Source organism: Natrix helvetica (assembly GCF_964273705.1).
Source record: "Natrix helvetica genome assembly, chromosome: 1".
NCBI classification, from domain to species: Eukaryota; Metazoa; Chordata; class Lepidosauria; order Squamata; family Natricidae; genus Natrix; species Natrix helvetica.
Genome location: NC_138548.1, coordinates 35,701,017 through 35,766,921, shown reverse-complemented (window position 1 = coordinate 35,766,921; position 65,905 = coordinate 35,701,017). Strand labels below are relative to the sequence as shown.

The 65,905-nt window shown below is 41.0% G+C and overlaps 2 protein-coding genes across 4 annotated transcripts; one reads left to right on the top strand and one right to left on the bottom strand.

Annotated features, from left to right (window-relative positions):
* Positions 1 to 5,402: 5,402 nt before the first annotated feature.
* CLBA1 (clathrin binding box of aftiphilin containing 1) lies at positions 5,403 to 29,057 on the top strand. Of its 2 annotated transcripts, none has more exons than XM_081939953.1 (6): positions 5,403 to 5,509; positions 10,889 to 11,580; positions 19,382 to 19,530; positions 24,029 to 24,158; positions 27,758 to 27,868; positions 28,543 to 29,057. In XM_081939953.1, the coding sequence occupies exons 2-6, from the start codon at positions 11,104 to 11,106 to the stop codon at positions 28,708 to 28,710; spliced, it is 1,035 nt and encodes a 344-aa protein (XP_081796079.1). In that variant the 5' UTR covers positions 5,403 to 5,509; positions 10,889 to 11,103; the 3' UTR covers positions 28,711 to 29,057. The 2 variants fall into 2 exon arrangements, with proteins under 2 accessions (XP_081796079.1, XP_081796080.1); XM_081939954.1 differs by lacking the exon at positions 5,403 to 5,509 and adding an exon at positions 5,615 to 5,716.
* A 1,471-nt stretch (positions 29,058 to 30,528) lies between these two features.
* LOC309401018 (SERTA domain-containing protein 2-like) lies at positions 30,529 to 59,675 on the bottom strand. 2 transcript variants are annotated; one of them, XM_081969913.1, is made up of 2 exons: positions 59,443 to 59,674; positions 30,529 to 38,606 (listed from the first exon to the last, which is right to left on the bottom strand). In XM_081969913.1, exon 2 carries the CDS (start codon positions 38,600 to 38,602, stop codon positions 37,748 to 37,750), a length of 855 nt encoding a protein of 284 aa, XP_081826039.1. In that variant the 5' UTR covers positions 38,603 to 38,606; positions 59,443 to 59,674; the 3' UTR covers positions 30,529 to 37,747. The 2 variants fall into 2 exon arrangements, 1 of the variants encoding a protein (XP_081826039.1); XR_014176746.1 differs by lacking the exon at positions 30,529 to 38,606 and adding an exon at positions 46,808 to 48,395 and having other exon boundaries at positions 59,443 to 59,675.
* Positions 59,676 to 65,905: the final 6,230 nt, after the last annotated feature.

Genomic DNA, 65,905 nt, shown 5'->3' with positions numbered 1-65,905 from the left:
TTTACATGTGGATTAAAAAAAAAGAGCAAATGCAGCACAGTGTCCCGTATAATTCATTCTGAGGAAAGAAAGACTCAACTTCAGGCAAAAAAAAAACCAGCATTGGGACACTGTGCAACAGAAGAAACAATAGTTCACTACTAAACTGGAAAAAATATAAACCGTTCCTAGAATACGGTGTAAAGCACTATGGCAGGGGTGTCAAATTTGATTTCATTGAGGGCTGTGTTGACCTTGGGGGGCAGGGTTGTGTTTGACCTCAGGGTAGGCATGGACAGGGTAGGTGTGGCCAGCTCTATGTCACTCTTGTTGGTGGCACCTGTGGTGGCCCGAGCACTCTGCCAGCGAAAATGGGTTCCTAAGCTCCATTTTTGGCTGTGACAGCTTTCTGCAACCCTCTGTCGGTGAAAGTGGAGCTGGCAGAGGCACCGCAGGGCGGTCCTTCACTGTTTCCAGGGCGGCCCTATAGGCCAGATCTAAGCACCTGTGGCCCGGATCTGGCCTGCAGGCCTTGATTTGACACCCCTGCACTATGCAGTGGTATATAAGTTTAAGTGCTATTGATATTACATCAGCTTATCCCAGAAAGGCAGGAAGGAGTGAGAAAAAAAGTCAGTGATAAAATTTAAATGAAGAGTCAGGGTCATTGAAAAAGAATCCCAGACACCATTACCTGGAAAAGAAAGACACACTTCCTCATCTTAGCAAAGAGTTGCTGTATGAAACTCCTGAGAATAGGAAAGCAAACTCTTGGAATTAGAGAAACAGATCCTGGAAGAATGAGGATGTTGGTTGACTAGGCAAACATTTAAAGTAGCAATGTGTAAATCATCATTGTGCAAGGCCCAACAATTGGTAAGATTATAAAAAAAGACCCAAAATAAAAGATTCCAGTGGAACTTCTCTACCCAGATTTTGTGAGAGTCAGATGAGTGATTGAAGAAATGAGTATGTCAGTGAATGCAAAGACAAAGAATATTGCATTTTAATAAAGCTTTTTTTTAACCAATGGAACATTTGTGCTCATAACTTGCTAAGATTGTTTTTCTAACCAGTTCTTTAAAAAAAAGATAAAAAGGAACCCCACTGATTATTGCGTGTTGTACGCTAGTTAACCTTTAATTAATTCCCATCTTAACCCAAACAAAATAACCTTCTTCAAAACTCCTGGGTCACTTGATCACAGTTCATGCCTAAGAGAAAGAAGAATGCTTTGTTATGAGTGAAACTCTTTAAGCCATAGGGCTAGTCAGAATGTGAGAGGAAAAATGTGTTAACAGTTCAAGATTGGCCTGCTCTGACTTACTTGGGTATAAGAGAAAAGAAAAAAGTAACTCTGTCAGGCTTTCAAGATGTCAGACCTTCAAGGTAGATCAGGTCAGCAAACAGGTACCACAAGAAAATATTGGAACTCTACTTACGAATCTTGAAAGCCTGGAAATTTCTCTTTCCTGCTTTCTTATACGAAGTGATGTCCCGGTGTTTGGAAGCCGTCGGGGTCTGGATGGGGGACAACAGACTCAAACTCAACCCCTCCAAGACTGAGTGGCTGTGGCTACCGGCACCTCGGTTCAGTCAGCTGACTCCAACGCTGGCCATAGGGGGCGAACAACTGCCCCCTGTGGAACGGGCGCGCAATTTGGGCGTCTTCCTTGATGCCCGGCTGTCAATGGACGACCATGTGGCAGCCGTGGCTAGGGGGGCGTTCCACCAGGTTCGCCTGGTGCGCCAATTGCGCCCCCTTCTGGATCGGGATGCCCTACGCACGGTCACTCATGCACTGGTGACGTCTCGCCTGGACTACTGTAATGCTCTCTACATGGGGCTTCCCTTGGGACGCGCACGAAGACTGCAGCTAGTCCAGAACGCAGCCGCGCGGGCAGTCATGGGGAGTACTAGGTACTCCCACGTAACACCGCTCCTGCGCGAGCTGCACTGGCTACCTGTGGTCTTTCGGGTGCGTTTCAAGGTTTTGACCACCATCTTTAAAGCGCTCCATGGCATAGGGCCTAGTTACCTGCGGGATCGCATCCTCCCACATACATCCCTGCGGCCAATTCGCTCTCACAGGGAGGGGCTTCTCCTGGTGCCGTCCACTAGGCAATGCCAACGGGCGACACCAAGGAGTAGGGCCTTCTCTGTGATGGGCCCAACCCTCTGGAATGACCTCCCCCCCCCGACATTAGAACCACCACTGACTTCCGCTCCTTCCGGCAGAAACTGAAGACACACCTGTTCCGACTGGCTGGTCTGGCATAATTCTTAACGTCTACCTCCTGGCATATATATTTCCTACTGGTTTTTTAGGGGACTTAATTTTATAGGACACTGGGGTTTTAAATTTTGTATATTTTAAATTATTTATTTAGCAATTACAGTTCTGTCTATTTTATCCTCCTCTTATTTATGTATTTATCCATTTAATAATTTTTAATTGTTATTATGTATGATGTTTTTGATATGGACTGTACACCGCCCCGAGTCCCTTTTGGGAGAGGGGGCGGTCTAGAAGTGCTAATTAAATTAAATTAAAATTAAGATAGTCTTCAACTTATGACCACAATTGACTCAACATTTATGTTGCTAAGTGAGAAATCTATTAAGTGAGTTTTGCCTCATTTTATGGCTTTCTTCACCACATTTGTTAAGTGAATCACTCTTGTTCTTAAATTAGTAACATGGCTAGTAAGTGAATCTGGCTTCCCCATTGACTTTGCTTGTCAGAAGGTCACAAAAAGGGCTCCAAGACATTGCAACCATCATAAATGTGAGTCAGTTGTCAAGCATCTGAATGTAAATCATGTGACAATGGGGATGCTACAATGGTTCATAAATGAAAAATTGTCGTAAGTTAGTACTTTCAGTGTCATCGTAACTTCGAATGGTCACAAGGAATTGTTGTAAGTCGAGGACCACCTGTACTGAAGATAGTCGAGGTGGGCCAATCTTTTTTTTTAAACTTGCTTCCTATCTTTTGGGTTTGAGTTGATGTTTATGTATTGCTGCATATGTTCTTCAAAGCTACCTCATACTCTTCTAAATCAATATTTTTTAAACTTTTGCTGCTAGGAACTCTTCCCCTTTTAATAATTATGGAGGATCCCAAAGAGCCCTTGTTCATATATATCGTATTTACTGTATTAAAAATGAAAATGGATGTTTTCATACAAGCATCTGTTGAATAATTATGAATAACATTAAACTATTAGATATAATAGTTTAAATATTTTTCATGAAAAATGTCATGGATTGTAAAAAGAATGACAATGTTTTACATTTTTACAAATATCTGCAATATCTGGCAAATAATTTTGTGGCTCTCTGAAATGGTCTTGGGGGACTCACCAGGAATACTCAGACTATACCTTAAGAAACATTACTCTACTACCCCATCCTAGGCTGACCAAGAGATGTTGTTAAGTTTCTTTCCCAATGATTGAAAACTGTTGAGGAGAGAAGGTGTTTTTTTAATTCGGTCTATTATTTTTAAATAACTCGAGGCGGCAAACATACTTAATATTCCTACTTCTTCCTATCCCCCCCAACAACAACAACCCTGTGAGGTGGGTTGGGCTGCGAGTGAGGGGGCTGAAAGGATGGGGAGAACAGGTCACTGAGTAGCTGTACATTTTGGGTTTCCTAGCTCTGGAGAGTCATTACTTTTAATTCTAGATGTGAGATAATTGGACTGAAGAAATGCCTGGCCTCTAGTGTATTCATTTCATTTTGAAGCTGTTTTAATTTTGTGTTGGTTTGATTCTATCTTGGGTTCTGTATCAGTTCTGGAAGCTACACTTTTAGAAATCAGAAACTGGAACCATGTCAAAGAAAGATACATATAAATCCTATGCAGAGAAATTAAAGGAGCTGGGGAGGTTAAATTTTACTTTATAGACCCTAGAAAAGGTTTTACAAGGTCCCCAAATAGCTAATAGCATATGTTTATGAGCATACAAAATGATGGACTTAATACAGAAATGAGATTCTGACTAAAATTAGGTGGGAAAAATCCAAACCATCTGGGGGAGCAGTTTGACAGCAGAATCAGTTCCTGAGGAAGACTGTAATCTTCCCTTCACTAGATATTTTCAAGCAGGGGGGGATATTTGATGTTGGGGATACAGTGCTTGAATCTGAGTCCCTGAAAAAAGGAAAGATGTTCTAGGTTGCCTAACCATCTCCTTTAAAGTTTAGAATTTGATTATGGACATTTCTTTGTTACTGAAGCCGGTTGACATAAGCAACCCCAAGGTTGCCATAGAGCTAAAGAATCAGCTGGGAAAGCCACGCCCCCCTGGAACATTTTCTGAACATGAGCTCATTCTTTGTGGCCGAAAACAATAGAGCAGTGTTTCCTCGATCTTAGGAGCTCGAAGATGCGCGGACTTCAACTTTCAACAGCATGCTGACTGGGGAATTCTGGGAGCTGAAGTCCACACATCTTCCAAGTTGCCAAGGTCAAGAAATACTGTTAATAAAGGTGACAACTTCCAGATTCCTCCAGCTAGCAATCCAGTCGTAACCCCTTCCCCCTCCGGAAAAGGAACGAAGCGTATGAAAATAACGGGGGGGGGGGGGGGGGATCTAAATCTCTCTGCTGCCACTTAGCCTTACTCTGAGATTTTGCAGCTCAGCTCTGATTGTCCTGATTTTAGCTTAGGGGGAGAAAAATCCCTAAAAGGAAACAGAAATAAACTAAAATAGAAGAGACGGTGATAACCTCACTCAGGGTTGTAGTATAATACTAATAATACTAATACTAATATCATCATCATCACCCAAGAATTTTACAAAACACATAAAGAAACTGCAGCTTCCTGCATAGAACTGCAAATAACTGTGCTACTAGGAACATCATATGTTTTAAGAAGGTACTTGGTTGATACCCCGGACGCTGGCAGCAATCCATATCAACCATTAGCACCAGTGAATGGTATTTGTGATGCATTTTTGAATGTTCAGTTGACAAGAGTTTCATGTTTAGTGAATAAAGTAAATAAAGAATAACAACAACAACAACTCAGAAAAAGCCCTCTGTTTGGTGCGTGACCCACGAAAGAAAGCCCCAGCGGTGTCTTCCGCCAGAGAAGTAAAACACTAGCTCTTGAATGAGACAACTGGGGAAGCTAGAAAGAATCCATTCTGTCTTGCAATATTTTTTTGACAGGTATGCGTTACTTTTCCTCTCCATCGCAAGGCAGCTGGTAGACCACAATGGGAGAAATCGCCGCCCCCGAAGGAGTCAACTCAGCCCGCTTTGCTCCTCGGCTCGTTCCCTTTTTTATTCACGCACGTCGCAGGCCGAGCTTCGCCGAGCCTTCTTGTTTTTCTCCGGTTGTCCAAGGAACCGCATGTACCTTTCTAGCTCCGCCCCTTTCTTGGCTCGATCAGCCAATCCGGCTTCTCCCTCTGCACAAACCGGCACCTGCTGTTCTCCCCGTTCCGCCTTCGTTCTAGTCGGCGCCGGGCCCCCACCGGGTGGGGAGGCAGGTAACGCGGGCTGGAGCAGGTAAGGCCTGGAGGGAGTCGTGACTGTTTTCCGCCGTGTTTCTTGTCGGCGTTCCCTTCAGCTTTGGTATTCTGGAAGCAGGCCGCCTCTTCTGCTCGAGAGCCCGAGCGCCTTTCGAGAGGGAAACGGCTGTTGGGGATGACAAGGGAGACGGGAGGATAGGAGAGATGGGAGGCTTGTTGTCGGGATGAAGGGATTTGGGCATCGGTGAGTGCGAGACACTTAGCGAAGCGACATTTTAAGACTTTCTTACCCAACCCTCGTAGGTTGACGTGCTTTGTTATTTCCTCGTTTTATCCTCAAAGCAGCCTTGGTTTTGGATGAATAGCTTATACCTTAGCCAATAGATTGGGAGCTGCCTTAGCATTTCGATCCTGACTTTTGGGTTCAGGCCTGCTACTCTGAATTCTTGTATATTCAGCATTTATACGATATAATCATGTGCTATCTTGATGATACCACAGGAAACAATTGCATACTTCTGGTACACCCCCCCCCCCGAACATTAGCACAGTATTTGAGAGAAAACCCATTTTAGCTTGATTATATATGCATGATTTCCTTATAATTTCACCTTTTTTTACTGGAATTTGTCCATATTGGCTTGTGGCGTGAACAATATTTTAAACATAATGTGTTCTGGTATGGATTGTGCTGTGTATTAAACTGGGTTTCTGATAAGGCGCATGTACATAACTTCTTTAAAAAAATAATTTTGGATGAAGAATCTATGGGTAGCTTGCAGATAGAAGTGATAGCAAATTCTGAGAATTTAATTCATATTATTTCTGAAGTCAACTGAATTTTACAGTAAACAATAACACTAGAAAAGAAAATTGCTGCTTTTGTGGACGTATAATCTGGGTGAGTGGAGATGCTTTGGTCCTTTTATAGCTGCTGTATTTTTAGCTCTTCAATCTATACCCTCAAGAATTAAAATGCACTCATTAACAGAATACTTTTTGTGTTTCTTTTAAAAATCAATGGTTGCTTTTCTACTTTGCAAATCCTAAAAGAACTACTAAACCTAGCCTACATCAAATGATCAAGTATTGACCATTAAAACTTCTTCAATATATATTCATAATTATGAAATTAACACTTTCCAGTTAATACAACATGTTTTTGTTTTCATTGTTTGTCTCCTAGTTTAAAACATAGTGTCCACAGCCAAGAGAGTATAGAACAGTGTTTCTCAATCTCAGTAACTTTAAGATGTGTAGGCCTCCAGAAGTCCCCATATAGCATGGTGTGACTTTAAAAAACCTCTAAAGAAAAAGCTCTACCCATTTAAAGAGGTGGCCCTTCATATGTTATTGGATTGCAGTTCTTGTAATTGTTCACCACTGGTCAAGGTGGCTAGAGCGAATGGAATTTCAGTTCACATCTGAAGCTGCAGTGGTTTCCTGATTCTGCCTAACCACTTTATTCATTGTCTTTCCCTCCTTCAGCTTCCCTCAATTTTGCTAGGCAAGATGTTGCTTTTACCCAAGATAGAAACTTGCATTATATTGTTCTCTGACTTTTTAAAGTAGTATGAATTATTATTAAGAAAGCATTCCTCCACGTGACTGGTAGTGCACATTGGTAAGATCACACTGGTTTTATTTTAGTACAGATTTCTGCATATCTACCCACCATGCTCTACTTTAATTCACAGTTGTTAACACCTCCAATGTAAAGTAGGTGCTACTTTATAAAAGAATGTGTTGCTTCCTGGGTAACAAACAGCAGGATTGATATCTAAACTGGAAGGAAACTTTCATGTTTTGGGGAGGCAACATCAATTTTTAAGATTTTTTTTTTGACTGTGAATTTTTAACTTCATACACAAATATTTTATGAATAATTGGATGAGGTTTTTGTTAATTCAAATTAACCGTTAGCTCATTGGAGATTCCTAAGATTTTATGTAGAATCTTCTATACATTTATTTCTTAAAATGAAAATATGCCAATTTCCCCACCTGATATCTGCTGCTTGATGGTGTAAATTAGTAATGCTCCAAGGCAAAGAAACATTCTCCAACATTGTCTTAGAACATGGGTGTCAAACTCATAGCATCATATTGCCATCACATGTATTGCAACATTTTTTCCCTTCGGGGAGCTGGGGTGGACATGGCCTCTGGGCCGCCTGTTTGACACCCCTTAGAACTTGTTATTAACAGTGATAGCAGATATCTTTCTTTTTTTCCACTGGAAACACTTTTGTCATTGCAAGTTGCCAAACTGTTATTTGACATTGTTGATAATCCTTGGATTCATTTATACTTTACAGTGTTCTATGTGTCTATAAGGGAATGATACCATCATTAAACACCTAGTAATTTGGTTGAAAAATTTCAAAGCATAGCCACTGAAATATGTTGAGCTGAAAAAGTGTTTCACTATCCCAGAACAAAATATATGACTGAGTCTACACATTGCACTAGCCCTTTAATTTAGAGGGTTGTTGAATGAAATAAACTGATCTGATTTATGTATACTGCTGTACTAAGAATGCAGTGTCTGAGCCATGTTAAATCAGAACCAGACAAATCAGATGTGGTTTAATGCAGTGAAAAGCTATCTTTATTTGTATAATTAATACCATTTTTTTCGTGTACTACGAAGGAAAAGAGCCTGCGGTCCTTCGGATATGAAAGAATTATGGTTTGTTGCAGATCCAGTCACTGAAGAATGTTGAAAATACTTAATAGAATGTGATTAATGTGTGCAACAGACAGCTAGAGTACTGTTTCATATTAGATTATTGTTAGAATAATTGGCAGGTCTGTGAATTGACTGGATTAAGTCTTTTTTCCAGCTCAGAAAAGGTACTTACCCTTAAGTAGTTCAAATTTTTCAGTGCATTTTTTGGAGAGTGTTTGGAAACACTTCTCTTCTTTTTATTCAGTTTTATTTCTGTAAATCAGATGTCTAGATTTGAATAGCTATTGTGCTCAGAGTAATGAATACGTTCCATCGTGTAAAAATACAAATAAGAAACATAGCAATGCTAGCTTTCAAAATCATATAGACTAAGAAGTATGTTACTAATCTCTTTAATTTTCTAGATCGTATCTTTTATTATATATTAGCCCAGTTATCTTCTAAATACAAGCTTCAGAACTGAGTACAACTGACTTGTTCCTAAAGAATCTGAACATTAACTTTTTTGCATTGTACTAAATTGCAATTTGCCTAACCATAGTTTATTGAATAAAGCACAATAACTGGATTAAAATAAACATCAAGCTTCCAGTAAAATACCAAGCAAACTATTTGAACCATTGCTTCCCAGTTCTAATTAAGACAAAGATATGTGGGAACACACCCTCATACATACTTTGTCTGGTGATATTAGTTCTTTAAACACTACTGCTGTTCCAGATTCCTCCTTATAAAATGTATGTGATGAAATATAGTTTTCTCTTTAGTAGAAAATTATCCAAAGTGGCAAGGACTGCAGTGTTGTTTACAGAAATCAAGTCCCATTCAGCAGACTTAATTCTATGTAAATATGAAAAATGCAGTCTTCCTATGATGGAACGACTTTAATCACCAAAAAATAAGAAATTGGGTGCTGCTTCCCTCCACAGATCTCTGCACCTTCAATATTTGTTTTGGGTTTCTTTCATTAGTACACTGTTTCTCAACCTTGCCAACTTCTGAAAATTGAAGTCTACACGTCCTAAAGTTGCCAAAATTGAGAAACACTGCTCTAGTCTGTTTCACTGATACACAGAAGATTTTGAGAAGAGGGTGTGGCATTTATTTTTTACTTCCTGAAAGAAAGATAGTAGTTATATCAGTAGAAGGGTTTACTTGATTTTATAATAGGAATACTCTGCACAGAATGTTTCAAACTGAGATTTAGAAATGAAGTCTTCCCAGAATGAAGAGTATATGATAATCTTTAACTGATTTAGTGTGAAATAAAAGTACTGCAAGTGTAAATTGCAGTGAAAGTAAGGTGATTTCCTACAATACATATTATATATACATAATTACATAATATGTAATATATAATGTATAATTCAATTCCTTTCTATCATTTCCTCCCCCCTCCCCCTCTGTGTGCATGTACCTTTGAGTTATTGTTAACTCTTGGTGATTTCCTGGATTAGTTTGTCTTGACAAGTTTTTTTTAACACTGCCTGCTTGTGACTCACCCAAGGTCACCCAGCTGGATTTGTACTGAAGGCGGGACTAGAACTCAAAGTTTTTTGGTTTCCAGCATGGTGCCGTAACCACTACACCAACTGCCTATTATGATTACATTTTAATCTGACTTACAATTTAAAATTGAACACTCTGTTCTGTTTGAGACAGCTTCTGTTTATCATATCTTTGGGACATTTTTCAAATGGATAAATTATTGCTATGCACAAAGAATGTCAAAATATTTAAAATTGCCTTGTATAAACACCTGAGATATTTTTAAAAGTGATTTAGGGATTTGGTTCTTTGCAATATGCACTGGAGCTTGTTTTTATGTATGATATTTCTCATCATCAAACTGTTGATTATTTTGCAGTAAAGTGCAGTAATGTGCAAAGAATTATTTGAATTATTCAGCAGATAAAGGTTTTCCTTCTTGTCTTTTTAAAAAACCTACATGACAAATACATTAATTGCAAAAGATATATCAAAAAATTTAGTGTTACCTACAAATATAATCTATTACATTATTATAAAAGCATTTCATTGTTAATTTTAGCATATTTTTCCTTTGCAGGGAAAAACACTCTGGGTATTTAAACTGATATTTAAAGACAGGATAAACATGTTTTATGTAAGCATTTATTTGCTTGAAGCCTTTTGAAAACATCTATACAAAAACTATCTTGGACATATGTAGTCCTAGACTTTTGGCCATTTGTGTAATGACTGTTTGAGATGAGAACAGTCCTGAAAAAGGTGACTTGAAATTGGTCCTCACATTTATGATCATTGCAGCATTCCCACCGTTATGTGATCAGAATTTGGGCACTTGGCAACTGTCATGTATTTATGATTTTATGATGGTTGCAGCATCCCTTGGTCATGTTATTGCCATTTATGATCTTCCCAGAGGACCTCAAACATGCAAACAACATGATTCACAATCATGACCAAAAAATATATATATGTAAAATTGGATATAACTCACTTAATGACTTTATCACTTAATGGAAATCCTGGTCCCAGTTGTGGTGGTAAGTCAAAGACGACTTGCAAAGCAAGTTGCATAGACCTGATCTTCTGTAGGTTAAGGCTTTTATAAAAAAGCTTTTGAGCACATTGGAATTTATTTGACAAAGCATGAACATTTCTCTTGCCTGACAGCTTATCTTTTGTGAACCTTACTCAGCTTATTATCAGGGGGTCTTCATTTATAACCCTTCTTTTGCAGACTGAAATCTGGATTTGATGCAAGACTGAAAACGGGCATTGTTGATGGCTTAGGAGGTACCAAAGGCATGCTGGTTTGCTTAGCAACATTATTGCAAACTATTCAAGATACAAGGAAGTGCTTCACTGTACCTTCTAATGTTAATGGCTTTATTGTATCCCAATAACATTTTTGTTGATGTGAATAAGTGACTCCTCCTTGCTACAGCAGCTAAAATGCAAGGGCAGAATTTACTGCAAATGAGTAGTAGTGTGGAAGGTGAAAACCAGTCGCGTTTAAAAGCTCTCCCTACAGAGAAGTATGCCCCTTCACCAAGTGAGTACAGCTGTAGAACCGGAAGCCATTATTTAAACCAAAATGGAAATCTGGATGCATCCCTAGAAATGGAACTGGTTCAGGAAAAAACTCACAGCGAGAGTGATGATGGAACAATTGATGAAGGATCGCTGGAGATGCCTCAGGATATCAACACAGTGGAATCCAGCAATACCTGGGGTGATTTTGAAGGTTTCAGTGAGGTCAAACTGGTGAACTTAAGTAACATTCCAGAACCTTTGGAAAAGATAAATGAAAAGGTGTCACATACAAACGGTATGGATATCAGTGACACTCCTTCCACTACCTCATTCAGACAAGTTCTTTCCAAAGCAGTTGGATACGAAAAAGAAACAGTTGCTAAAGCTACACAGAAGGTAAATATTGATAAGACCAATCCATTTTCTGATCAAGCTGCCTTTCTTCTCATGTTTCACACTGTATAATACTGATCTTTATTTTTTATAATACAGACATTAAGTTTTGTCATAGCACTAAGACAGCATATTAGGTTATGATGCAGTTCAGTGTACCTGTTTTTTTATTTTACTTTTCTGCATAGCTAGCATAGCACAACTCTGAGCTAGGTGTGATAAATCAGTGTTCTTCCTTAATCTGGAAAATATACATAAACTCATATGTATGCAGGTAGTCCTTGAATTAGGGCTGTAATGTAGAATGCTTATTACTGTTGCTAGTCATGAAGGTTGTTAAGTGAGTCACCGATGTGAACACCTTTACCCCTTTATGTAATGACCTTTACTTCTGCTCTCCCCAAGGCTGCTGCAGATCATATGGCCTCAGGGTTGGGAAGGCCTAGGACTAGGCCAGTTCACCTGCCTCTGGTCTCCCAAGACCTCCCTCACCTCCTGGAGGTACCTTGTACTCCACTTCCCATCCCTTGGATCCCTGCAGGCCTTGGGCTTGCTTCTAACCCAGTCCTCAGCCACCCAGGGAAGCCTCAGGCTGGTTGCAGAGACTGCTGGTACTGCTTGCACGCCTTGGGATTGCTTCCCATGCAGCCCCTCAGAACTTGCAGGAGTCAGCCTGTTCCTCAACCAGCTCCAATGCTCAATAGCACCCAGCTTAGCTTTCTGTTTTTGCAGCTTTTGAGAGAGGCACCCAGTCAATCTGATGTGAAGCTCAGCTTTCCTGCAGAGGCAGCCTCCTCTGCAAGTAGGTGCTCTTCTCGCAGTCCCTTGAAAGCTTCTGTTTTTAAGGAAAAAAAGGATCTCCTTAAACTGGAGCTCCCTACAAAATTGCAAGAATAGCACCTACTTACTGTACTTGCGAGGCTACCTTCCCTTGCTGAAGGATCCCTGGTGTGGAATTTGTTAACTTCTCAGCTACTGTATTTTTCAGAGTATAAGACGCACTGGAGTATAAGATGCACCAAGGTTTTGAAGAGGCAAATTTTTTAAAAACGTTTTTTCACTCTACAGACTTTTCCAAAAGGGCCCATTTCTCGCAAAAACGGGCCCATTTTTTTTCAAAAAAAAAAAGGGCATGAATAGCCTTTAGGAGGCTTGTAGAGTGCTCCTGGGGGATGCACCCCCCCCAAAAAACAAGCAGAAAACGGGCCCATTTTTGTCACAAAAGGGCATGCATAGCCTTTAAGAGGCTTATAGAATGCTCCTGGGGGCTGCGGGGGGGGGGGAATTGAGCAAAAAATGCCCCGTTTTTCGCTTAGTGCCGCCCTCCTCAGTCCCCAGGAGCACTCTGAAAGCCTCCTAAAGGCTATGCACGGCCATTTTTGTGAAGGGAGTGGGGTTTCGGGAGCCAAAAAATGCTGTATTCAGTGTATAAGACATATCCAGATTTTCAGCCTCTTTTTTGAGGGAAAAAGGTGTGTTTTATACTCTGAAAAACACAGTACATACTGAGTCAAAGTCTTTATGACGCTTTCCTCCATAACTCAAAAACCTTTTTCCAGGCTTTCCTCAGTGTATATGCAAAATTGAGGTTTTGCTCCATTTGTACATTACACATACTTATACTGAATTTGGCATTTGGAAGTACGATTGTCTTTTTCTAAAATCCAAGATCTTCTTGAGTATAATAAGGGGAAATTAGAAGTCTTTTCTTATTAAAACGATAGTAGAAACAAAACCTAGTGGAATAAAACATAGAAATATAAAAATTACAGTTTGGTGGCAAATGAAGGAAAAGTGGAGAAGGTTTAAAAGGAAAAATGATGCTAAAATCCTAGCAGTGAAACCATTAATTGTTCTTATACCTTAGTAAAATACCAAGAATATAAGTATGTCAAGTTCAGCCGGATTTACAGGCAATGTTGTGGTTCTATGAGAAAAATAATTGTCTACATACAAGAATTTTTGCTGAAAAATACAGCAAACCTGGTATAGAGAGTTATTTTGTAAAACGGGTCAGTAGATGAGAATGTGACTAAATTATTTCTATAGCATCCTATAGAAATCCTATACATTTTGCTGAAGAATGAGAAACTTAAGTTAATGCTGGATTGTTGGCCCCATAGTACATTAGATTTTTTGGATATTTCTCTCTCTCCTGAATAGTTAATTGAAAATCCACATAACTTTCAAATCTTTGAAATGAGTCTCAGTGTTGCAGATTTCCAGAAGAAAGTTTCCTATGGAGAAGCAGGAATAACCTCTAGGTTCTCCATAGTGAGGGGAGGAGTATCCAGGATGGGTTAACTTCATCTTCGTTGATTGGACTGAGTCCGATAAACTCTTTAGACCACACCCTAGGTACCAGGTAATACCCAGTTATTGACTCAGTCCCCAACTGGGACGACTGTCATCCTGATTTCCTTGAAAAATTGCAAAGAAAGAAAGACTGATTTAAAGTGCAACTTGCTATTCCTCAGAGGAGTGAGTACTTTGGTGGCCAGCAAAATCCCTGGCAGGGATAGTGCCTATTGCCGTTAGCTTGCAAAGGCGGAGGACATATTTGGCCACTAGGAATAATCCTGCGGTCACTCAAAAGGCCTTTTAAACCTCGTGAGAAAGGGAAAGAAGCCTCATGAGGTGCCGGCTCACTGCTCCTTTAAACAGCAGCAAGGGAAAACCCCCAAAACAGCGCCAGAGCACTCCACCACTCCCCTCAAGGGTCAAGCAATGAATTGCAGTGTTTGAATGTCGTGGAGCCCCCACGCTTATCCTAAAACACCGAAGGGGGCTGGTGGAGCAGGAGAACAAGTGCCGAAGGCAGGGGGAGAAACCTGCAGAGAGAGACACGCAGCAGCCCGAGGGCACAAGCCGCTGTTCAAGTACGCCGGAGAAACGGAGCTTTGAATTTTGGCACGAACCGCCATTTTGAGCACATGATCCAAGATGGCGGCCGCCATGAACACAGAGGACACTAGCAGGAGCCAGGTCCTCGTGCCTACAACCAGCCCAACCGGAGGAGCAGAGGAGCTCTTACCAGCTCCAGCTAGCGAAGGTACTGCTAAGGGAGGGGGCGGCAAAGCATAAAGAAAAACCACGCACCTTGCCCCCAAGGCGCCTAAGGAGCCGAGCGCTGGTCCCAAACTTACAAAACCAGGCTCAAATATGAGAAGCAGGGGCATAAAGCTTTAGAGTGAATATGCCACAAGCCAACAGCAGAAAGGCCCCGCAGGGGCTGGGGTCGGATGAAAGGATACTGGAGCATTCCTCCCCCAGCAGAGTTATGGAAGAGGATCCCTCCCTGCAAGTGAGGATTCCCTTTGATACCTCGGGGATCTGAGGCACTCCGCAGGGATGGCAATTCCCTCCACGCACCACGGGCCCTTCACCACAACCTCTCCCTCCTACACCTGTGGGTAGGGAGCCAGACAAGTACCCATCTCAGGAGTACCTAATTTTCAGGACATGATGATGAGGGCGTTTCAGCAGTGCATGGCCCGCCGCTTTCCAACAGCCCCAGATGCAGCCTCACGTGGCACCCTTACCCATGGTTCCTGAGGGGCTGGAGGCCCAGGGGGCAGACCCTGCTACTCCCCATTGTTGTCCCAGGAGGACAGCGATTCAGAATCTGAGGAGGGGGAACTCAGAGAGGATAGACTCTCCAAGGAAGAGGGCTTGCCTCCCTCAAAGCCCTCCTGCTCCGGACTGTTCCAGCCCTCCCTATACAAATCCTTGCTCTTCAAGGCAAAGACAGCTGCTAAGCTTGGCAACAGACCTTCAGAACCACCAGTGCAACCTCAAGGCTTCTTGGCTGAGACCATATTTGAGGAGCAGACCATGGAGGCCGACACGGTACCCCCCCCCCCCAAGTCTTTCCTTGACCTGATAAGAAGGCAATAGGCATCTCCACCCTCGGGCCGATGCCAACCTTCACAGACAAAGCCTTTTTCAATGTGGACAAAGACATGGCTCAGGTGCTGTCGCAGCCCACCACCGACGCACCGGTCACAGCGCTGCATACACCTACGAACTTGCCTGGAGAACCAGAAGACACTCTGAAACCGGATGACAAGAAGGCAGATCTCACTTTGCAGAGGAGCCATCAGGCTGCGGCCTGGGCAGTGAAGGCAGCCACTACCACTTCCTTCTTCAATTGGTCTTCACTACTGTGACTACAGGATCTCCAGCAGTGGATTCCGATAGCGGATGTCAGGGCTCACCAAGACATCAACAAACTGGTGGCAGCCATCCAATTCTCTTCGGATGCCATCCTAGCAGCAGCCAGATTTGCATCCAGGGCGATCGCCTCCTCTGTAGCATCCCGCAGGTTGCTTTGGCTTCGGCAGTGGCAGGCGGACGTACATCACAAGTAGCACCTAGCATCAGCACCCTTCACGGAGGCCCCCTCTTTGGCACAGTCTGGACCCCTTCTTGATAGAGAACAAGGACAAGTGGAAGGTGCTTCCCACTGTGCAGAGAAAGAACGGCTTCAGAGCGACTCCCTACCCCAGACACACTACTGTCCTATTTCAAATAACCCAATCCGAAGGCAACTGATGCAGGAAGCCATTCAACACCTATTGAACATCAGGGCTATCCAGCCAGTGCCTCTAGACCAACAGGATCAGGGTTATTATTCCATTTTTTTTGTGATCCCCAAGGCCTCGGGCGGCTGGAGAGCGATCCTAGACCTGAAGAGGCTAAACTGGTTCATTTGCTACTGGAGGTTCAAAATGGACTCGCTGCACTCTATTATAAAAGGGATTAGACAGGGGGATTTCCTCAGTTCCATAGATCTCATGGAGGCCTACCTCCATATACCCATAACCCCCGATCACTGTAAATATCTCAGGTTCTGCTACCTAGGGCACCACTTCCAATATCAGGCCTTACCATTTGGGCTGTCTTCTGCCCCCGGGTTTTCACGAAGGTAATGGCGGCATAGGTGGCATATCTAAGGTTAAAGCCTATTTGAATCCAATGCTATCTAGATGACCTGTTGTTACAATCATCATCCTTTAAAGGTGCCCTAGGTGATTTAGACATCACCATGTCAGCCCTAAGAGAGCAGAGATTCAATCTGGCCAAAAGCCATCTGTACCCCTCTACTAGGCTGATTCATTTAGGGGCGCCGATAGACACAGTGTCAGGTACGGTGTCCCTGTCAGCCAATAGGCAACACAATCTCAAGGAGCTGGCTTTCCAGGTATACAGGGAGCGAAGGGTGTCCCTACCTACACTGTCCAGGTTGCTAGGCACTATGGTGTAAGCCATTGGCATTGTCCCTTGGGCACGCCTTCACACCAGAGACCTCCAATAGTTCCTTTTACCATTCCAGCAAAGGCGCATGAGCTGCTCCCTGACCAAGGTCCTCCTTCCAGCAGAGGTATCCCGCTCCCTGATTTGGTGGACGTCCCCAGTGTTAACAAAAGGGGAAGTCTTCAGAACACCGGACCGGGTGATGGTTACTATAGACACCAGTCTATTTGGATGGGGGCCCCACCAGGGGTCCCAGATGGCACAGGGACAATGGAGCCAGGCGGAATTGGCTCACAACATAAGCTGGTTGGAGCTCAGGGTGGTCCGCCTAGCCCTCAGACAATTTCGCAACTCTGTCAAGGGGTGTCAAATTCTAATACTCACAGACAATATAACTACCAAGGCGCACATAAACAGACAGGGGGGGGACCAGGTCAAAGTCCCTCATGCTGGAGGCCAAGAGACTGGGGCTTTGGGCCGAAAGACACCTAATCTCTATAACCGCAGATCATATAGTGGGGGTGGACAAAGTCAGGGCCGACTGGCTCAGCCGGACCGAGGTGGACAATTCAGAGTGGAAGCTGCAACCAACAATCTTCGAAGCAGTGGCGGAGGGTTTCGGCTGCCCGGAGGTTGATTTATTTGCCACCCCCTCAATGCTCAGCTCCTGAGTTTTACTCCAGATACCCAGCTGTGAGAGCGGAAGGGGTGGATGCCCTCTGATGCCCGTGGCCTCAGGGACTACTGTATGCCTTTCTACCGTTGCCGCTGATTCCCAGGGTCATGCAGAAGATCTTGCAGGAGGGGGTGGAGCTGATTCCCCCACACTGGCCCCGATGGTCTTGGTTTGCTGACCTCAGGTCTCTCTCAGTGGACAGGCCCTGGAGGATTTCACAAGAGAGGATCTCTCTCAGGCAGGGGTCTCTGGAACACCTGGATCCCCAGTGGCTGCAGCTAACCGCCTGGCGCTTGAGCGGAGCATCCTGAGGGAGGACAGTTTCTTCACCAGGGTCATACAGACAAGCCAGGCTGCCCGCAGGCCTTCCATGGAGCGTATCTACAATGCCACATGGCATGCCTTTTGCACATGGTGCACCACCAGGAACTATGACCCGGTTCAGGCCTCGGTGTCACAGGTCTGGACTTCCTCCAGGCGGATCTGGACAGAGGGTTGGCTTCGAACACTATTAGGAGGCAGGTCTCCGCCATCTCCTCGGTACTCCTGTGCGGTAGGTCTCAGACACTAACTCAGCACCCCATGGTCAAGCAGTTTCTCAAAGGGGCCTCAAATCTTAGGCCAGCCATGGTACACAGGTACCGTTCCTGGGACTTACACAGGGTACTGGGTGCTCTAACAGGGCCTCCCTTTGAGCCACTACGAACAATTTCACTCAAATTCTTGACGCTCAAGGTGGCCTTCTTGGTGGCAATTACTTCCGCTAGGCGGATATCTGAACTCCAGGCTCTGTCTGCCAGGGAAGATTTATGTGTATTTCAACAGGACAGAGTGGTCTATGACTGGACCCTTCCTTCATACCCAAGGTGTGCTCTTGCTTCCACCGATCGCAAGAGCTGACATTGCCCAATTTCTGTCTGGACCCCTCTCATCCCTTGGAGAGAAAGTGGCACACCTTGGACGTGACGAGGGCACTGAGGATCTACCTCAAATGAACCCTGCCAACCAGAAAGTCAGAGGCCTTATTTGTTTCCTTCCAGCCAGGGTCCCTGGGAAACAAGGTAACCTCTACCATGATAGGCAGGTGGTTGTGGACCTGTATTGCAACCGCATACCAGGTACGAGGGCTACAAACTCCAAGGGCCATTAGTCACATTCTACATGAAGCGCGGCCACATCAGAGGCCTGGGCCTTGCAGGCCCCATTGATCGAGATCTGTAGGGCGGCCACATGGTCTTCTCCCTCACCATTTGTGAGGAACTACAAATTGGACTCCTTCACTTCAGCGGAGGCAGCCTTCAGATGTAGGGTACTGCAGGCAGTGCACAGAGTAGGAGAAGCATCTCACCAGGCGTAGGGTTGAGCATAGGTTGGGTTCAAGGTATGTTCCAAGTGTTAATGCTCTCTAGGGACGTGTGGGCTTTGGTATGTCCCATCCTGGATACTCCTCCCCTCACTATGGAGAAAGGGCGTTGGTACTTCCCTGATACACCTCTTCTCATAGTGGGGGAGGAGTATCCAGCCCCTCCCTATGATGCTTTTGGAAACGTTTTGTTGTTGTACATCTGGAGTGTAAAGGAATACATGAGTAAATAAAGGTTTGAAACTACATCAATGTCTAAGAGTGTATGACACATTGAGTCTGATAGAGTTCTTCGTCAAAACTGGGTATTACCTGGTGACTAGGGCGTGGTTATTGGACTCAGTCCAATCAATGAGGACGAAGTTAACCCACCCTGGATACTCCTCCCCCACTATGAGAAGAGGCGTATCAGGTAAGTAACAACACCCTTTTAAAACTTAATTAAACTTTGTTTTGCCTCTGTATCAATCAACATGCTGCTGCATTCTTGCACTATATACTTTCTTTAGGTTGTCATCAGATCTGAAGAGACTTTTAAACAGAGTTTTCCTGAAATCCCTATACCAGAAAGCTTGGATAAAATAAGTACATTGAAGCAAGTGCTTCACCCAGAAAGACGAGATGCAGATATTCCCGAATGTACAGAGAAACAAACTTGGTAAGATTTGTTTTGTCATTGATAAATGCATGCATTTATAGAAGAAGATCAGTCTTCTGAAGATGCCAGTAAATGTAGTATTAGGACAAGAATTTAAAATTAGCACATTTTAATTTCATTTAAAAACTGGAAGGGTGTTTTGTTTATTTACTGTTATTTTAACCCAATTTTCAAACATTTCTTTCTCAAAGGTGCTTGGATAATGAAGTCTTAAAAACTAAATAGAAAAATCACACAAGCCAGAATAAAGTAGAGAGTTATCTGAATATCTTACTGGTTGAGCCAATTTTTCTTCACTTGTATTCTTGCTGAAAAACAACAGGATTTGTATCCCGTCTTTATTATTTTTTTACAAATAACTCAAGGCAGCACACAATAGCCAAACAATCTACCTCCTACCATTTTCCCCATAACAACAACCCTGTGAGGTAGATCGAGCTGAGGGAATGACTGCCTCAAAGTCACACATCTCCTTAGCTGGTATATAAGCTTGAAGTGTGTTGTCCTCCAACTTTCTAGTTTCCTGGTGACCCTCAATAGGAGTAGAGCATTGTATCTTACAATAAGGGATGAGGAATGCTCTCTACAAATATTCCTTTTCTTGCCAATGAATGAATGGTCAATACTGTCTTGATCAAATGGCAATATTTTTATTAGATTGACACAGAGCTAAGAAGCTTCTTAGATGAGAAGCGAAACGGCTTTAAAAAAAACCCAGAAAGTCCAGTTGCCTCTTGAAAAAGCACCTTTGGGAGACTCATCAGTGCAGTTGTACTGCAGTACTCAGCTGCTTTGAAACTCATTGAATTTGCTACTCAACACATTTTGATGTGAAAATTTTGTCCTGGTACTCATCGTTTGTTTGGTACATTGATGCACAAGCTAGAACTTGCCAGTGTCAGCAGCCTTGTGACTCACTATGTTGTTCTTTATGGGAAAAATGTGTTTGGTACTCACTGTTGTTGGTAGTCATCGCACCTCTTGGAACCAATGAACAATGAGTATTGAGGTACCACTGTAGTTGGGGATAATAACATTTCAGTTCTACAAATTATAAAACAATGTCTCCTTTATTTGTCTTTTTTATCCAGTATACATTCTAAAATTATTCCTAGTTTTTAAAAACGATTTAGTTTTTCTTTTACCTCCATTTCCTATAATTTGTTCATTTTACTTATAATGCAGAGAATCTTAAATAAATAATCTAAGTTATCTTTTAAACAGGGAAAATCAATCACACCTGGTTCTTTTGTTACTTATCGTATCCTGCCCCACACATCCCTTCGGCCGATTCGCTCACACAGAGAGGGACTCCTCCGGGTGCCGTCCACTAGGCTGTGCCAGCGGGCGGCGCCCAGGGGAAGGGCCTTCTCTGTGATGGGCCCAACCCTCTGGAATGACCTTCCCCCTGATATTAGAACAACCACGGACCTCCGCTCCTTCCGTAAGAAGCTAAAAACCTGTTTAATCTAGCCGGCTTGGCCTAATTCCAGCTCTCCCACCTCAGTCTGTATTTTTAAATTTCGTGGGTGGTCTTAGGCTAAGTTTTTAATTTTTATAAATTTGAACAGGGGTTTAAAGTTTAATTCGATTTTAATTATATTTATGATTATTTGTATGGTTTTTAATTTGGTACCTGTACACCGCCCTGAGTCCCTTCGGGGAGAGGGGGCAGTCTAGAAATCAAATCAAATAAATAAAAATAAAATAAAATAAATTATTGGATTCATCTACAATTGAGATAGATTTGCCTAGCAATCAAGAGAGATTGAGAGAGGGTACCTGAAGCTATAGCTGCATCTGTGAGGGTTCAGTTGACTATGTGCAAGCTTCTCCTTTATTATGTCCTTTTAAATATAAATTATTACTATTAGCATAAGATATTAACATTATAACTGTACTCATGTTTTTTATTTACTGTTTTGTTTGATTAAATATGCTGAGGAGCTTGAAGGTTTCATGCAATTTTTGGGACTTTTAGTTGGCTTAATTAATATATTGCCTTAGTACAGATTTCAAACTTTTTTTGCTAGCAATTAGCATATCATGGCTACTTTTTGTTTTTGTTAGATTAAGCAATATTTTCTCTTGATTGCGTGTTAGCTTTGCATCTGTTGCAGGTGTCAGTGGTAGCCTGTTTGCACTAATGATTGATTCCTAGCTAGCAGATTCCTCTGATCAGTACATTTCTCTGATTCTTCATAAGGGCGACTTTGCTGGAAAAATCCTAATTTACTTAAGTATCATCTGAATTGTGTCACCTGTTTGTAGAAGGGAATATATTTATTTCCAAAATAGTAGTTAAACTGTGCCCCATTACACCAAGTACCGTTTTTTTCAGCATATAAGACACACCTTTTTCCCTCAAAAAAGAGGCTGAAAATCTGGGTGAGTCTTATACACTGAATACAGCATTTTTTGCCTCCCAAAATCCCACCCCCTTCAGCAAAATGGCCGTGCATAGCCTTTAGGAAGGTTTTAGAGAGCTCCTTGGAGGCTGGGGAAGGCAGAAATGAGCAATTTTACCTCCCCAGCCCCCAGGAGCACTCTATAAGCTTCCTAAAGGCTATCCATGTCCTTTTTTTAATGAAAAGTGGGCCCATTTTCACAAAAAACAGGCTGTTTTTTGCTGATTTTTGGCCCCCCACCCTCCAGGAGCACTCTGCAAGCCCCCTAAAGGCTATTTATGCCTTTTTGGGGGGGGGAAACGGACCCGTTTTCGAAAAAACAGGTTGTTTTGGAGAAGTTTGCAGAGTGCAAAACCTTTTTTTAAAATTTGCCTCTTCAAAACCTTGGTGCATCTTATACTCCAGTGCATCTTAAACTCTGAAAAATATGGTAGGTATACTTCTTGGGCTGCGGTGGCGCAGTGGTTAGAATGCCATATTGCAGGCTACTTCTGCTGACTGCCAGCTGCCTACAATTTGCCAGTTCGAATCTCACCAGACTTAAGCTTGACTCAGCCTCCTATCCTTCTGAGGTGGGTAAAATGAGGACCCAAGATTGTTGGGGGCAATATGCTGACTCTGTAAACCACTTAGAGAGGGCTGTAAAGCACTGTGAAGCGGCATATAAGTCTAAGTGCTATTGCTATTGGGCATTGATATTTTTTGAAAATGATTTAAAACCAGTTATTAAAATTCTAGTTGTAGCTATAGACATTTTCAAAGTACTTGCACTTTCCTGCCAAATCTAGAACTTCTACTCTCCACTCCTTCAAAGGCTTTACATTATCGTTTTGCAGTTGTAGACTTGTAATGTTCCATTTCAGTTCATTTCTTGAAAGCAGAAGCAGTACTTTAGGTAAAATAGTATCATTCTATGGGTACCGTAATGATCCTCACAAATACCCAATTTGTTTAAAAGAAGAAAAGGCTTCGAGAAACAGATTCCCCAGATTAATTAGCTAAAAGCTATAAAGGATATCCAAACAGTTACTGGAAGTATAAAACTCTAATAGGAACCTTTTACCACCTTAGATGAACGTGCAAAAGAGTTAAGAAATAGTGGATTGACATTATTAATGTAATTCAAAAAATATTGAAAATTAATCTACAATTCAGACCTGAAACTTTTTTATTAGGCTTTATGGATAAAAATGGGGGGGGGGGGGTTTCACCTCATTTTTTGTTATATGATAAAAACAGAACAACTTTTACATCCCCAGCATTGGAAAGATCCTATGATATGTACAATATAGGAATGGCTAATAGAGATGACAGAATTGGCAACAATAGCTAGTTTAATGGCCCTCGTGAGAGAAAAATCACTGGTTCATCTATAGTTGAAAGCCTTTTGTGAAATTTTTGTGGAAATTGAAGAAAAATCAAATTTTGACATGGATTTGATGATTGTTAAAATTTACAAAGGAGATTTTTTTATTTCCCCCTTTTTTTGGAGAGGCAAATGGACATTATAGTATAGTTTAAAACTTAAGAATTAAAAAAGGAAAGAAACAGGATGTTAATTATCTTTGCCAGGAATGAATATATTGACTTATTGGGATTGTATGTCATCAGGAATAATTTATAAGATACTGTAAACTAAAATAAATTCATATGTAGGCAAAGAAGCAGACACACAAGGGTCTTCTTAATATTTACCTACTTGTTTCAAAGCAACAAACCCCAAATAATAGATCCATATATTTGATTAATTTGTATTGGTTTTATATTACTTTGACTCAGTTTTCCCAAGATTACTAAGAATTTCAGATTCTTATATCCCTTTATAAAATTGGATTTGTTGAAAGGGGCTTTATGTGTGGTTATTTTTTAAGCAACATAGAATGAAATGTTAAGTTTGTTGTCAAAAATTGATGGTCTTTTGATTTAGTTAATCATGATCTGTGTCTTCTGCTTAGTAAGAGCTCATATACTCAATATATAACGAAGCATGGGCAATATGTTTGCTATGTTTATAGAGCTGATCTGAAATGCAAACAAAAAATATGGTGGATATTTACCTTGTATTAATCTGAATTGTGTTTCCTTTAAAGCCTTGACTCAGCAAATTTATGGAAAACTCTTACTCAGTGCAATAGCCCTTCTGATTTAAGATGCCATCGAAATGAATTTCATTGTCAAGAAAATCTTTTAGCTGTGCTTGGAATCAATACTAATCAAAAGGTAGTGTTCTGTAATACTTTCTAGACCAGTCATAGTATTTGTGTTCAATCTTAATAAATACTAGGCTGTAAGGCTACTGTTCAATGGAATTTTCACATTTCACTTGTTAGAAAATATCCTGCATGTATGTTTCCATAGATTTACAGAACTAAAACATTAAAGTTTATATCAGACTTCTTTGCTTTTTTACAAAATAAATACTGGAATTCGTTGGTAGTCTCTCAAAAAATTAGAAGTCTAGACAACTAGTGTTATTTATTGAACTGTGTGGTGGCAGTTCACTTATCAGGTGAAAGATCAGAGGTCTCAGGCCTCTTCTTGTAGACATTCTGGGTCTGTATACAGTGCTCCTTCTCCTAAAATTATATATAAAAAGTACTGCATAATTTGGACTCAAATGAAATGAAAATAATGGAGTCATTTCAAGCGACTCTGTTTCCCCCAAAATAAGATCGCCTCGGATAATGAGCCCAATTGGGCTGTTGAGCACATGCATTAAACTAACCCCCCCCGAAAATAAGCCTCTCTGAAAATATTGCAACACAGCAGCAGCCATGAGGTGACCACGCTCGCCGCCTCCTGCACCTCAAAAATAATAAGACCTCCCCGAAAATAAGGCCAAGTGCTTATTTCAGGGGTCAAAAGAAAATAAGACCTGTCTTATTTTCGGGGAAACATGGTATTTTCCAAAGCACCTGAGGACAGGACAAGAACTAATGGACACTAATCAAGAGAGAAGCAACCTAGAACTAAGGAGAAATGTCCTACCAGTGAGAACTATCAGCCAGTGGAACAGTTTGCCTTCAGAAGTTGTGGATGCTCTATCACTGGAGAGATTGGACAACCATTTGTCTGAAATGGTATAGCAGAGTGTTGGACTAGAAGACCTCCAAGGTCCCTTCCAACTCTGTTAGTTTGTTATTCAAAAGATGTTTAAAGCTGGTAATAACGCTTTGTCTATGTAACACCACTATTTTCAGAAATCTGGTGGGATTTCAATTACATTTAGAGTGTTGATGGTTATTTCTGTATTTATGTCTCCTGTCTTGGGCCACAGGCTCACAAACACTAGTAAGATTTGGAAATTTTACTAGCAAGTTCTCAAATGAGCATCAAAGGAAATGAGTATGCAAATGAGTATGCAAACACACACAGCCAAGAAATCACATGCCCCAAAGTCCAGCAAGCTTGTCTCGAGCAGGGGATAGCAGAGACAAAAGTGGTCCAAGGAAGTCCAAGGGTCAAAATGTCATAGCAGAGTTGTCAGCCAGTCTGGGACAGAGTCACAGTCGCAAGATTTCAAGATGAAAAGCAAGGCACACAGAGACTAGGTTAATAAACTGAGAACTTGAGCTTGCTGCTCTTCTTAAAGAGAAGCAACCCCAATGTTGCTCATTTGAAAGAGTGTGATTCCTTTCTTACAAGAAACCTCACAGATCGCCTTTGCTCTGCTCTCCACACAGTGAGATCTTGCTCTGGGGAGGGTGTAGCAGCTCAGATTTCTCATCTTTCAAGACCAGCAGCTGAGACTCCTGGTTACTAGGCAGCACAGTCCTCTTTCCCTGCAATTGCCCAAGATGCAGTTGATCTGGTAATTCTGGCTGCTTGCTGTCAGTTTCCTCATCAGAGTCTGAGCTAGTCACGACACTATAAAGATTTACATGGCTTAGGAGCTGGGTGTCTTTGGGACCAGCTGTGCCAAATGTTATCTGCCTATTCAATAAAACAGAGGGCTCAGTATGTACTCCTAGAGAGTTATCTTATCAGAGCCCCCAAAACAATTTTCATTGCTGCCTCTCTCCCATAAAATAGCACTCTTCCTAGGTTTTAGAGCAGTTCTTTTGGAATTTAGGAAGGGTATTAACATCTGGTTGTTCTAACACGCTACTAGGGAATGACGTGGATACTTGCAGTGTGGTTTAAAACAACAGGAATATTTACCCATCATGAATGCTACTGTACAGCAAACGTTCTCTGGTATAGTTTTTCATGGAACATTATGATTGAATATTGCTGTTGTTTAACCTGCTAGAGATGTATATATGCTACAAATTTTATTTATTATTAGATTTTTATCTCACTTTTTTTTTGGTCACTTCAAAGCAGTGTACAGTATGCACATACCGTATTTTTCAGAGTATAAGATGCACCGGAGTATAAGATGTATCAAGGTTTTAAAGAGGCAATTAAAAAAAAAAGTAGGTAGGTTGATAAAGGGATAGAGAGGGAGAGAAAGAGAGAGAAATACAGTAGGTAGGTAAGGAGAGAGAGAAGTTAGTTAAGTAGGTAGGTAGATAAAGGGAGAGAGAGAGAGAAAGAAATAGAGAGATAGAGAGATAGATAAATACAGTAAGTAGGTAGGTAGGTAGAGGGATAGAGAGAGAGGGAGAGAAATACAGTAGATAGGGAGGGAGGGAGGGAGAGAGTAGGTAGGTGGGTAGATGTTTCCAGGTGTATTTATCCATGTGCTGGAGAAGGAAATCGCTGACAATCTGCAGCACCTAAGACATTGTTTCTGCTGGCACAGCACCTGATCAATATAATTCTCATCAACCAGTTAGAGCTTTCCAAAAGGAAAAAAAAGTTTTTGCACTCTGCAAACCTCCCAAAAAACGGCCCACTTTTCGCGAAAATGGGCCTGTTTTTTTTAAAAAAGGCATGAATAGCCTTGGGGGGGGGCTTGCAGAATGCTCCTGGGAGGGGGGGGGTAAAAAACGAGCCTGTTTTTTGTCAAAAGAATTGCATGCATAGCCTTATGGAGGCTTATAGAGTACTGCTGGAGGCGGGGGTGGGGGCAAAAAACAGCCCATTTTTTGCTCATTTCTGCCCTCCCCAGCCCCCAGGAGCTCTCTGAAAGCCTCCATAAGGGTATGCACGGCCATTTTGGTGAAGGGATTGGGCTTCGGGAAGCAAAAACTGCTGCATCAGATGTATAAGACACACCCAGATTTTCAGCCTCTTTTTTGAGGCAAAAAGGTGCGTCTTATACTCTGAAAAATATGGTAATATTCACACCTCTCTTTTTTCCCTTAACAATTTTGTGACATGGTTGGGCGGAGAAACTGATCCAGAGTCATTCAGTTGGCTTTCATGCCTAAAGGAAGGGAATATGCTGTCTTCTGGTTTCTAGTTCAGCATTTAGCCACTACCAAACTGGGTCTCCACTGAAGTGGCATATATACTTTGAAATAAACCAAGATTACTTGGGAAATAATTTTATTTCTAAAAATGATTGGATGTCAGGCTCCAAGATCCAGAGGAGATTTTATTCCAAATTGCCACTGATGCAATCATGTCTCTGGTTTCCCCTTTTTGTCATCTAATGAAATTTTCTGTACTTCCCAATATTGCAATTGTGCAGCGACTTCCTGCCTGTGCTTTACAACATTGTGAAATTCACAATGGCAGTGCTTCAGCTTGAAAGTTCTAGTTTATAGGGCCCAATATAGGATCAATGTAATATCAAGATGATTCACACAATGCATTATACAATAAGTACAAGTATAATCTTTATTGTCATTGTACTTAAATACAATGAAATTGGTTTTAAAGCCACAGTTTTAAATAAAGTTCTTTATATGATGATTCTTGTTTATCAGGCTGTTCCAGAATTTAAGGGCAGTATTTTGGAAAAAACTAACAGAGAAAATGAAGATTCCAGTGTTGACAAATTCAACCTTAGCACTTGTAAAGCACTAATTCAAACTAAGGTAAGAATAGGAATGAAATGAGCTTATTAAATCTCATTTGTTCACATGTTGCTTCCGTTTTTAAATATGCATTGGCATATAAATATGGATTAACACTAGGCAAACAGTCAAGCAGAAAGATCCCTAATCAAGGAATGCCATAATCAAGGAACTACCAAAGAGAAAACCACATTCCCAACAACATTTGTAGGGCAAGTTATTGTATATAAATAGGAAGCAAACTCCATTCACTTGCACTGATAATGTTTGATAATGAAACATCTGCAAATAAACCACTAAGTTGAGAGAACAGAATAAGGATAATTGTGGGCGCTTGACTGAGAGAAAAGTGGGGGGGGGGCGCGCACTCATACATATACACACACCTGTTCTGTTGTATTTGGCAATTAGTATGTTTCAGATAATCAAAAGCGCAGTTTTAAAGACCCTTCAATTATTCATTGAAATTTGGCTTAAGTGAATATAAAATAGGTATGTTTGTATTCTCAGGAAAAAAAAAACTTGGGATGGGATATGCATTTGTTATCAAACTGTTATTAGCAGATGATCTATCTCATGTATGTATGTATGTATGTATGTATGTATATGTGTATATGTACATGTGTATATGTATATGTATATATGCTGATGTGTAATAGTTCAATAGTACTGTTTCTTTCTTTTGTTTTGCACAGCTATCTGGATCTCCTGAGCCAAGACAGAATCACCTGTTTACTTACAACTTGTTCCTGAAGAAGACTCCATCCAGTGCAAACATGCAATATATAACAGTTTCACAAAAAAAGAGGTTTTTTACTGCACAAAGTTTAAGGATGAAAATGTTTAGCAGTAATGTTTGCTAATGGAAATGTTTGCAATTGTATCACTTTTTAAAACAAATTTTAAAAGGAAATGTCTTTGGGGGGGAGGGGGAAGTGCGCTTCATCCATGTATTTTATTTTATAGATATGGGTATAGTTTGGTCATGATGTCACTAATGGATAAATCATTAAACGAACAAACTAGAAGTATGCTTTCCGAGATGGCAAATGTACTGTGGTCACTCTTGCTCTTTTGCTGACATTTTAAAAACTTTTTTAATTGCGCCCTGTATTAGAAACGTGTTGTACTATTTGTGTGCCCAATTATTCTTCCTCTAAACTCTTTTGGACAGATAAGGATACCTAGAATACATAGCGTACGTTCCTGCCTTTTGGTGTTTTTTTTTAAAAATACGTTGCAACTCCACTAGTAAGACTTACCAACTATTCTGACAGGGAGATGTACTAATTTGTGTAACCACACATTGTTTACTCTCTTATGTTTGTGTTTGATTTCTCTTTTTTCCCAAGAATTTTTATATCTATCCTTATATCTTGATCTCTCCTCTTGCTGTAGAAAGGCGCGCAGTGGTTCCTGAACCTGTTTATGTGACCTTCCATCATAATTTTTGTGTTGTTATGAGATTGACTAGCTGTACTGTACACCCTAAAATAGGAATAATACACTTAAGTACACTTAAGTAATACACTTAAATAATACACTTATAGGAATAATACACGAATTTGCGAACACCTAGAAGCAAATAAAGTAATAGCCAAAAGCCAACATGGATTTGTCAAAAACAGATCATGCCAGACTAATCTTATTGCATTCTTTGATAATGTGACAAAATTAGTGGACCAGAGGAATGCCGTCAATATAGTTTACTTGGACTTCAGTAAGGCTTTTGATAAGGTAGACCATAACCTACTACTAGATAAAGTAGAAGAATGTGGGTTAGACAGCATCACCACCAGATGGATTCGTAACTGGCTGACCAACCGCACTCAGCGTGTAGTTCTGAATGGAACTGCATCTGCATGGAGGGAAGTATGCAGTGGAGTACCCCAAGGCTCTGTTTTAGGCCCAGTACTCTTCAACATCTTCATCAATGATTTGGATGAGGGGATAAATGGGGAACTCATCAAATTTGCAGATGACACCAAGCTGGCAGGAATAGCCAACACTCCAGAAGATAGGCTTAAGATACAGAAGGATCTTGACAAACTTGAACATTGGGCACTATCTAATAAAATGAAATTCAATGGTGAAAAGAGTAAGGTTCTACATTTAGGCAACAAAAATGGAATGCACAGGTACAGTATAGGTGATACCTTGCTCAACAGTAGTAACTGTGAAAGGGATCTTGGAGTCCTAGTGGACAACCATTTAAATATGAGCCAGCAGTGTGCAGCAGCTGCCAAAAAAGCCAACATCAACAGAGGGATAGAATCAAGATCATGTGAAGTGTTAATACCATTTTATAATGCCTTGGTAAGGCCACACTTGGAATACTGCATTCAGTTCTGGTTGCCACGATGTAAAAAAGATGTGGAGACTCTAGAAAGGGTGCAGAGAAGAGCAACAAAGATGATTAGGGGACTGGAGACTAAAACATATGAAGAACGGTTGCAGGAACTGGGTATGTTTAGCTTAAGAGAAAGAAGGACTAGGGAAGACATGATAGCAGTGTTCCAATATCTCAGAGGTTGCCACAAAGAAGAGGGAGTCAAACTATTCTCCAAGGCACCTGAGGGTAGAACAAGAAGCAATGGGTGGAAACTAATCAAGGAGAGAAGCAACTTAGAACTGAGGGGAAATTTCCTGACAGTTAGAACAATTAATCAGTGGAACAGCTTGCCTCCAGAAGTTGTGAATGCCCCAACACTGGAAGTCTTTAAGAAGATGTTGGATAGCCACTTGTCTGAAACGGTATAGGGTTTCCTGCCTAGGCAGGGGGTTGGACTAGAAGACCTCCAAGGTCCCTTCCAACTTTACTATTGTATTATTGTAAGCCTGTACAAGAGAGGTACTTCTTGTGACATACTTGCGAAGAAAGAAATCTTTGTTTGGTTTGCATTGCTCAACTCTTCTTTGTATAGCATTGAAAGCAAATACCTATTTTGTTATTCTTGTTTTAACATAGTTGAGTAGCAGGCAAACTCAATGGCTGAAATCCATTTATGAGCATGTGTGCACATTGAAATGAATTGCTTCTGTTAGCACTGCACAGTTTACTTTTTGCTACTTTTTTCTCAAGCAAACCTGGGTACCTGCATTCCTCATTTCTATACAAGTATATTTCCTATGTTTCATATTGAAAACCTGGGTTTTAAAACTAGCACTTATTAAAACAGTAGTTCAAGTTCTTTTTATTAAACTTCAGGGAACCATTCCATATTAGTCTGTTGATTTTGGTACAGAGAAGTCTGGCATCCCGTGTACTCAAACTGGTTTGTTACTTGTACATCTTGCTGCTGCAGCTACATACTTCAGCATCTCCCTTACTTTAATATCCAGGTCATTTCAAAAAATGGTTACAAAAATGGAGAAATGGTTACAAAAATAGATTTTTCAGTATGACCATTAATGTATGCAAAGTCATATGCCTAGTTTCTGTTATCATGAATAATCAAGTACTATAACTTCCCCTTGTTTTAGAGTAATTTCTTTCTTTTGTTTTAAATTGTTTGCAATTTATGTTTCAGAGTTTGTGATAAATTTTATAAAATGTTTTAGTTCATACCTATTGGCTTACTACTAGCAAAAACCCGTGTGGCTTCTGACTTGCCAGGACAAATGCTATCTAGTGGCAGCCTAATCTATCCTCTACTATGTTTACAGTCTGCACAGGTTCTTCTCAGTTAATGGAGTAAAACTTATTGAGCACACTCTTGTGAACTACCATTCATTTTTAGAACAATAGTTCAGTTAAATTTGCAGCTGTCTTTGTGTAAGACAAGGGTGAGAACCTGTGCTGCTCTAGACATTCCTGACCTACAACTCTTAAGTATCCCTTACTATCGGTCACATTGGAAATGATTGCAACATTGGAAGGATTCTTCAACCCTGGTTGAATAGCTGTTTAGCTACTAAACAGCTGCGTCAGAGTTATGCAGACATGTTTATATCACTGTCTGAGGACTTGTAACATTAATAAATCTAAAGTTGAGAAAACTAACAAATCTCTATTGACTTCTCTGCGTGTAACCCTGAAACCATCACAATCTGAGCCATTCTTATGAGTTGTCTCTGATGCAAGTGCAGAAATCCTCTTGATTATATGTGCATGTGAGTTGGCACTCAATTTCACTGTTCAAGGAGACTGAGCACTTCTTGGGAGTGCTGCAATGAACTCTACATGGGACTGCCCTTGAAGGTCACCAGGAATCTACATTAGGCCCAGAATGCAGAACACAAGTAGTGTAGGGCACCCTTAGGTTTGCTCATGTTACACCATTGCATGAGCTGCCCTGGCTCCCATTAAAGCCCTGTATGCCCATCCTACCGGGTAGAGTAGGCTTCTCTGAAATGCTGCCATGTACAGTTGAGGTTCTAGAACTGTTTTCCATAGGTGCTCCTCCCTTGTGCCAGGCAGGCTCCCATCCGTAGCCTTCTGGAAGGCCATCAAGACCTGGCTCTTTACCCAGGCATTATGGTCCAATGCTGGCAGCTTATGGATGGTTGTTGGGGAAACCACAGTATTGGGAGCCAGTGGTTAGAATGCAGTATTGTAAACTAACTTTGGCCCCTGTCAGGATCAAATGAGGACCCAGATTGTTGGGGGCAATGTGCTGGCATTTGTAAATGGTTCAGAGTGCGGCAAAGCACTGGGGAGTGATATATACGTAAGTGCTAGGACAGGGGTCCTCAAACTACAGCCTGCCGAAGCCATTAATTCGGCCGTGCGGGACAACGAGGCTGCCCCACCCACATCACCCCACTTACCCAGATCCCCCGCCTTCTGGAGGCCTCGGGAGGCCAAAAACAGAGTCCTTTTTGGGCAGCAGAGTGGTACTGGAGGCCGAGGTGGCAAAAATGGGCCTGTTTTTGGCCTCCCGGCCAAGAGAGAGAGAAAGAGATACACACACACAAAGTCCCCCCCCCCCCAAGGCACCCACATCCCTTCACCAACCTGCTTTCCACCCCCAGGAGCATAACCAATCAAAGTTTAATTTGTGTGTATTGTTTAATGGACTGCTAAATTGACCATGCCCATCCAGCTGGTCCGGCCTCCCAGCAGTCTGAGGGAACATGAATTGGCCCCATATAAAAAGTTTGAGGACCCCTGTGCTAGGAAATGCTGAAAGCGAGTTTTTTTAATTTGCAATTTTATTATTGTGAGGAACCCAGATTTGTGCACTAAGATGGGCAGCCATACGAACCTTCTAATGAATAACCCAATCTCCCCAAGTGTCTTTCTTGTGGCAGCTCAGATTTAAAAGTAAAAGTTCTACTAAGAACATGTTTTGACATGTTAAAGGAAGTCATTTGTCCTAAGATGGTCAGTCAACGGCTGACAGCCACTGCACATGTTTTTGCTACTAGTCTGTTGCTTAAAATAACATCCTACTCTGTTAAAGTTTTTTTTTCTTGCTCTAATGCAAGCTCTTAGGTGGTGAATTGAAATTATGACGTGCTAAAAGAAGGGGACTTATGGCCAGTGTGCAAAGTTGTGGTCTTCACAGCATCCCTGCAGTTATGTGATCAACTCCTGGGGGCTCAGCTCCTGACTATGTTGTGGGAAGCTGCAATCACATGATCATAATTTGTGACCTTCCCTGCAGGCTTCCACAAGCAAAGTCAATGAGGAAATCCACAGGCACTGTGAAGTTCTACTATCCCTGCCCATGGAACCTCCCTACACTCCTTGCCTGCAATTCCCAGCTTTTCCTACATAACAAGCTGCTTGATTCTGGGTTACAATGGCTGCCAGGATTGCCATTGTTAAGCAATGCAGTCATGTAACATTCAACTTTGGCTGCTTTAGTGACAGAAACACACCTTTCAAATTAGATGGGGCCTCTTTCTTTTTCTGAAGCTATAAGTTGACCAGAGGCCTTTATGTCCTGAAAAAGTGAAAAACATAATGCTGAGGGCATAGATGTTTGATGCTCAAGAATTATTTCTGCCAATGTTTTCAGGTAGGTTTGGAGACCACTCTGGGGTGTATTCTGAAGATGAGAAGGGTGTGAAATCATGATTAGAAAAGAATGATTTTCTTCTCTTCTTACATACAAGCTTCCAGGAAAGCTTGTATGTAAGACCTAATCCTTATTTCAAGCCAGATCTCCTTTTGAGGTGCCTAATCAACAGTTGGCAGCCAATCTACATGTTTCTGCCACTGGTACATTGCTTGTGCTGTTTAGATACTTGATCGTTGTTTCTTTTAAGTTTAAGAACTATAGACAACAAATTAGATCTGAATATTTATTAAGGGATTTAAAAAGAAATAGTGTAGACACTAGTCTGCTTTATCACAATGCAGAGGGCTCTTACCATTTTTAGATTAATTTTCTATTAATCATTATGTACAAACGGTATACATTCTTTTTACCTAATCCATTTTACATAAAAGATAGAAAACATTTTGCAAAAGGGCCTGCTATTGTTTAGATGTAACTGCAAATCTCCCATGTATATAAATACACTTCAACTGCCAAAGTATGCATTAAGCAAATAAAACTGGATTGACGGCATTAGTTGTAGAATCCAGCTCCATCATGACTCAAATTGGGTGCAAGATAAAGAATCGGTACTAATTTATTTGAGTACTAATATTTGAGGGGCTGCCACAGAGAGGAGGGGGTCAAGTTATTTTCCAAAGCACCTGAAGGCCAAACAAGGATGGAAACTGAACAAGGAGAGATTCAACCTGGAAATAAGGAGAAATTTTCTGACAAAGCACTCAACCAATGAAACAGCTTGTCTCCAGAAGTTGTGGGAGCTTCATCACTGGAAGCTTTCAAGACAAGACTGGACTGCCCTCTGTCAGAAATAGTATAGAGTCTGCTTGGGAGGGGGGTGGACTAGATGACCTATAAGATCCCTTCCAACTCTATTAATCTGTATCTGTTTTTAAATTAGAAGGAAGCTTCTCTGAAGCTGAAAGCCCAGTACCATTGTAAGCGGAATAGAGTCAAACATTCAGATTGCGATACTAATAACTGCTGCAGAAATGCCAGGAAAGGTTCCTGATTAGTCTTATATTGAAGGACTATTTGGGCCTCAAAGACTGCCATTTAGAGTAAAAACTACACTATTGACAAAGCAACTACTGTAATGTTAGAATATAGTTGATGCATTCATAATAGCAGTGATCATCAGGATGTAACTGCGGCTATTGCTCACTATCCTGTATCAATCTTGTTTTGCAATTTCTCTTCATTCTTTCCACTTCACCATACAAAAGGAATCCTCCTCCAAACATCAATGGAACATTAAAATTTTGCCTTATGTTTAATCTTCAGCAAGTATCAAATGTGGTCTTTTGTTGAAAACCCGTTCTTTTATTCCCTAAAGGTAATGCTACATAATGCAACAACTACATCAGGTGACCTGAATCTCATTGCACTTCAAGTTGAGTAGTGGATTGGTTCCAACACCACAAAAAAATGGGGGATGGAAATGAAAACTGATACTGGTGCAGCTACTGTTATGCAATAATGAGATGCTCAATGGAGGGTTAAGCCCCAATAGATTATTTTAAGGTGTCCAACCTACTACGGTAGGTAATCTCCAAGCCAAGAATTTACCATCAGAAAATGGCCATTCTATAAGTGGCTTCTACTGCAATTCAGATGAAGATTAGCCAATGTGCATTCTATAGTTCAATTTTAAAAAGTACCTCCCATCTTTCTAGAAAACTTACTTTCAAATATTAGTATTCTCAAAGGTAGGTTTTTTTTCCTGCTGCCTTGTTAAAGAAAAACAAAAGTTAGATAATATGAATATGCAAGCAAGTGTAGATATTTTGCTTCCAATACTAGCAAACTTTCCAAGTTTGCTAGCATTGGAAGCAATGAGGAGTAGGTGGGTAAAGGTTTCCCTCGCACGTATGTGCTAGTCGTTCCTGACTCTAGGGGGAGGTGCTTATCTCTGTTTCAAAGCCGAAGAGCCAGCACTGTCTGAAGACGTCTCCGTGGTCATGTGGCCGGCATGACTAAATGCCGAAGGTGCATAAAACGCTGTTATCTTCCCACCAAATGTCCTTATTTTTCTACTTGCATTTTTACATGCTTTCGAACTGCTAGGTTGGCAAAAGCTGGAACAAGTAACGGGAGCTCACTCCATTATACGGCGCTAGGGATTCGAACCGTCGAACTGCTGACCTTTCTGATCAACAAGCTCAATGTCTTAGCCACTGAGCCACCACGTCCCTCAGTAGGTGGATAGCTACACACATAAAAGTCCATCTGATAGTAGTTAGAATGGCAATGTTTTTCTTTTTTTTACTTATTTACATCTGTTGTGTTGCTTGATCAATAAGTGGTATATTGTATCATTTTCAAACTTAACTGGACTCCTCAGGGATGCAACGTTAGAACATAGAGTGGCCATGTGTTTTCAGTAAGAAGTGAGCAGGTGCTGCTTCTATGACCATGGAACAGTACAGGCTTGTGGTTGGAACGTCAACATTTTGGCAATACCGAGCTGTCCCCAAATGGTGCCAGCACTGAGACAGCCTGCCAAGTAGCACCAAAGCTGGACTAGGACAGGCTTTGTACACAATGAACTGAACACTTCAGCATATTATGTGCAAATGTCAAACCCATCTTGTGATGTGGCAAAAAACACAATTTCTTTAATTTTAAGTGTAATTCTTAACAGGCAGACTACTAACTCCCAAATGGCAGCATGATTTGCTGGACTTCTACTCAATTAGAACTTTATTTGGCCAAACCAAGATAAAAAAACTGCCACTAAGAAGATACAATCCATTGCAAGCACTTTGGACAACTAAAGTTCCATTTTAAGAAACAGAAATGTACAAACTCAGAGCGGTGCTTGGGCAAGCCATATTCAATTCTTACAAATCTCACACAAAGTCGCCAGCAGACAGAATTGCATGGTATACCTCTGATAACACACAGTTATAAATTTCCATCATCTAGATTTTATGTATTTCCTTACAATACAGGATGTGCAAAAGTGGCCTGCTTAAGTGATATATTGCACATAAAATCTAAAATTCTGTTTAAGAAAATTAAAATAGCTCTAACTATACAGAAAATACTAAATTGTAAAAAGCCATATTACTTCCAAATTGATGCACGTAATACTGACAAAGTTCTAAAATTGGGACAATATACATATAAATTACAGTTAAATACCATAAAATGTAACTAATCAGCAAAATGCTGTGGTTGCTTCTACCACCAGAAATATCATCCAAGAAAACTAAAAGATCTGCAGTGTTAGACAAAGCAAAGAATTAAAGCATTTCTGCTAACAGAGGTAGTGCCAGCCACATCCAACCAGAAATTCCTCTCCGATCTAGAATATTGTAATAAAATGTAAAAAGACTATAAAATTTACAAAAATAAATAATTTTAAATGTTTTACAAAATGCAAGAGATTTTGCTGCCAAGTATCTAGAATCTTCAATAAAGGGGAAGAGATCTGTAGTTTCTTAAATACTTTAAAAATATACTGTACTGAGGCTGCAAATCCAGGTATGCAACTTCAGTGAATGCCAATAAAGAATGTGATTTAATACTAAAAATAAATCTTTAGATTTCAGATGATGTTTCCCCTTATGTTCTGCAAATCCTTCACACAGATTAAAAATTGCACATTAAAAAGTTAGAAACACATGAGAAATACTCCTCATGTATAGCCTAAAAGAGTTAAAAAGATTGCACAATTGATTTAATAAATGCTCCGTTTTATATAACAGGCTGTCACTTTTTTTTGGTTTATAGGAATTTTAGGGAGGTTTTGAGAACCATTAAAGAAAAATGTCTGTAGCTGCCCTTTCTGGTGTAACACTTTGAAGTTTGCTCTCCTCTGGGACTTATCTTCAAACCAGCATTGTATGGCAGCTTAGGAAAACGTATCTTTGGGCTAGCAAAGGTGTCAGGACCCTACAAGAATTTCCATAATATGGTCTAAATCGGTGATATCACTTCTGCATATTGGGATGTTGTTTGTTGAGGAAGAATTACAAGAAGGGAATGTCTTCAACGTTTCTTCTGTTGTTGCCACAGACAGTGTTCTTGGAGGAGTTGGTGAGGGGCAATCGAAGTCTGAATCATACATTGAAGTGTCAATATCTTCAAATATGTCATCAATAGCTAAGTCCTTCAAGTAACTAGTTGAATTTGAAATTTCAAAGGAACCAAATGCACATTCTACTCCTTTCAAGTCTTGTCTATCTTCTTCTAACTTAAGAACTGATATTTCAGAAGTCTTAAATTGATCATCTCCGGATCCAGCTAAGTAAGAAGGTGGACTCACATCTTCCATGAAGTCCAAATCTTTTAGAATAGAGGAAATGGCTGATGACATGTCATTATCTGAAACCATCAACAAGCTATTTTCAATTGGACTTTCCATAGACCGTGGTTCATAACTGTATGATTCCGGTTGAATAATACCAGGCAAAAAGTGTGAAGGCATTCCAAAGAAATCAAAACCTAAATAATTGGAAGGGGTGGTACTTAAACCACTGCACATGTTAACAAACTGTTGGCTAGTTTCTTGTCTCATCTCTTCTTGGATTTGTCTAACAGTATTGGCTATAAGCACAGAACGATGTAAATTTGGTTCCACCAGCATCTTATATGTCTGTAACTTGGCAAGGCAAACATTGAGCACCAACTGACGCTTGAGTGGGTATGGCAGGTTTCGACTGGAATCAAAGGCACTTGACACACCAGCCATGTTCTCTTCATAATCACTCAACTTGCGTTTCAAGCCTTTTCCCAACATGAACCTGGAAGAAAAAAAATGAACCAATGAGCATTTCTGACTTTATAGTATTTATTTTTATTCATTCATTTTCTATTCCTTCCTTAGGGGTGGGTTCATATACTTTTCCAGAAGGCTTCCCCTTGACACATAATTCAGAATAGTTACATAACATCAATGTGCTGCATCTTCTTCATTTAGACTGATTAATCTTGGATAAGGGAAGTAATTTGGGTAAGACGGAATAGAATTTAAGGAAGTCTAGATTATTAATACCAGAGAAAAGCATTATGAAAACTTCAATTAAAAAAAAAACAGGAATTCTGGCCAGGATCTTGTATTTAGTAGCATGTAGGCAAGAGCAATTGAAATCCTACAAACCTATGTTCCTGAAAAATTTGTCTCTTTGTTCTTCCTCTGACAAGTAAGAGAAAAATCTGCATATTGTGCTAATAAAATGCATGTGGTTAATTTTAGTAAAGTACCTAGGATGCAGGATCATAATAAATAACCTCTTTCACAAGTTCTGATTTCAAAGCTAATATAAAAAGACTGAGAATTCCTTCTTCTCTCCCTTCACTTTACCAAAAAGATAAAGCATCAATAATCACTTCCTTTTATTTGAATTAAAATAGTTGGGGTTTTGGAGAGAGCTCTTCAATGAATACTTTTAATATTGATCATGTTCATTGTCTTGGTCCCTCCCCAGCCCCAGCCAACAACTCAGAAGATAGACTTTTTGAGTCTTGATGCACACCGGAAAAAAAATGGTTTGAGCAAAATTATTACCTGCTCTAACTCTTCTTATATATTTTATTTTAAATCTGCAGCTTGGTTAAAGGTTTTAATAGACGTGAGTTGAAGCAACAAATACAGCTAAACAGACAAATATTTTTCAAAGCAGTAAGGTTTTCCTCATGATTATAATTACATAGTATTCAGAAGAGAGCTTTAAGCAACTCCTGGCATAAAAAAACACTTCTGTTTAAGTTTTTTTAAAAAAAGAAACAAGGTAGAAGCTACAAAGAAAATACAGCTTCTGGAACTCTTACCAGCCCTTTAATAGGAGCTCCATTCTGGATCATGTGCCTGAGAAGAAAGAAGGCCTCGGAATGGAGGCGCAGACAACGTTCCAGTCCACAATCAAACAGTTTTTCCAACATGGATGGACAAACGGTAATGGAGATTTTTTCTCCCCCTTGATTGTTTTTTTTTACTCAGCCCATTTCTGTACCTGATTTTTCTGTTGTTGTTGGCTTCTTCCCCTACACCAACTTGAATTACATTGTTGGCAGTCTTGAGCCCATTCAAATAATTGATTTTCAATATTCCATTGGGCTGGACTGAAGAAAATGGGAATGAGTTGGAGTAGCAATCCTGCCAAAACTTCTCAATGAAGGACAGGAAAGGAACTCTAATAGCCTTCCTCTGAACCAGATGCATAGGATTATAATTACAGTTACCATCATCAGAAGCCAGAAGGTCTCTTACAACCACTCCCAACCCCACCTCATCCTTAGCATACGATTCTATGGATTTTATTATATGACCCACCTCTGTTCCATGGCTATATAGCTATACTAGTTGTAGTGGAACTTTTTATGAAAATGCTCATTTCATGCCTTGAAGATGTTTGTCCACTATCCAAGAAACAACTCAATACTTTTTGGATCACATGGTGTCCATACTGGTACAGTTAATTTATTCCGGGTTCTGGAAGGCACAGTTACAATTTTTGAATCTCCAGGTTAGCTTGTCCTCAATCACTCTGCCATGAAGGCTGAGAAAACTAAACAGATGCTCCAGCAATATTTAAGATGTTAGTATACCTGCATTGAAGGTGATTGGCCCTCATAGCTTCCCCAGCAGAATTTTCCTACAATAATGCTTTGCTCACATTGATTACTATGGCAGATACCCAAGGGTTTTATCCAGAGGTGGGTTCCTAATGGTTCGCACCGGTTCGGTAGAACCGGTTCGTCAAATCTATTGAACTGGTTAGAAGAGATTCCACCAATGGACCGGGAAGTTAAGTTTCGGAACACCTGACCCGGCCCTGTCGCTTGCTCGCTCACCCCCGCCCGTCCGGAAGCCGCTCCATTGCTCGCTCCCCCACCTGTCCGCACTATCCTAGCCCCGCCCAACACTCATTGATTGGCTGGCTCACCAATCGCCCCGCCTGCCACTAAGAACCCTATCTAAGCCCACTTACCTTTTTTCCTGCTTGGCGCTCTATTGCTGCCTGCCAACTCCGAGGAGGTAAGTAAGCTGCAACTAAGCATGGGGCGGAGGGGGGGGCTGCTGCAGCCCTGCACTATAAGCGAATCTGGTGACCTTTTGCGGCCTTGCAAGGATCCCGGGCTCGCTTATAGTGCAGAGCTGCAGGGCCATCAGAAAGCACGAGCGGGGTGGGGACGGGGGCGGGAGTTTATGCAGGGTGGCTGGTGTCTTTGACATGTTCGGGGACTTCACAAGGCCTTTGCAAGGTCCCCGACTTGCCTAAGATGCCTGGCTGCCAGAAAGCACGGGCACGGGGACAGTGGCGGGAGCTTATGTGGTGCGGCTGGTTTCCTAGGACCTCCTAGGTGCCAGCCGTACTGCGCAAACTACCGTCCATCTCCCCGTGCTCAGAAAAGCAACTCCGGGAAGGTCCTTTGGTGGCGGCAGGTGTCCTAAAAACTGCCTGCTAGCAAAGGACTTACCCGGGCTTCCTTTTCTGAGCATGGGGAGATGGGCGGAATTTTGCACCGTCCATTTCCTCGTGCTCAGAAAAGCAACTCCAGGAAGGTGCTTTGGTGGCGGCAGGCATCCTAAAACCTGCCTGCTAGCAAAGGACTTACCCGAGCTTCCTTTTCTGAGCACGGGGAGATGGGTGGTATTTTGTAATGAGGTTGTAATGAAGGGTCCTGGGTGCTCTCTGAGCTTGGTGCAGATGTTTCATTACCAAACTAGGTAACATCATCAGTGCTAGAAGGGAGTGGGGTTGGGGGGGGGAGGAAAAAGGTAGGACAAAAAGGAGAAAGAGAAGGAGAAAGAGGAGGTGGAGGATAGTGGGATCCTTGCTGCTTTCTGAGCTTGGTGGTTTTCTTACAGACATTTCATTACCAAACATCATCAGTGCTAGAAGGGAGTGGGGTTGGGGGGGGGAAGGAGGAGGAGAACAAGTAGAAGGACAAAAAGGAAAAAGATAAGGAGGGAGAGGACTGTGGGGTCCTTTGGTGTTCTCTGAACTTGGTGGTTTTCTTGCAGGTATCTCATCACCCAACCAGGTGTCATCATCAGTGTAGAAAAAATGGGGTATACAGAGAGGAGGGGGAGGAGGGCAATGACAGTGGGGTCCTTGGTGTTCCCTGAGCTTGCTTGTTTTCTTGCAGATGTTTCATTACCCAAACCAGATATTATCATCATCATCAGTGCTAGAAAGAGTGGGATATATTGAGAGGAGGAAGATGAATGGGGGTGGGGCAGAGACGACAGCGGGGTCCTTGGTGTTCCCTGAGCTTGGTGGTTTTCTTGCAGACATTTCATGACCCAGCTAGATATATCACACCAATGACAATAAAACATCTGCAAGCAAGCCATCGAGACCACAGGGCATTTATTTCTTCATTTATTAAATGTATATGCCTCCTGCATCGTGGTCATCACAAACTCCTCATCAGGACCTTCCACAATGACCGGCCTCAGAATTACATCTCCACAATCTCAAATTTTATTTATTGTGTATAGAATATTTTTAATGGTTTTATTTTATTGTGTGTAGAATATCTTTTTAAAAAAATTATTTTTAGGGAATTTTTATTTATTTATTGTTTATAGAATGTTTATTATGAGAAATGTTATTCCTTTTTGAAAATGTTTTATTTGTGATGCAATATGTTGCTTTTAAGTGTACAGGTTGGTGCATGGTTTGTGTGTCTCAAGGTGGCTGCTTTTCTATGGGCAGGCCAGGTTGGTGCAAGGCAGCTTTGCCAGATTTTGTGTGTTTCTGTGATATCTGGTTGTTTAGGTAATTGTGAGGTGGTTGCTGGTTCTGTGAGCTTCCTGGCACTGTCCTTTATAATTTCCCACAATGCCTTGATGGTTTTTATTCCAGTGGCTTTGTCGTTCCTGTTCTTAGGGTTAGGGAAAAAAACTGGTTTCAACTGCAGTCTTTTGGGGAGAAATTGTTATTTTTTGGTGTTTTCCTGGCACTGTCATAGCTTGTGTGTGTGGGTGTGTAATGTCCTGCAGTTATATACACATTAATAATGATCGTACTAATAATATCTCCTTATACATTTTAGTGACCTTTCCTTACATAATTGGTGTTTTCTTTCATACTTTTAGATTTCTAATTGCTGTTTCTGTTAGCAATTGATAAAACAAATCCCACGTGAAAAAGTACTTGAAGCCTTCTTGATTTTAATTGTCAATTTATTCATTCCTGCACATTCTAATATTTATTCATTTTCATATCTTTGTTTTTTCCACTGTTGTGCAAACCCAATTCCAGCAGCTGTTACATGTGTAAAATTAAATATGTATTGTATCCCCTTTGAAATACAAGTAGTAAGTAGTAAGATCCAATGGAAGAAGGGAGGGCTGTTTTGAGGAAGGAGTAATGTAGGAGACGGGCAGAGCCAAGGGAAGGAGTCCAAGAATCAGTTTAGTCTTAGCTTTACCAAGGGGCAAAGGGCAAACCATGAGCTAAGAAGATTCCTGTGCAGAGCTTAAGCAATAAATCAATAAATTTGAACTGTTCACCTTTGGACCTGGTTCTTTATGCATCACAATTAGCTGCAGTTTCAGATTATTTCTGAATATCACCACTCCCATTTTTTTCCAAATAAACTTTCATCTTTGGGGCAGTTTTCAAAACTGCCCAATTATTCACTCTGTACTGTTCCTGTTTACACCGGAAAAAAGGTAAGTGCTATTTTTTTTTCATATTTATAATCTAAGTAACCAAAAGTCTCTGACAGACTGTGAAGTAAAATAACATAGAGGTTTCAAGGCCCAAAGATGGCAGTCCAGTGATGAAGGAAGAACACCACCTCCCTGAGTAGGATTCGAGCTAAAGGAAACCTCATCCAACAAAGATGAGAACCTGTGTAGTGCAATTGCTAAGAGCACTGCAGATTTCTAGTCTTGCTTTAGGCAGGGAAGCAACTGAGTGGTTTGGGGTCAATTATTTGCTCTCAATCCTAGGAAGAAGGAACAAATATTTCCAAAAATGTCAGAAGAATTGCATAGATTTGCCCATGTAGTTGCTGGGAGATAAGACTGAGGCACAATTAAATCAATAAATTCCACAAGGTTAGGTTTCAGGAAGACATATATTTGTTGGGTTTACATTTACATAATTCACCCAAACCAACATGATTGCTAAAACAACAATTACATTTCTCAAAATTTGGCATCCCCAGGCCCATTTTAATGTGGTCTGCAAAAACCAATCAGGCAGCAGGTCTAATGTTTAATTTACCATATACCAAAACTCTTACATAATCACTATTTAAAGATATAGTAGTTTAAATCGTTTAAAGGGATACACTCTTACAGGTAACCGCACTCTCCTAATCAGAGCTCAGAAAATTAAGATGGGACTTAGCATTAAGAAATGCTAAGTCTGAAAACTGTACTAAGGCACAGCATTGTGAGTTTACCTAGGATGAATTTAAACTTTTATCCATATCTGTCTTGTGTTGCACTGGGCTCTCTCAGAGGGGTGACATGTAGTTAGATTTCTGTCCAGGCTTAACCCTTTTAACGAAAGTTGGTGAGAAGAACAACAGATCCAGAGGACTCTGAAAAAGTGGATCATCTGGATCCCTTGCAGTCAGGTTTTAGATCAGTATAGAGATAGCATTGATCATGCCCGCTGGCAGGGAATGGTAGGCAGTATGTGTGTGTATGTGTGTACACGCGCCTGTGCACTGACATATTCCTCCTGACTCTCTGGGATCCTTCTGTTGCTTTTGATAGCATTGATTATGGCATCCTACTTAACTAAATGTGAAGATTCAGGGAAGGAAGGAGGGAGTTTCTCCTTTCTCTGGGGATGATTCCAGTTGGTGTTGACAGGGGAGGAGAGACCAAACATGGAAGCCTTTCACATTGGGGTGCCTCAGGGCCTGATGCTTTTGCCCCTTCTGTTTATAATCTGTAGGAAACCAGTAAATGAGATACAATTCCAGGTACCATTACCACCTATAAAAAGCCCTTCACATAGCACATGGTCTGACTATCTGAAGTACCATCTATCTTGCCTTTCAGATCCCTTCACTCAAACAATGTCATCTATTGGGACTTAGGAAGTGTGCCTTCCCTGTTATAACACCTCCACTCTGGAACTGCATCCCTCCCACCAAGGGTTTCCACCTTGATGACATTGAAAATCTGGCCATTCCCCCATCTGTACTGTACTTGTGGTACAGTAATGTTGAGCTCTTGTTTAAAGTTGTTGAATGAAATAGCTATTTTTTTGTGAGACAAGCATTAAATTTGTTCTCATTGTTTTATAGTGTCCCTTGCTTATATTGCCATAACATGTCCACAGCTGGGTGGCCTCTAATTTGAATGAATGGATGAGTCATCAGAAACTTTTAAGAAAATCTCAAATGGTATTAAACATAGTTTTACAATAACATCACAAGACAGACTTATAATAGCTTACGCTGATTAATTGATGTGTAAATTAAACATCATTCAACGCTTTAATTGTACTTTAAACTAAACATTGTATCGTGCATCTACTGTACTATTTTATGTTTATATGAATCCCAAACTATAATAGGAGAAGCTAAAATGTTTACATACAATTATATATGTGCCCCTGAGCTCTTCTGATATGTTTCATTCATCCTTTAATTTAAAAAGTGATGGGAGAACTTGTGTTGTAAAGGTCCATTTGTAGCTTCTAAAATCTTTTTTTCCTGGCTCTATAAAATATGATGCCAAAATTCAGCAGCAAATCAAACAACTATGGTGCAATACTTCTGTTTTTGGTAAGAAACAAAAAATGGGAATAGAAGCACTCAAATAAGCTGTTTTTTCACCATTGCTTTAACAAACACAAGCTGTGACACATTAGTGCATCATCATATGATCCACTACCGGTCTTGCTTCAACCTGCAATTGGTTGATTAGAATGCTTAAAATTCTTAATTATGTTATTTATGAAATGATCCATTCAGCAGTTTAACCACTTGAAACAAATTAACTAAAAAGCTGTCCTTTGTTTGAAAAATAAATGTTGAACTGCCCTAAATTTTTATGTACTGTATGTTCATATTATGGCAAGTTACAATTCAGCCAGCTGTTAAAGGAAAAAACTGTTGATTCTCAAGCAAAATGTAAAAAATGTACACCTGTTAGCACAGGACAACTATAAGAAATGTCCATCCTTGTGTACTTTCAGTTTTATCATTATAATCACATTCTAAATCAGTGACCCCCAATATTTCTGGCTTTGTGGATGGGAGTGGGAGAGGGAAAGGGAATGGTTACACACAAGGGGTGGGCAAGCACACGTGTGCACTCCGTTTGCATGAGCAGCAGGCACACACACCTGTCACTCGCACAAATGGAGATGTGCACGCACCCTCATTCACTGCTTGTGTAAGTAGAGTGCGCGTTCACCTGCCACTTCTGTGGCCCAGTTCCGAATGAGCTGTGACTCAGGAGCTGGAGACCCCTGTTCAAAATAGTGACTGGGGAAAAGACAACCAGAATTAAGACCAAAACCAAGATGACTAATATTTTAAATGGGAAAAAAATGGAATTTGGAAACAGATAATCTCTTATTACCATCTGCTTTATGCAGTAGAGTACAGGTCTATCAGCAAGAAAGCATTACTGATATATCTTAACTAAAAAGTCAATTCCCACAATAGCCAATATAAGCTTACTTGCCCCAAACGAGAAGAACGTGGATAAAAAATGCGAATAAACTACTGATGAAGAAGAATACATTGGTAAGAACATTAAAAACAAATTGATAAATAGATTAAAAATCAATATGCTCTGGTGCAACACATTGGTAAACATTTGTGCATGTTTTGTAGTTATTTGTAGTAATTGCCTCCCATGATAGGAAAGGAAACTTTTTTGGGTTCTGTTTTCTCCACTGACACAATAACTTCACTAGAAGGTTTCCAGCAGCTGAATAGGTGAGGGTGACAATTTTAACTCTTCAAAAAACACTGGCAAGATAGGACTCAAACTGCAAGTATAACTTACTTCAGTTGGGCTGTGTAGTAGTCAGAACAGGCCTGTATCATAGAAGTGGCCATGAAATTTGGAGCAAATCCTGAGCTACTCCTAACCAAGAAGCTTAGTTCTAATACTAGCTCCTGCAGAATAGAGAATCCCCAAGATGCCATGTCAACCCAAGGGCAGGTTCATACAAAGTTTGCCAAATATTCAAATATACTTTTGATCAGTAAAACATTTCTGGTACTCTACTATCATGATACACAGGCTATTGCACCCAATGAGCAAACCTGAGTGAGAAACATTCACCCTTCATCCCATAGGCAAATATTTTGCAACTCGGAATAAGTCATGGTTTTCAATCAATCCTAAATGAATAAAATTACAGTAAAAAGGTAAGTTTTTAAACTGACTTGATCTGTCTCTCAAAACAATTTTAATTTTTTTAAGCAACTGTTTCCCTGGGACAAAATAATTACTAGTTTATTGAAGCATGTTTATATATTATTATATTTCATAACTGTTATACAATTATTACATAATTGTAGTAGCATTATTTGGAATACATAATGGCAACATTTTATGAACTAGTAATACATTTTTCTAATTCTTGCTATTATCTCTTTTTTGTAAAATGCATCAATTAGAACATATTCCAGGGAGTACTATGGAAAAAAAACCAAGTGCAGAAATTAAGAATTCCCATTAGTGATGTTCTGACTTCCATAACCTGAATTATGTATTTGATTTATCTGAGCCAACCACTTTAATTTAAAACATAATAAATGGGAAATTAATGTGTTTTTGAAAGAAAGGTGTTATCTTTTATGTTTATTGTTGATGTAAAGACAGAAGACATAGATAGAATACAATTACAATATAATTTGAGCTGTAAAATAAATGAAATAGCTGGTACAGTCAAAGTAATCTCACAACTACAGAGGAATTTGCCAATATTTTATATTGTTAGTATTGATCATTTAATCTGAAAATTAAGTATATTTGCACTGATATTACATTTGATTAAATATCAATTACACGTTTACTTAAAAATGAGCATTATGCTCAAAACTATGAGTCACATAAATAGTATTTTAATTACTAAATGAAAAGAAATATGAACAAGAGGAGTGTAGTTAGTCATGGCTCAAGAAGAGTTTGAAAGCACACATTATATAGACTGTAGGAACCAAGCAAGTTTGAATCTGACTAACGTCTACATGGGAGCTCATTGAAGAACTACATGTATGCCAGTTTGTCTGTTTGTCTGAAAACTGACAAGAGACAAAGAGCATTGACAGAAGGATTCAAAGCCTTCTTTTCCAATGGAGTTAGTCAGTAAAACAATAAAATGCTAACTCATTTTTTGCAATAAGCAAGTAAGTATCAATACACATATACATACAAAGAACTAGGAAGTTCTTGCTGGCTGACTGCTTTGTGCGGCATCCGTTCAAAGTTACAGTGGGTACTAAAACAAATAACTTTGTGACCAATCTTTGCATTTTCAACTGTCACAATGTCCAATGTCCCATGGTCACATGATCACCACTGCAACACTTTGCAACTTGGCTCGCATCAAGCAGAGTTAATAGAGAAGAGCACTTCATTTAATGACCTACGGGGAAATAAGATCATGCAGTCAAAAGCCCATCACAATCACATGATTTCCCATTTAGCAAATTCAGGCCATAGCAACCAAATTACGGGTTCCAATTAAGTAGCCTAAGCGAGGGCTACATGTAAACAAAATTACAGTACACTTAAGACATTCACCTGAACACACCTAGGCTTGAAAGTACATAAGAAGATGTCCCTGCCCAAACTCTCTTTAACTTCCACAGGTTCATTGGGAGATCTGAACGAAAACAGTATTTCCCCATTGTTTGAATGTGAATACAGCTTTCCATCTTTATAGAATATTTTATTAATATGAATATGCAAGTTGTTAATTTTATTACACCTGTACACTTCCCATCTTGCCAGAAGTGACTCTAGTGGCTTACAGACATTCTGCTAAAATGCACGATAAAACAATAAAGGATCATAAGTTTAAAATTCAATTAAAACTAACCAGGATGTAGAGGGAGGTAGCAAAGTATGCAGAAGAAGGAGGTGAGGTGCTATCTACTCCATTACCCATCTTCAAAGTTGTTAATAAGAAAATATAGCTCCTGTAATCTGGGACCAGAAAGAATAAAGGACAGGATAATCTAGTATTAACTCATTTTCAAGGAATCTTGCATTCAGCAAACACCTGAATAAATTTTTCAGTGTTTTTGTCTGTACACCTAAAGTAAGATTGGTTAAGAAGAAGCTCCAGTCAGCACTTCATTGTTTCAAATGAAGAGTTCAGCTGCTCTTTAGTGGCCACATGAAAGGATGTCAAAAGTGCTGCACGTGCAAAAATAGTTATGAATCAATGTAACAACACTGACTTATTTCAAATGTGTATTACAACAGAAAAACAAAAGGCAGTGTCTAAAGTGGTGGAAGCAAGGCCAAATACAAGAATATTTTGTTTAATGCCTACATTTCTTTGGCCTGCTAATTTTTCCATGACTTTATATATCCCATGTTTTCCCGAAAATAAGACCTAACCAGAAAATAGCCTGATTTTTTTTCAGTGTGCTTTTAATATAAACCCAATCCTAAAACAGTGTCTGGCAGCAGCTGCAGCCCACCCAGTACAGGTGATAATCCTCCCTTGGCTCCCCATCTGCTCTGAGCCACTGACTCTCAGCTTTCCCACGGCCCATGTGGTGGGTCCGGATCATGTGCCCCCACTCACGTGTCTGCCTCTGTCTGCTGCTTGGACAAGTAATCAACTCACCTGCGCTGCATGGGCTGGGCAACCCCAGAGTGTGCCAACTAGGGGCTGGTGGGCTGCAGCTGCTGCCAGACACCATCGGCCCCCACACGCTCGCCACCTTTTGTGCGCGTGTCTGGGGGTGGGGCGCTCAGCCAAGCTGATCACCCTAATATTGTGTTTCCCTGAAAATAAGCACTAATGTGTTTTTGGGAGAGAGAAAAAATATAAGTCTGGATCTTATTTTTGGGGAAACCCAGTATGTATGACAGCACAAAGTTAAAATTACAAGTTAGAGTTACGTTATTATCCAAAATGATCATGGTAAGGTATATTAATGATAACTTGATCCAGTTATTTGGTGTGTACAGTGATCCAAATTCCAAGTACAAAATACAGTTCAGAACTAAATCATATATACATTCATGCACTATGGACCAAATGGCCAACTATTTGTCAGGTAAATCTAGAATTGCTCCAGACAGCAAGATGGGTAGTATCTGTGAATTTTTGGCTCTACAATTATATTATGATACATTTTGTTATTAACAAAACAGATTTTTATATAATTTTAGTTTAAGATACACTGTCATTAATATAAATGATTCAGTTACTATTTATTAGTAGACAAATAGCATGAAAACATTCATAAATTCCAGGAGTACTTTATTTTAACACATTAATTTATATTTGATTTTACAAGAAGTACCTTCACCAATGCAACTTTTTCTGTTGAAAGTAAACGGACAGTTAATTTCAACTGGATAACCAATATTGATTTGTCAACTTACAAGTATGTTTTATCTATAAAGATTTCAACGTAACTTACACTGAATGGGAGCAATTGCAAGAAGATTTGTACACTGGTAAACAGTGGAAAACTCAATGGAAGATTATTTCAATATACATTTATAGTACTGAGATTACTTTATGACAGAGATGGAAAGATTCGACATTACCCATTAAGGAGGAATGACAGATTTCACTGCAAGATACATTGACTTCTTTGATTATAGAAAACACATCTATATATAATGTAAGTTTAGAGAGATCAAAATATATTTGTATTTATAACTGATGTGAACAATATAGGAAGCCACCTGTTGCATTTTCTTTCTTTTCTATTTTTAGTTTTCTTGTACTTTATTTCTTCCCCACTTACTTTATAATAATTTATTAGATTTATTTTTATGTTTAAAAGTTTTAATAAAAAAATTATATAGATTTGTAAACAGATTTTTAAAATGCAATCCTAAATATACTCATTAGGAATAAAGTCTCACTGAAAACAATGGGAATAATACTTAACTAAACATCTTTAGGATTCTGCTTGTAGCATCTGCTGAATTTGTTCTCATTCCTACAACTTAGTTCTCTTAGATTTTAGGATCTCATTCACTTTTAAAGGCAAATTAAAGAGGAAGAATAAGCTCAAATAAAGAATATATCCTTTCATGTAACTATAGGTAGCCCCTGAGCTATGATGGAACATTTAACAACCATTTGAATGTTTAATGGTGCTGAAATATGTGACATTTGACCAGTCCTCACACTTATAACCGTCACAGTGTCCCAGCAGTCATATGATTAAAATGTGGGTGGTTGGCAACCAGCATGTATTTACAGTGACCACTGCTCAGGCTCACATGAGCAGTGACTCAGGATCTTGTGATCACCATTTATCACATTCCTAGGGAACTGCCAACAAGCAAATAAATGGAGGAACCTGGATTTGCTTAATGACAGCAGCAACCAAGTCGTAAAGCTGCATCACACCAGATTTTTTTAAACCTTCCGTCCCAACTGTACTTGTAAATCAAGAATTACCTGTAGTGATTTAGAGTACTATCAACCAACATACAGCAGCAGGAGAGGACTGGAGACTTTGCTTTTTTGTTCTTTATAACTTCATATTTTCTTGGTTTTCAAAACCAATACTAGTTGCTTTAATATATAAATGAGCTAAAGCTTTAATGAGAAATTAAAAATAGCCAGCTATATCCACTATCGCTACAATATCACTACAAAGCTGCAATTGGTTTGGGGTTATAACAGCTCCATTTTCCAATCTTACTCATAACTTTTTCCCCGCCTGAATTTGTTAGCTAATAAAATACTTTGAATAGTGAAATATTTTGGTACCATTATGTTAAAATGGGGAAACTAGTACTTAGTATTTGTTCTTACATCTTACTTTAAAGTCATGTGGAAGATGTTCCTTTTACATAAAGATTTGAGGAGTTTTGGGTGCTTTCTGAGCTTGTTTTCTTGCAGACATTTCAATACCCAAACTAGGTAACACCAACAGCTTTAGTCTAGCACTGATGAGGTTTACCTAGTTTAGGTAGTGAAATGTCTGTAAGAAAACCAAGCTGAGAGAGCACCAAGGACCCCTCATTTTAACCCTGAGCCACAAATACTTCTTTATTGGTACAGAGATTTTGCTACCTTTCCCACGAATCATACTTCTATCTAAAACAGGGGTGTCCAAACTTGGAAACTTTAAGACTTGTGGACTTCAACTCCCAGAATTCCCCATGCTGGCTGAGGAATTCTGGGAGTTGAAGTCCACAAGTCTTAAAGTTCCCAAGTTTGGACACCCCTGATCTAAAAGAAATAAGAGAGCAGTAGTGGAGTGGCTGATGGACGGGAGGTCTGTATAAGGCAGTGGTGAAATCTAATTTTTTTTTGCCACCGGTTCTGTGGGCGTGGCTTGGTGGTAGGGACCATGTGACTGGGTAGGCGTGGCCAACTTTTTTCACTTTTAAAGCATTCTTTTTTTGCTGGTTTGGGCGAATAGGCAGAAAAAAAATGCTTTAAAAAGTGGGGAGGGGGGAAGGTTCCTACGATTGCGCGGCTCACAGCTGATCCACGCGATCCTTGGAAGCTTTTTTTTTTTTTTTTTACTACCGGTTCGTAGAACCAACAACAATCATCCCTATTGGTTCGCCCGAATCAGGAGGATTTTACACCTGGTATGAGGTTTATGAAGAATAGAGGAATAGCAGATTAAAATTCTACTTCTATCTATTGCAACTTCTAAGGAAGACTGCAGGCCGCAACTCTGTGAAATCATTAATCTCAAAAAACTGCATTTCGAAAAAGAACGAAGACTTAAACTTAAAAATAGTTTCACCCAGAATAGTTCAGCTATAGTGCAGTTTGTCCAAAATAGTTTTGTAAACACTATTTCTGATAAGTCAACAGTCCCTTTCAGTCAAATGATGCAATTTTGAAGAAAAATTAAAGATCTGGTTACTGTGAAAGTATTTTACAAAGATTAATCCAAAAGTTAAATTGTGGCTAATAAGAATATTATAATTCATATTTGCTGCCTTGTTGATATTTTTAGCATTGTACAAATAAATGTATTTAATAATTGATATATACAGCATAGCAAATAATGATATATCTATGTTCCCTACTAGATAACTACCACCACTGCTATTCAACACACATAAGGAGGGTTGCAACTGAAAAAAAGCCCTAATAGCATAGTTGAAAGTCTCAGATTAACTTGATATGCTTTTAAGTCAGGGGTGGGTTCCTGCTAGTTCTAACCGGTTTGGTAGAAAAGGTTCCACAAATCTACCGTGCCGTTTAGAACCCGTTCCTCTGGTGGCATAGTACCGGAACGCTTGGCTCGCTGCCCCCGCCCGATGCGATCTCCTTTCATTCTCCGTCTGCCTCATTCACTCGTTTGGGCAGCAGAGAATGAAAGGAGATCGTATAGCCGAGGGCAAAGGAGCCTGCAGCCTCATTCATTACAACGTTCGGGAAGTGGGGGTGGGATTTTCTCACACACCTTCTTTCTTTCTCCAAAGGCGTGCGAGAAAGCCCCCCCCCCATTGCCCGAACATGTCCCAGAACTGCGCCACGAGATAAGGGAAGCAGGTCTTGGAAGAGACCTTCCGTCCCCCTCCAGAGAGCCCATGCCGAAAGAGAGGAGGCGGGCTGGTTTGAATGCGGACGAGCGGGCAGTTTAGTGGCCCGCCTTTTTTGCTAGTTCGGGCGGGTGGAAAAAGGAGGCATGCAATAGTCGAGGGTGAAGGTGCTCCCCTTCGCTCTTGGTGGCAGGAGTACTTTATCACAAGCCTCCTTTCTTTCTCTTCCTGCCCGAATGAGCAAAGGAGATGCTGGCCCCAAACCGCCCACTTGTCTGCATTCAAACCAGCCCACCCCCTTTTATCTCCCGGAATGGGCTCTCTGGAGAGGGAGGTTCTTTCCAAAGACCGGCTTCTTTCCGGTGTGGTGGTGATGGCAAGAAATGGCTGCCAGCAAAGCTCTCAGCGAAGGCAAGAGTCCTGCCGCTGCGCTGGATTCAGCAAACCAGGCGGCTGTCAGAGAGAAGAGGGTAGCGCGTGCCCGTGGGCTTATGCAATTGCCGAATCCTCGCCTCCTGTTCTTTGGCTGCTGCACAAGCCCACGTGGCATGCGCTGCCCTCTTCTCTCTGACAGCTGCCTCATTTCCAATGGAGGGGGTGGGGAATGCATGCAGAGCAAGGAGGCGAGGATTCGGCTGCTGCACAAGCCCAAGGGCATGCGCTGCCCTCTTCTCTCTGACAGCTATCTGGTTAAAAAGAAGGATGAGGCTCCGCTGGTCTGGAGCTCATCTGCGGGGGGAGGGGTCCCCCTCATGTTCCTTGTCTTCCCAGATGGTCTCCAGAGTCATCGCCAGCCATGCAGAGCCTCCATGCATAGAAAACATAGGCGCGTGCGCACACCCTGTAAATTACAGGCTCGGAGATTTCGTAACGGCAGGAAATAGTTGGGAGAGGGGCTTTGGTCCTGCTCCGGGCTGTAATTGTGCACACCTCTATGTTTTCCATGGCATGGAGCCGCAGCCGGAAGACGAGGAACAGGAGGGTGACCAGCGGGGCCTCGTCCTTCGGAAGAGGACCTGTCCTCAAAGAGAAAAACCCCGCTGCAGGTACTTTTAATCTGTGATTGGAACACAAGGTAACCACAATGTGTGTGTGTGTGTGAGAGAGAGAGAGAGTGAGAGAGAAAGACAGACAGAGAGAGGCACAGCGAGAGAGACACAGAGAGAGGGTGGGAATCAGAGAGAGACAGACAGACACACACAGAGAGACAGAGAGTGGGAGGGGGAGGGAGGAAGGAAAGACAGACACACAGACAGACAGAGACACACAGAGTGAGTGAGACAGACAGACACACACACATATATACACACAGAGTGACAGAGAGAGGAAGGGAGGGGAGAGAGACAGAGACAGACAGACAGACAGACACACACACAGAGAGTGAGTGAGAGACAGACAGACAGACACACACAGAGTGACAGATTGGGGAGGGAGGAGAGAGACAGACAGAGATATACAGAGAGAGAGACAGACAGACAGACAGAAAGAATGACAGAGAGAGAGAGAGAGACAGAAAGTGGGAGAGAGAGAAGAAAGAAAGAAAGAAAGAAAGAAAGAGAACTTATGACTACAATTGAGCCCAAAATTTTGGTTGCTAAGCAAGAGCGTTGTTAAGTGAGTTTCAACACATTTTCCAAGTTGGCCATGCCCACCTGGTCATATGACCGCTGAGACATTCCCACAAAACAGGTCACACCTACAGAATAGGTTCTAAATTGGTTTTGGGGTTGAGTATCACCTCTACGCTGATGATACTCAGCTGTATATTTCAACTCCAAACCACCCCAACGAGGCTGTCGAAGTGATGTCCCGGTGTTTGGAGGCCGTCGGGGTCTGGATGGGGGACAACAGACTTAAACTCAACCCCTCCAAGACTGAGTGGCTGTGGCTACCGGCACCTCGGTTTAGCCAGCTGATCCCATCGCTGGCCATAGGGGGCGAACTGCCCCCTGTGGAACGGGCGCGCAATTTGGGCGTCCTCCTTGATGCCCGGCTGTCAATGGATGACCATGTGGCAGCCGTGGCAAGGGGGGCATTCCACCAGGTTCGCCTGGTGCGCCAATTGCGCCCCCTACTGGACCGGGATGCCCTACGCACGGTCACTCATGCGCTGGTGACGTCCCGCCTGGATTACTGCAACGCTCTCTACATGGGGCTGCCCTTGGGACGCGCCCGGAGACTGCAGTTAATTCAGAACGCAGCCGCGCGGGCTGTGATGGGGAGTACGAGGTACTCCCACGTAACACCTCTCCTGCGCGAGCTGCACTGGCTGCCTGTGGTTTTCCGGGTGCGTTTCAAGGTGCTGATTACCATCTTTAAAGCGCTCCATGGCACGGGACCTAGTTACTTGCGGGATCGCATCCTCCCACATACATCCCTGTGGCCAATACGCTCACACAGGGAGGGACTTCTCCTGGTGCCGTCCACTAGGCAATGCCAGCGGGCGACACCGAGGAGTAGGGCCTTCTCTGTGATGGGCCCAACCCTCTGGAATGACCTCCCCCCCGACATTAGAACCACTTCTGACCTCCGCTCCTTCTGGCAAAAACTGAAGACCCACCTGTTCCGACTGGCAGGCCTGGCATAATTCAACTGTCCCTCCTGGCAAATGTATTATATCTGGTTATTTTAGGTTTTTTTTAATCTACTGTATTTGTTTTTAGGGGTTTGAATTTATTTTATATCTGCTTTGTACAGTTCTTTTAACTACATTTTAACCTCCTCCATGTCAATTGTCAACTGTACATATTTAATTTAATTTTATTGTATCCTGTTATATTTTGTATGAACTGTACACCGCCCCGAGTCCCTTGCGGGAGAGGGGGCGGTCTAGAAGCATTAAATATTATTATTATTATTATTATTATTATTATTATTATTATTATTATTATTATTATTATTATTATTATTGAAACCCACCACTGTTTTAAGTGTACAAAATCTCACACTTAGGCATCATGCATACCCTTCTACCAAAACATACTGAGGCCAAAATAAAAATGTAGCACTGATGTATTCTCCACTCCACATATATAGGAAGATCCAGACAAAGCAATGTCTCCAAAATTCTGTACTGTACTGCATAAGATGCTATGGCCATATTTTCAAATTTTATTATTCTCTGCTTTTACTTTTTTTAGTCTTTAATTTGGAATCTAATTTGGAATCTAATTTTTTTTATCAAGTATAACACCTACAAGTAAAACAAATACTACAGGACAGAAATATGTGTCTGCTTTTAGAAATTGCCTGTAATGTAATGTAGCAAATAGAAAAACAATATAAATGATTAATTTCAGATAGTATTGCTTATTGTAGAAAACTCAATAATTTAAAGAAATGTAACAAACTTAAAGTAGTGTAGCCATCAATACATTATTTTAAATTTAGCATTAATGAAGTGTTTCTAACTGCTGAAATAAGGAACCAAAGCAGTGAGAAATTGTCCTTTTTCTGCATTTCATTTTATATTAAAGACACAAGGGGTAGTGTATTCAAAATGAAACTAGAAGTTCCTGGAAGCTGTTGCATGCACCTCCCACAGGACTTTGGTTTACAGGACTCTTATTTTCTGCATTCAGAAAATAAATGGATGATGAAAAATAACTTCCCACTCCAGACTTGACAACTATTTAAAACAAAACAGACCACCTCATTACAATTCTGCTCCTAAGGATAAAACTATACCTGTGTACCAACAAATTTGCAAACCTATTCAAACTACCTCATTTCTTAAATGAAAAAATATCTCCTTAAAATTTCTGTTGATAGCAAGCTTCTTCCCAAACCTTTCATCCAATTATATAGTTACAGTTTTATTTCAGTCCATACCATAGCTAGGCCCACTTTAAAGTTAATCACAAGATAGTTTCCAGCAAAAGATGAATGTCTTTATCCTAACCTTAACCCAATAACTTTTTCCTATTGACATTTTCTATCTCCGATTTGACCATTCTTAAGGAGCACTTCAATGTTTTTTCATTCATATGCCGCCGATCTTCTAAGTCTCAAATAATTTCCACGTCTGCTTTCTAGCCATTCAGTTTCTATTCTGTGCCTAATCCTCCCACAATTTCTTTTAATAAGCTCCATACAAATTTAATGTATCTTACAGTACTGGACTTCTACTTTAAATGCAATTCTTTTCTCTTCAAATATGCAGAATTGACTAGATTTTTAATCAGTTTTTACATATTTGTCAGTATAGCCTTCATTTTAAGATACAGATCTCATGAACTGTGAACATCCATAATCCAAAAAGCATCCCAGAATCCCCATTTGTGTGATCATTTCTTCAGAGCAACAACAATATTTATTCCTAAAAGCTCAAATAGGTAGAAACTTTTTACATATTTTGCGTATTTCTTTAAAATTTACTTTTCTGTCAAAAGCAGAATTTAAAGCAGCCACCTCCAAAATAAAAAAAAAACAAGAATAATAAGAACATTAGTATTTTATCATTCACCCACAAAGAAATCAGTAGGCTGTTTCAAATCACCTGAATACAACTTTATTCTTAGTTGGCCAACCTTGCATAAGTTTGGAAGTTATGCTGGGTGTGGTCAGGTTAATACTTGGATGGAGACCATCAGAGAATACCACAGTTATAACTCTCTGGTTGAAAGCTCACTTGGAGACCCCACACCTTTTACACAGCTCTAAATTTATTTCCTGGCATTTTAACTTTTTCCGTTTTTAATCAATCTTCAATTTACATAGGATCTTATTCAGCTACCTTATATAAATGTTTCCAAAAACATATCTATATATCAATACTCTAAACCTATTCTACAATCCCAATGTTTTTATTCATTATACTGCAATATCCCACCAAGAAAAGAGTGTTTCCTGAAAATATATTATCTAAACTCAATCTCTTTGTCAAGATTCACCTCTCCAAACATTCCAACAGAACATTTGTAAAGTACCCCTCCCTGATTGCTGATCAGCTGCCACACACACCCTTCATACTGTATTCCTAACACTTATTGGTTGAAAAAAAATGGCCTCAAAAGTAACATATATTTCTATATATCTTTTATATATGACCCTAACTAGCTGAACCAGAGCACCACTCTTCAGAAACAAACCTCAGTTGATTCTCTACTGTTCAGTCAAATAAACCTACTCCGTTCATGCCCCACCCACTTTTCCTAAAGCCTTCATTCAACCCAAGCCTGCCACAAAATTGTTTCAAATACCACCCAGAGCACCAGCAGTTTCTTCCTCACCATCCGTTCAGTAGGCTCAATTCCTCCCACTAATTTTATTTGGTTTTTTCTCCTCTTTTATTAGCAGACTCTTTGACACTCCCCCCCCCCATAACCTTCTAATTTCCTCTTATTGGCAGCTTTTGTGAATCTCAGCCTGATACCCACCATCATCTTCCTCTTATCCATCATTCTCTCCCAGTCTTCCTTATATAACTGTCGTTCCTTCCCCAAATCCGAGCCCTCCAAATGTGATCTGCAACCCCTATTATCGCAACCAAAAAGATGGCAATTATCATTCAAAACATCTGAAAAATATGTTTTTGGGGGGGAGGGATTACCCCAGCTCACAGTGCCTGTGTATATTGGGGGGGGGGGTGTTTGACGACGACTTGCTCAACGTAGTTATTTCCTTACCCAAGCAAGCTTCTCCCAGACGATTCACAACATCGTTTGTAAGGTGCCCCTCCCAGGCCCCCAATTTTTTAGTTTTTCTGGCCGAGATACCCCCAATCATAAGTTTCCCCCGCCACATTCGCCAGCCTCTATTTCCTTACCAACTCCCCGAGATACCCAAAATGCAGGTCTCTTTTTAGTTGTAACTTCTGACCTCCACCTCTCAATTTAGCTTTCCTCGCCCTGCGCTGCCGCGGCCAGCCCGCACTTGGCTTCCCGGAGCACCTTTCCGGACACCTTGTCCCCGTGTCCATCGTCCCCGCGATCCAGACCTGAGTTCATCCAGCCAGCCAGAGTCTCGCTTACCTGCTAGGGCTCCAGAGAGAGTCGAGGGACACACGGGATCCCCTCTCCCTCGGCTGGGCGGCGCGGCGCAGCGCTGGCTCCCAACCCAGCCAGCCGGGATCCCTTTAGAGGGGCTGGGATGGCCGAATGCTTGCGTGCTGAGATGAGGAAGGAGGAGACGAGCGGGGGGGGGGGAGAGGAGGAGGAGGAGGAGGAGAGGGCGGTGGCAGCAGCAAATGAGCCCCACCCCCTCCCCGCCAGATCTCGGCGACAACAAGAGCCGTTGCTCCTCCCCCCGTGCAGGAATAGCCCTGGACTCAGAGGAAGGAGGGGCGCGTACACGCCCACTCTTCCTCGTCCTTCTCGAGCGCTCCTCGCTATTGGTCAGCCACGCCCCACCTTGCCCAGCAACCGATTTTTACTGGCTTTCTGTTCGCGGGGTCGGCTTCGTCTCGGAGAGCAGCTCTGAGTTAAAAGAGGGCGGAGCTAGACTTGGGCGGCCGTCCAATGAAATATTCACCCGCTACTTCTTCCTCCCTCCTTTTCCCCCCCACCCCCTTTGCTCAGCCGCGGCTTCTCTCAGAAGGTCTTTGCCTCCCTCGGGTAGGAGGGGAGCAGTTTTTTGATGGTGGAAAAAGGGCAAGTGAGGCCTTTCGGTAGCCGGATGCGGACGCGTTTATTTAGAGACAGGCCTTTTACTCATTTCGGTTGGAGCTCCTCCCTAATAAGCACGTTTAGGAATACCGTATAGCCGTATAAGGCAAATCATGCCCATTTATCCAGGGTTCGTCTCGTGCCACGTTAAACTGCCTTTTGCGAAGCGGCCTTTTTTACACGAGTTCACCAGGAAGGAACAGTGGGGACGCTGCCTTTGAGCTAAGGTAGCAATCCGGGAGTAACTCAGTCATTGAGCCCAATTTTAATCCCATGAGGAAATTAAAAAAAAACGTAGCGGGCCTGCGATCTTTGCCCAGACCTGAACCCTCAAAATAGCTCATCTCTCCTCTGGGTCTAGCCTAATGGGGGGTCACTGTTTTCCTGAAGTTTTGGCGTTCCACAAGAATTCATCTTGAACAGAGTTAAAAACACCTCAGCCTGACGCTTCAAGGATCCCACTTCAACAGAGGCGCTGAGGAAAAGTTAGTAGTACCAGTAATGGCGCCGGTAAGGGCGCACGTCCCCAAGTTAAATGGAACTTATTTATCCAGGAGGATTCACTGCGTGTGGCGGTTCACTGTATTTTATGTTTAGTTCCATAATTATGCTTGGGGTGGTGGTGTAGAATTGGATTTGGATTGTATAAAATAATTGTTGGCTTTGTGGGAGCAAGCTCTTCCTATGAAACAGAATTCCATCACAGTTGCTATATTTTACATGACAATGTTTATTTGCAGATAAACCTGTTTTATATATTACTGAAATGTAGTTGAAACGGGACAAAAGTGTGGCCCACAGCGATTTGCTATCCTAAGTTTCAGGTCAAACAGCAGCCACGATGTCAGAGAGCTGAGGAGAGGTAATCAAAAAAAAAAAAAGCTTATAAATGGGTTGTACACTTCAAGTGATGGAATGTGAGTTCCTATAAATGAAGTTGGCATGTGGAGACAAATTGAGGATTTTTTCTCATGCTGTTCACCTACTGCCTGCAAGATCCATTCCTGAGATCATGGTGGGTTTTGTTGATGGGTTTCTTGATGGGTTTTGTTGACTCCCCAACTTTTACTATTGGAGGATTGAACCTCAGTGCCTGGGGACTAGTTGGGGAGATGGATCTGAGAACACTTAGAAGTTTTTGCATTCCGTAACAACATTGTGTTTGTTTCAGGTACTCGCAAGCCTGACACACATGCAAGTAAACATAAATGTTACCTGTGCAGATGCTGTGTGATCTGAAACATGAAATTATTATTTTGAGTACTTTGACATGGTTGCAACCTAAGACCTCCATTGGACCAATTAAGATGGTCTGTCCTAAGCATCTTACAGATCTTGATTAATTATTATAGGGTTGTTTGGATTTCCTAGTGATCTGGTAGATAAAATAAGATCTTACCAGGGAAGGCAGAGGAATTGAATTCCCTACTATTTGTTTTTGAAAGGGGTAATTATGGAAATTACTCTAGCTACAGAAAAATTAAGGTCTCTTAGGCCTAAATAAATCTTTTTGGAGAAAATTTGAGAATCAACTAACCCATTTTCCTTATTCTTATAATATACTAAACTGTATGCCCCTTGTTCATTTTCTTTTGTCAGGCTACATTATGCATAAGAATCATTATGCATAATGTAGTAGGAGAAAACATGGTGTTGGTTAGGATAAGCAAAACATTCCTCTCCCTAAATTACCTTCCCAAACAATAGGCTATGTCAGCTCAGTGATAAAAGAATTTAGAAGGCCAAGCAATGTTGATAAAGCTCAGAAAAGATACTGGGAGGCAAGCAAAGGCTTTGGGAAACAAAGCCAATATAAGATAAGGCCCCAAAAACAATTCTTTAGAAAGGAACTATTTACTAAAATACTCTTGTCAATACATCACTGTTTTTCTAGTTCTACACTGTTACTACATTAAAAACTTCCCTATATATGCACCCATCACATGAACCATTCACATATATGTTTAAATCATGTTGGTTAATCATATGTTTATTTTTATTTGCATAACCCTATATAAACAGGTTTCATCTTCAGCTCTTTTTAGGTTTCCTTTAGTTGAGTAAAGAAGAGAGAGAAATCTTATGTACTACTTGAGGGAAATCTCTGTTTCTTCCAAAATAAAAAGTTTTCTTGGACCCATAGTCCCTTCACTCAAACGGAATGTTCAGATATCAAGAAATATTCAGACATTAAGAATGTTCCCACATGTTGTTTTACCACCCCATTTGGTTCTGTTAAATAAATACAGAAAGAAATCAGGGAAAGAAAAAAAGGGTTAAGAAATGCAGATTAACATAGAGGTTCATACCCTGAAAATTCTGTGTACCAAAGCTTTTCAATTACTGATAATAGATGGCTTCCATTTAACATTTCCATTGTTTCATAATGTATACAGTTAGTCCTTGATTAACAACAATTAGGACCAACAACTCTTTTGCTAAGCACAAAATCACATGACTGTGATAGACTTACAATTTAGAGTTAAGGGTTAGGGATGTTAAGAACTAGGGTTAGGGTTTGCTAAACAGTGTTTGCTAAGTGCAAAATCGTGATCATGTATGATTTTATTTCTGCCTTCTGTATTAACTGCTCATTATAAGCTGGTTATGAACCATACAAATAGTGATCAGGTGACAGGATGCTGTAGTGGTCTCGGATTGGTCACACATCTATTTGTTTAGCGCCATCATAACTTCAAATGTTACTGTACAAGGTTGTTGGTAAGCAAGGATGATAATCATCAGATTTTACTCCCAAATATATCTCCTGCTGATTGCAAACGATCAAGAAGAATACAAAGCCAACAGTCGTTTAATACAACTAGATGCAAAAGAATTTCAGGGCAGAAACAGTACAATGCTGGAGCAGAGGCTTTCAGAATACACTGCTCAAAGTTAATATTGTCCAATAATGATGATCATTGTTAACCTTATCATATTTCAACTGGTCTTTCTTTACTTCTCTTTTGGAGGAATGGTAGTAAACTACTTGTTAGAAAGCAGATCTTCCAAAGGCGTTACTTTCCAGCAATGGGATATGTGTGTCCAGGTAGTTTAATCCTTGCATTCCAAAGCAATGTGAATTATCCGAACATTTTACAGTGATGACAGACAATTATTTTCCTAGTTTTCATGCAGGAGAATACTGCTAAGTTAGGAGATGAGGATGCTAGTTTCACCATGGTGGAGATAGAAATCATTTAGTAAGAAAGTGCTTTACTAGATCTTCATCCAGACTAGCAAGGTTTTCTTTTGAACAAGCCAATTGGAGCTGGTTTGTCCTAGCATTGGTCAACCATTCACAGTTTCAAAAAGAGAAAGATAATGTTTTCAGTTAGGAATAGTTTTGCCCATGAAAATTTCCATATGTGGGACATCTGGCCATGAGAAACCAGCATTGCAGTTATATAAACTCTACTTTCCCTTAAACTCTCAGAGAAACGGATACAGAGTTTACCTTGTACCTCCATGTACTGTATGAGGTTTTACACGACTTCCAGTACCACCTTCCAGAAAAGGGGATGAAATTTATTTTTAACCTAGATGGAGGCTAAACGTAGTGTATTGTATGTAGTCCCAAGTACAGTTTCCATGAACGAGCTGTACTGCATGGAGTAAGATCTGGCTATGGTTCTCTGAAAATTTCTAATAAGGTTGAAGCTACTTATGTATTCTTTCTTGATGATCAATGTAACATTCCTTTTTGGTGTTCTGCAACACTCAATCTAGTGACAGAAGGTAACTTCTTTGTGCAGAAGTCAAGAGGAATACAGATACTAATTGTCTTGATGGATACAAGGAGCATACTAGACAAACAAATATTGACCCCCATTTTTTGCATGCGATTCTTCCTACGATAGAAATCAAATGTGGAACCTTGAGCATCAGTCTGGAGGTTGCCACATCCCATGGGAGCCTGCTCCACGTCTTGCACACAACTAATAGTTGTATTCCTGAACGCAGGCTCCATCTTGTAGACATTTGAGGTCCTTTGAGATGAACTAGATTTGAGTAGTAAGTTGAGATTGAATGTCCCCCAGGGGAGAAGGAGCAGTGTTATAAGGTGTTGCCAATTATAAATCCACTTCCCCTTCCCCTTCCAAAGAGTAAAGTGTAAATGTATGCAGTTGGATACACTTCCAAATGGAAACAGATGTTGCAAAATTCTGAGATCAGAAGTGTTGTTGAGGGAACCAGAACTCCTTGGTAGATTTTGTATAGGTTGTCATTTTTGTAGATATTTAATGGCCAACATAAATATATTGTATAAGTTCAAATGGAATTTCACTGGCAAGATCTGTAGCTGGGATATGACCTACTATACTCTAGGACCTGAAATGTTGGAAGCAGATAATCAGGAATCAGGTACTGTATTTTTTGGATTTTAAGATTCTCCAGATTATAAGACATACCTAGCTTTTGGGGAGGAAAACAAGAAAAAAAATCTGCCTCTGCCTCCCAGCATCCATCCGGTATTCATCTGGCCCATTTGCTGCGGCCCGTTTGCCGCCACCACCGCCCGTTCTAGAACAGCTGATCGGTGCTGCACCAACACCCCCCTGCCATATAGGCACAGACATTTCCACCCACTTTTTTTTGTGTGTGGGGGAGTGCGTCTTATACTCTGAAAAATATACTCTTATACTCGGGGGGTTGGGAGTGGGGGGCACCGTTTTACGGTGGTTCTCCTCCTACCTGTCGGATCGGTCGCAGTTTGTGTTGCCTGGAGGGCAGAGATCGACCCCCAGGTGCGTCACTTGTGGGGTGCCCCAGGGGTCGGTTCTCTCACCCCTCCTGTTCAACATATACATGAAACCGCTGGGCGAGATCATCTGTGGTTTTGGGGTACGGTATCATCAATATGCTGATGATACCCAACTTTTCATCTCTACCCCAAACCACCCAAACGATGCCCTCGATGTGATGTCCCGATGCCTGGAGGCTGTGCGGATCTGGATGGGGAGGAACAGGCTCAAGCTCAATCCCTCCAAGACTGAGTGGCTGTGGTTTCCGTCATCCCGATTTGTACATCTTGTCCCATCTTTGATGGTAGGGGGAGAAATTTTAGCCCCCTCAGAGAAGGCTCGCAATCTGGGAGTCCTCCTGGATACGCGGCTTAGTTTAGAAGAACACCTGACGGCCGTAACCAGAGGGGCCTTTTATCAGGTTCGCCTGGTACGTCAGTTGTGCCCCTTCCTGGATCGGGATGCTCTGTGCACAGTCACTCATGCCCTCGTCCTTTCTCGCCTGGACTACTGCAATGCTCTCTACATGGGGCTGCCCTTGAAGAGCACCCAGAGGCTTCACCTGGTCCAGAATGTGGCCGCGCGGGTTGTCATGGGGGTACCTAGGTGCTCCCATGTTACACCCCTTTTAGGCGGCCTGCACTGGTTGCCGGTTGTTTTCTGGGTGCGATTCAAGGTATTAATTATGACCTTTAAAGCGCTCCATGGCTTAGGCCCAGGGTACCTGCGAGACCACCTACTGCCACCAGTAGCCTCCCACCGTCCAGTACGAACCCACAGAGTTGGCCTCCTCAGGGTGCCATCGGCCAGATAGTGTCGGCTGGTGACCCCCAGGGGGAGAGCCTTCTCTGTGGGAGCGCCTTCCCCCTGGAATGAGCTGCCCCCGGAGCTTTGCATAATCCCTGACCTCCGGTCCTTCCAACGCGCCCTAAAAAGTTGGCTTTTCCAGCAAGCCGGCCTGGCCTGTTAATTTTAACTTATTTTAAATGTATTGTCTTTTAAATTCGGTTTGTTTTTTTTGGATATGTATTTAATTTTTTTTAACTTCTGGGATGTGTGTTTTTTAATGTTGTACGCTGCCCTGA

What these genes read in the sequence shown, in the direction of transcription:
- LOC309401018 (XM_081969913.1), bottom strand. Translation starts at nt 38,602, where the DNA reads ATGTTGGGAAAAGGCTTGAAACGCAAGTTGAGTGATTATGAAGAGAAC.
- CLBA1 (XM_081939953.1), top strand. Translation starts at nt 11,104, where the DNA reads ATGCAAGGGCAGAATTTACTGCAAATGAGTAGTAGTGTGGAAGGTGAA. An exon ending in TGTACAGAGAAACAAACTTG is followed by an intron (nt 19,531 to 24,028) that starts GTAAGATTTGTT and finishes TTTCCTTTAAAG; the next exon opens with CCTTGACTCAGCAAATTTAT. An exon ending in GAATCAATACTAATCAAAAG is followed by an intron (nt 24,159 to 27,757) that starts GTAGTGTTCTGT and finishes CTTGTTTATCAG; the next exon opens with GCTGTTCCAGAATTTAAGGG.